This window comes from Dendrobium catenatum, unplaced genomic scaffold, assembly GCF_001605985.2.
Source record: "Dendrobium catenatum unplaced genomic scaffold, ASM160598v2 fragScaff_scaffold_923, whole genome shotgun sequence".
Taxonomy (NCBI): Eukaryota; Viridiplantae; Streptophyta; class Magnoliopsida; order Asparagales; family Orchidaceae; genus Dendrobium; species Dendrobium catenatum.
The window spans coordinates 572,716-644,804 of NW_021319385.1; the positions used below are offsets into that span (position 1 = coordinate 572,716).

At 34.7% G+C, this 72,089-nt stretch overlaps 1 protein-coding gene across 2 annotated transcripts; it reads right to left on the minus strand.

Moving 5' to 3' along the window:
* Positions 1–28,128: 28,128 nt before the first annotated feature.
* Positions 28,129–44,183, minus strand: LOC110093387 (ras-related protein RABA1f-like). 2 transcript variants are annotated; one of them, XM_028697401.1, is made up of 3 exons: positions 44,008–44,183; positions 43,801–43,926; positions 28,129–28,859 (listed from the first exon to the last, which is right to left on the minus strand). In XM_028697401.1, exons 1-3 carry the CDS (start codon positions 44,016–44,018, stop codon positions 28,427–28,429), a joined length of 570 nt encoding a protein of 189 aa, XP_028553234.1. In that variant the 5' UTR covers positions 44,019–44,183; the 3' UTR covers positions 28,129–28,426. The 2 variants fall into 2 exon arrangements, with proteins under 2 accessions (XP_028553234.1, XP_020673921.1); XM_020818262.2 differs by having other exon boundaries at positions 43,801–44,183.
* Between the last annotated feature and the right edge of the window lie 27,906 nt (positions 44,184–72,089).

Genomic DNA, 72,089 nt, shown 5'->3' on the forward strand with positions numbered 1-72,089 from the left:
CACCGCAAAAAAAATTTAGATGATGAGAAACAATCAATGGTGTTTCTCCTTTTAACCGATTTAGGGATGTCAAACATTGACTTCAAATTTTTAAAAATAAAAATAAAGCACAAAATATCATTTCAACAGTGATCAAAAAGAAAAAAAAAAGGTGAAAATGGCCGAAATAAAAACATGAAAAGAACAAAAAATAAACTACTAAAATTAAAGTCAACAAAAAGAAAAGAAAATAACAAACAATAGATCAAAAAATAAAATTAAAAAAATAGTAAGCATTAAGTTCATGCATTTATGTCAATCACACCCAATCTGATCCTTAAGATTCTGAAAGTGTCAAAGGCCAGTGGTTTAGTAAAGATGTCATCCAGTTAATTCTCATTTGTCACATGGTGTAACTCAATGTCTCCTTTAGTCACATGATCTCTAATGAAGTGATGTCTATATCAATATGTTTGGTCTTTAAATATTGTATATGATTCTTAGAGATGTATATGGCACTAGTGTTGTCACACATGATTGAAATTATGCATACAGGTAATCCTAAATCCATAATTTGTTGCTTCAACCAAAGAACTTGGGTCACACAACTCCCTAAAGTAATGTACTCAGCTTCAGCAATGGAAAATACAACAGATTTTTTTTCTACTGTATTAGGAGGCTAAAGAATATCCTATGAATTGGCAAGTCCTATAAGTACTCTTTCTATCCACAGTACATCCTGTAAAATCAAAATCAGAAAATCCAATAATCTCAAAAGAAGTGTTGTTCCTAGGATACCAGATTTTTAAGTTTTAGGTCCCTAAGAGATATATAAAAATTCTCTTAACAGCAGTCAGGTGGGATTCTTTAGGATCATCTTGAAATCTAGCACAGAGACAAACATTAAACACCATATCAGGTTGGTTAGCAGTCAGGTAAAGCAGTAATCCAATCATTACTTTATACTTCTTTTGATCAACAAATTTTTTATTTGGGTCTTTATCCAACTGAACACTGGAGGTCATGGGATTATTTATTGGCTTGGCTTTATCCATTTCATATTTTTCAAAATATCTTTAATGTACTTTGATTGATTTAAAAAGGTTCGATCATACAATTGTCTTATGCTAAACCTTAAAAGGTAGAATAACTCTCCCATCATACTCATCTAAAACTTCTTACTCATTATTTTAGAAAAATTATCACATAGTTTTTATTAGAAGATCCAAAACGTATATCATCAATATAGATCTGAATAATGAGTAACTCATCTCCCACTTTCCTCAAAAAAAGGGTGGTGTCTACTCTCCCCTTAATAAACTCCTTCTCTAGTAAGAATGTGCTAAGCCTCTAATACCAAGCTTTGCGTGCATATTTTAATTCATATAAGACCTTTTTTAATTTGAAAATATAATTTGGAAATTGGGAACTCTCAAAACCTGAGGGTTGCTCTACAAATACATCCTCTTTTATTACCATTTAAAAAGGCACTCTTAATATCCATTTGGAAAAGATTAAATCCCTTATAACAGGCAAAGGCTAGTAGTATACTAATGACTTCCAATCTAGCTATAGGGACAAAAGTCTCCTCAAAATCAATCTCTTCTATTTGGTTGTACCCCTTAGCCACCAATCTCGTCTTATTCCTAAACACCACACCAGAATCATTCATCTTATTCTTAAAGACCCATTTGGTTCCAACTATACTTTATCATTTTGGTCTTTCTACAAACTCCTAAACATCATTCCTAACAAATTAATTTTATTCCTCTTATATGGCTAAGATCCAAAACTCATCAAATAGGGCTTGATTGATGTTTGTGGGTTTAGTCATTGAGATAAAGGCAGAGTGGTTCACTTCCTTCCTAAGTCCATGCCTAGTTCTAACACCTTCAGAAGGGTATCATAAGATCAGTTCTTTAGGATGACTCACATAATATCTCTAATCTCTAGGCAAATTGTGTGTAGGTTCTACTCTTTTCTCCATATTTATATTTTCTACTCCTTGGGTAATCTCACATACTCCTTCAGTGTTTTGGGGCTCTACCCTCTTCTCTAAATTTTTAACTCCTTGGGAAATCTCTCTAACACCATCTTCATCCTCAACTCTAGACTCCTTAGGATCAAATTTATCAAACACTACATAAGTAGTCTCCTCTATCACCAATGTCCTCTTATTAAACACCCTGAAGGATTTCCCAACACTTGAATAGCCTAATAACACTCCTTCATCAGATTTTGGGTCAAATTTCACTAAGTGTGACTTCCCACTATTAAGAATAAAAATCTTACAGCTAAAGACATGGAGGTGGGAAATGTTGGGTGCCCTACCCTTAAGAATATCATAGGGTGTCTTATCTAGTTTGGCTCTAACATTCACCCTATTCAACATATAACAAGATGTGTTTACTGCTTCAGCTTAAAAGTATTTTGGAAGTGAATACTCAGCAAGCATGACTCTAGTGGTCTCAAATAAGATCTTGTTCTTCCTTTCAGCTACCTCGTTCTGTTGAGGGGTCCTATTAGCTAAGAAGTTTTGACTAATCCCTTTATCCTCACAAAAGTCTCCAAATCTCTCATTTTTAAACTCTCCCCCATGGTCACTATGGATGGTCAAGATCTCAAAACCTAGCTTTTTTGAATCCAAGTGAAGAAGGATCTAAATTCATCAAAAGACTCAGTCTTATGTGACAGAAAATTAATCCAAGTGAATCTTGAGAAGTCATCGATAATAAAAAAATCTATAGACTTTCCCCCCTAAGCTAACAATACTAATGGGTCCAAACAAATTGATGTGAAGGACTTTTAAAGGTCTAGAGGTGCTAATATCCTTAATAGAATGGAATGAGAATTAGACTTGCTTCCTTAGTTGGTAGGCATCACACATGTGGTCTTTAGAGAACATAAGCTTGGGGACACCTCTAACTAGATCTTTCTGGGTCACTCTTCTAAGAGTTTTCATACTGGCATGATATACACTCCAATGCCACAACCACGACTCATCAATTACAATTTTTAAGCAAAATGAAGCAGTACTTTCAATAATATTTAAGTCAAGCGAGTAAACATTATTGATCCACTTTTCCTGCAAAACAGTATTATTTTTTAAGCTGATAATGCAAGTAATTGCCAAGAATTTTATGATGAAGCCCTTATCACAAAGCTGACTGATGCTGAGCAAGTTATGTTTTAGTCTATCTGCAAGCAAAACATTTTCAATTAAAAGATTTTTGGAGTTTTCGATTATACCTATGCCCACCACTTTCCTGGTGGTATTATCTCCAAGAGTAACCTTTCCTCAAGCCCTAGCCTCCAGCAAAATGAATTAGTTTGCATCTCCAGTCATGTGTCATGAGCATCCTCTATCCAGATACCACATGCTCTCACGAGGCCTTTTGTGAGAGCACTCCTATAAAATCATTAATTATCTTAGAAAGAGGAATACAATACATGTCTGTTATGTTATGAATCATGCAATTTGGGTCTCCACATCCAACATATATTATGATGAACAGTGTAAGTGTGTGAAATATGTCCTAATATGCTACATAAAAAACATCTAACACTAGGAAAAGGGTTTATTAATCTACTCGGGTGATGATGTTTCTTTTTAAAGTTATGTGATACATGCAATGATGGCTTATCATTTTCCAAAGCGATGAGTTTTACTTTTAATGAATTATGTTCAATGACCAACTCAGAATGTTTTTTTATTTAACTCATCAAACTCATCAAGTAATGCTATGTGATTTTTATCAAAATAGAGTGATTTTTAAATATAACTTCATGCTCTTTTAATAAATTTAAAAACTCCAATTTCAAACTAGCATGTGATTTCTTTAGTTTCTTATATGATGCATAAATTTATTCATAAACTTCAAGTACTTGTTCATAGGTTAAATCACATACCTCTTCTTGATCACTCTAACTAAGTTGATCATTCCCTTTCAAGCACAAGTTTTTTATCTCCTCTTCAGCTTCAGTCTCAGAAGAGTCCAATATAGAATTCGTCCAGAATGCTTTTTGGAATTGCTTTTTATCCTTCTTGAACTTGGGTTTCTCCTCACCCTTCTCCTTACTTGGGTGATCCTTAAAGTATAGGATAATCAGCTTTAACATGTCCTAACTTTTTACATTTAAAATAAATCATATCATTAAAACTTTTAAAAATTTTGCTACTCTTACCTTTATTACACTTTTGATGGTGCATTTTCTTCTTTCTTAGAAAGATTTTGAATTGCCTAGTGATTAAGGCAACATTATCGCTTTCAGACCCGAAAGAATCAGTTCTCGTATTATTGGCCTTTAGCGCCATAGTTTTCTCCTTCTTTTTTTTACCTGCATCAAGTTGTCTTTGGTTCATCCATTGCTCATAAGTATTGAGTGATCCAAGTAAGTTATCAACAGAATAAGTACTCAAATCCTTAGATTCAATTATTATAGTAATCTTAGCATGAAAGGAAGAAGGCAAGCATCTTAAAATCTTATTAACTTTTTCATAATTCATGAGTTCTCTTCCCAAGGCATGTAGTGAGGTGACAATTTCAGTAAACTTAGTATACATTTCAAAAATTGATTTAGAAGATCTCATATGAAAAAGTTCTTAGTCATGCAATAAGATATTCAACCGAGATTGCTTAACTTCATTTGTTCATTTATAAGTAATACACAATCTATTCTAAATTTCTTTACCAGTAGCACAAGTTAAAATACGCATGTAATCTTCCAATTTCAAAGCACTGAAAAAATAGTTCAAGCATTTTGCATTATGTTGTGTTAAATTCCTATCATCAAAAGTCCATTCAGTAAAAGGAAGTTCAGTTTTAATGCCATTAATTTTACATGACGGAGGTGAATAACCCTATGTAACAAACATCTATATAAGATAGTCAATCGATTATTAAAATACAGACATGCGAGTTTTCCAAGAATCAAAAGGAATATTGTCAAATAAATGTGGTCGGATAATAGAATACCACAGTATTACGATTACCAAAGTTAGCCATGAATAAAAATTCAAAAGTTTTCAAAAACTCAATTTTATGAATCCTGCTCTGATACCACTTGAAAGTTTGTTAGGGATGTTAAGCCCTTGTGAACTAGTCTAAGGCTAACCAAAAGGGTGAATGAATTGGTATTTTTAAAATTTCTCAAATAAAAACACAATCTTAAACCAAACCAATAATCACCACAAGAAAATCAAACTGCGGAAATTTAATGTGAAAAAGCAGAAATAAAGAACATAAAAATTTATAGTGGTTCGGTCAACTTGACCTACGTCCACTCCCTGGAGCCTCTCCTCTAGGTATTGCACTAAACTCAGTGACTCTCCTTTTATTCCAAAAGAAAGGCAGAGAAGTCTATATAAATCTCCTTTCCATCGACACCGGTGAGGCAGAGAACCCAACTCCTTTTATTTCCTCCTGAAGTAGGAAGAGAACCCACTCATTTTTTTTCCTTCTAAAGCAGGCAGAGAACCTTGATCAGTTACTGAAGTAGACCTCTGTTAAACTTCCAAGGAACTAGGGATGATGATAGGAGAAGATGTTTTGGATCCTTGCTTGGAGCAACGTCTATGAAATCCCTCACAAACTCCCCTCACAAGATCCTCTCTCTCTCTCCATACTCTCACTCTTCTCTTTGCTCTCTCAGGTCAAGACAATAGCAAAAGATACAATATTGGGTAAACAAAAGGTCTTATATAGAAGAGCTTCGGATTTGCTCTTAATTGGAACAAACTAACATTATTGTCCAGGATGATCTACGGATTGTCCTGTATGATTAGTTCAAACTGTTGAGTATTGTCTAGAACATCGCCCTTAATGCATGCCTAGATGATGGAAAAGTAAACTAATTATCCCAAATGATTTCATGATCGCCTTGGATGATTAGTTCAAAATGATAAATATCATCCAACACATTACCCTGATTACATGTCTGGACGATAGAAAAATAATTGATAGTCGAGGATGATTTTGGATCATCTGGAACGATTAGTGCAAAAAGAAAACACATCGTCCAAAACATCATTCTAGTCGTCTAGGAAGAAACTAAGATTTATTTTACTGATCATCCAAAATAATCTTACTATCATCCTGGACAATATAATCATTCAATCAAACTTTAAATGCTTTTCTTAATTATCACACTTATTTAGGCATAATTATACTTCATCATCTAGGATGATGTTCTAGATGATGTCCAAAAATAAAACACACATAAATAGATCTGGCGGCTAAATCTTTCTGATTTGAGCCTATCATCCCGAATGATGCTAATATCATCAATAACAATTTGCTTAATTAAGGCTGCCTTAACCAGGATCCCCTAATTAGGATTTTTGTTTTTAACTGATCGTCTAGGACAATTTGGGATCATACCGGATAATATGATCAAAATAAAAACCTCTAAAATAGTCAAAAAAAAATTTCCTAAGTGTGTGTGTGGAAGGTTGCTTAGCACCATAACCCACATTGTTACAAATGACTCAAGAAAAGGTAAAAGACACTTAACACACATTACAAGCTGACTCAGTCCTAATCTACCTAATCTTGAGCTGACTTGATTTGTAATTGACCTTGTGAACCTAAAATATTAATAGATAAGACAGACATAGAAAAATAGAAGTGTCATAAATGTTTGTTATCATTAAAATTATAATTCCTAAAATCAGATTCATAACAAAAACTAAAATCATTCTATACTGAACTAGAAAAATAATTTAAATCTTTTAAGGATGAATATGAAAATAGAGAACACTATTTAAAATATAATATTAATGTGTTAGAAGATGCTAATTTATTTCTTAGAATTAAGGTGAAAGATCTTAAGGAAAATAGAATAACCCCTACACTTGAAGAATTTACTTAGAGTTAAGTGTTTTTCTTGTGGGATGATTGGATATATTTCACACACTTGCATATTACATAGAAAAACTCATTTAGTGTGGAGACCTAAGATGTACAAAATAAGTCATATCATACATGCATATAATTTTAATTTGCCAAGAGGAGAACCCAAACTTGTATGGGTTCCCAAGACTAATGTTTGATTATTTTGTAAAATTGCTCTCATACAAGACCTCGTGAGAGCATTTGGTATCTGGAAAGAAGTTTCTCAAAGCATATGACTAGAGACACTACATAATTCATATTGCTGGAAGCTAGGAATGGAGGCAAGATTACACTTGGAGATAATACCACTAGGAAAGTAGTTAGCACAGGTACGTTCAGAAACTTGAATAATTTTTTTATTGAGAACTTTTTACTTGTAGAAGGCTTAAAATATAATTTTGTTAGGTATTAGACAACTATGTGATAAGGGGTATAACATTAAATTTTTTCCTATGATAAATGGAAATGATGTATTACATGGAACCAAGGTAAATAATGTATATATGCTAGATTTGAACTGTATTGAAACTCATAATACTTTTTGTTTAAAAACAATTTTTGATGAATCTTGGTTATAACATAGGAGACTTTATCACGCTAACATGAAAAATCTTAGATAAATTACCCAAAAAGAACTTATTAGAGGTATACCAAAATCAGACTTTACTAAATATCACCTTTGTGATGCATATCAATTAGGAAAATAAGTGAAGTCTTCATTTCATTCAACTATGGATCTTAGAACTAGAAAACCATTATAAATAAATCATATGAATCTTTTTGGACCGATTAGCACGGTAAGTCTAGGAGGGAAGGTATATAGATTTATGGTAGTTGAGGATTTCTTGAGATTCACATGGGTTAAATTTTTATTTCATAAGAGTGAATCATTTGAGAAATTTAGAAAAATTTTGACTTAGATTCAGCGGAAATTAGGATGTGAAATTTTAAGAATTCAAAGTAATCACAGAGGTGAATTTGAAAATAAAAAAATGAGTATTTTTATAACTAAAATGGAATTGCTCATAATTTTTTTGCACCTAAAATCCATCAGCAGAATGGGGTAGTCGAAAAAAAAGAATATAAGATTAATTAAAGCCGTTAGAGCTATGTTGACAGAATATTCACTTCCTAATTATTTTTGGTCTGAAGCGGTTAGTACATCATGTTATGTTCTAAATAGGGTGAACATTAGAGAAATTAAATAAAATACATTATGAGATTCTTAAGGGGAGAACACCTAATTTATCATATTTATATATTTTTGGATTGCAAGGTGTTTATAAATAATAATGGAAAATCTCTTTTAGGAAAATTTGATCCAAAATTAGATGAAGGAATTTTCTTGGATACTCTAGTGTTAAAAAATCATATAAAATATTTAACAAAAGAACTTTGGTAGTTGAGGAGACCACACATATCATATTTGATGAATCTAAAATTTTGGAAGAGCTAAGTTTGAAAGAAGATAATTTAAAAATAACACCCAAAGGATTAAGAAGATAAACTTGGAAGAAAATTTGGAGAAAGAAAATCCTTTATCTAGAGAATTGAAATTTTCTAAAAATATCCTAAGTAATTAATTTTAGGTGAATCTAGTGAGTGTGTTAGGACTTGACGTGGACTAAGCAAAGAGGTCAACCATTCTTCCTTTATTTCAATGATAGAATCCACAAATGTTAATCAAGTACTTTCGGTTGAATTTTGGAGTTTGGCCATGTAAGAAGAATTAAATTAGTTTGTAAGGAATGATGCTTGGGAATTGATTATGAGGCCAAAAAATCAAAGTATAGTTGGAACTAAGTAGGCATTTAAGGATAAAATAAATGACTCAAGAGTTGTTGTTAAAAATAAGACTAGATTGGTGGCTAAGGGATGTAATCAAATTAAAGGAATTGATCTTGAAGAGACTTTTGCCCCTATAGCAAGACTAAGCAATTAGGGTTTTGTTAGCCTTTGCCTATTTTAAAAAATTTCAATTATTTCAAATGGATTTTAAAAGTACCTTTTTGAATGAGGTTATAGAAAAGAATGTTTATGTTGAATAACCTCCAAGTTTTAAAAGTTTTAAATTCCTTAATCATGTGTATAAATTAAAAAAGGTGTTGTATGGATTGAAACAGACACCTAAGGCTTGATACGAGAGATTAAGCAACTTTCTATTAGAGAGATCTTTTATTAAAAAAAGTGTGTATGCCACTCTCTTTTTGAAGAAATTAGAAGACGATATACTCATTGTTCAGATATACGTTGATGATATCATTTTTGGATCTACAAATAAAAATTTTTGTGGTGGTTTTTTTAAAATAATAAGTAGTGAATTTGAGATGAGCTTAATGGGAGATCTAAGTTATTTTTTTTGTTTTAGCATTAAGCAAATTGAGAAGGAAAAATTTCTTAGTCAATCAAAGTATGTTAAGGATATCCTCAAGAAGTATAAAATGGACAATACTAAACTAGTAAGTACACCAATGAGTTCCTCAATTCAGTTGGATAGGGACTCAAAGGAAAAATATGTTGTTCAAAAGAAATTTAGAAGAATTATTATATATTTGCCTTATTTGATAGCAAATAGACTAGATATTATATTTAGTATTTATTTGTGTTTTAGATTTCAATCAGATCTAAAAGAATCACATTTGATAGTAATAAAAAAGATTTTGAGATATCTTTTGAGAACTCAAAACTTAGGAATTTGGTATCATAGCTCTTCATTTGAAATAATCAGATACTCTGATTAAGATTTTGTAGGTTATAGGGTTTATAGAAAGAGTACATCTGAAACTTGTCAATTTATAGGAAACTCTTTGGTTTCTTGGTCTAGTAGAAAATAGAATTTCATAGCCTTATCTACTACTGAAGCTGAATACATTGCCTTAGAAAGTTGTGTGGCATAAGTTCTTTGGTTGAAATAATAAGTAATTAGATTAGGATTTATAATAGGTAAAATTCTAATTTATTGTGATAGCACTAGTGTCATTTGCATTTTTAAAGAATCATATTCAATATTCTAGAACCATATATATATATATATATATATATATATATATAGGGCATCATTTCATTAGGGATCATAAAGCCAAAGGAGAAATTTAATTGAATCATGTTTCAACTGAAAATTAATTTGTATATATTTTTATAAAATCACTAACCTTTGATACTTTTAGCACCATAATAATAAGGTTAGGTGTGATTGATCTTAATGCTTAGATAAAATCTACTGGAAACTTGATATATTTTTATTTGTGTTTGATTTTGTTTTTGTTTGTGTTTTTATTTTTGTTTTTATTGTGATTGTTTTTATTTTGGCTTATGTTTTGTGAGTTTTTTGGTCAAGACGTAATGTAAGGTTGGCTGACTTTGAGAAAATTTTCTAGATTTTATTTTCTTAGTATTTTTTTGTACTATACAAAATATTTTTATATTGAATGAATTTTATAGCACCTGTTTGAATATGGGAGTTAAATATGAAACCTCATTTTTTTGGGTTTAATATTGTATGATGTTGCATCGTCCGATACGATTTGTATGGTTTCATCTATACGAATGGGGACTATTTTACTAGGTAGGCTCAATTATTATTGCAGATTATCCTGGATGAATTCATTTTTGTCTGTATGATCGAGGTGTCAATTTTTATGGGGGTAGAACCTAACCGCCTTTAAAATGATCTTAATTTTTCTGATCATCCCAGAAAAACACCTATTCGTCTATACAATCATATAGTCAAAAAGCCTGTACAAAAGGATGCCTCGAAAGTAACGTTTTACAAAAAGTCATTTCATCTTTAATAGTTTTTATTCGTAAGTACGAAAAAATGTTTGTCCCGTATGATTTCAAAATCGTATGTATGATCCAAATTTTGTACAATACAATATGGTATTTTCTTTAAAAAGAAGGGTTTTGAAAATATTTTTCTTTCACTTTCATCTTCACTTCAAAACTTTTAGATCCCATGTCTAGGAAGTGGCTAGTTCTGGCAAGCGTCCTAGAGGTTCCAAAAGTTCTTTTTCTTCTACTTCTATTGATCCTGACTTCTTATCTAAGAAGTTTGAAGATGCTTTCTGCTAAAATCACCCCATCTCGATTACTAATCCAAGATGATCTTCATTTTTTAGTAATGCCACTTTTTACTTCCACACAACTATTATTCATTTTTACTCTCATATATGGATATCACAAACAAACCTTTAAATATTTCTTAGCCAATATGAGTGTAAACGGGGATCATTCTAGGATAAGTTCATTTGTTCAAAGGCGACACATAGAAATTACAAAAGTAGACTTAGGAAACTATCTTCATTTAAGAACCGAAGGGGTTAGAACTCACACCTTGACCTCTAGATTTGATTGTGATTGGATAGAGATTAACAAAGTTCTTAGTGGTATTACCTTAGTTAACCATCTATCTCAAGTCTATACTTTAAATCAAAATGCTAGAGTCATCCAGCATGTTTTAAAAACTTATATTATTTCAAAAGCTGGTGATATAGTGAATATGACTCCACTTCTGTCCACTATCACATATCTTATTATGACTGAAAAACCTATTGATGAAGCCCAGCTCATTATGGTCTACCTTCACAAACTTTCTAAGATTGGTCAACCTCATCATAAAAGGAAAAAGAATGTGGCCTTAGGACAACTAGTTGTCTATATTCTTGAAAAGAAGTATAATCTAGTTCACCCTGAACCTCCAACTGAACTCCCAATTTATTTTACTGATGCCTCTTTTTTATCTTTATTTGGGAGAAATGAGAATTCTAGTGAGGATACTGAGGGTGAAGGGGGAGCACCTGCACCTGCACTTGTACAGTGACCTTATCAGAATTACTTTAAGGAGATAGTTCAACGATTTGATCAGTCGGAGATACATTTTGATCAACATTTTAATCAAATTGAGACTCATTTGAATCAACAAGATGCAATGTATCAGGAAGTTATGAGGTGGATCTGAGGTTAGTTTGACTCAGTAAATACAAATGTAGCTATGATTAATAGCTATTTTTTAATGTTCAATCAGCCACCTCCTCCATACCAGGGCCCCTCTGAGTTTTAGATGTACTTCTTTATTGTTGTCTCTTCTAGTCTGATATATGTGATGCTTCTTTGCTTATGCTGTGATGATGTCTTTTTATGTATATGTTGTAATATTTATTTTAATGTTGTGTTGGTTTAGGTTCTGAGTTTTAAATATAATTTTATTGATATTTATGAGCTGTTTGTATCCATCATTTTAGTTGATATTAAAAAAAGTTGTAATATTTTGTGAATTTGTTGTTATTTTTATTTTTGAAATGTGAAGATGTTTATATGAAAAATCATTTTTAATTGATAAAAAATATGCTATAAATTTCTTGCATTACAAAATCAATTTTATTATAAAATCTAATTATTTAAAAATTTAAATTAATTTATAACTCAATTAAGTTAAGCATATCAATTTCATGTTCTTTTTAGGCAAACAAAAATTTGAATATTTTTATTGCAATCTTGATGTCTTATTATTTTTTGTTTCTTTTTCAATATAATTATTATTGTTATTAGAGAAATTTGATTTTAGATTATTGATTTAGGAAAGATCAAATAAAAAGGTGTATAAAATATGTATAATGAGTACAAGAATTGAAATATGCGCAATGGTTCGCAAAATGAAATTAGACACAAAGTTAGCCCAAATAGAAAAAGATGCATAAAGTGTGCAAGAAATATTTAAAAAGATGTGCAATGCCACTAATTGAAGTTGTATTGTTCTTTCCTTTATCGTTTAATCTTTAATTCCAATCAATCTAATATTCAATTATATTATATATTGAAAATTGAAATGAACTAATTTTCATTTCGTCACTTTTGCAATAATAATCCTTATCTTATTGTCTAAAATGCATCATAATTTTGATTATCTTTTCTTAGCTACGTTGTTCTTTAATTCAAAATTTTTGAATCCTTCTTTTTTATATTATGTAATTAACTTTGTTTTTGCAACTATAGTACAATCACATTCAAGATCAATTCTTATGATTTATCATATGACATCTTTTAATTTCAAATTTCTTCTTCCCTTTTTGTTGTTGTCAAAACGGGGAATAATAATATTGTTTGTATTTGTGTTTGTGTTGTGTTGCTTTGTGTTTATATTTTTAGTGTGTATGTGTTTTGTTGTGCTTTCTTGTGTTTTATTATATTTATATTTTTATTTTTGTCCTTATTTCAATTATATTTTTTTTTCCTTTGTTGTTTGAATTTATATGTTTTTGTGTTTTAAAAATAAAAAATTTGAATTAAAAATTGTGCTCTTCATGGAAATTCTCTATATTCAAAACTGTTCATATTGCATTCCATGACCCCTACTTTGAGATTTTGATGGTGATAAATAATGTCGATTGATTTACTATTAATTGAATATTTTTTTATTTTTGCTCTTGTCTATGAGTACTAACATTTCAAAGAGGTCATGAATTACTAAGGACAATAAGAAGGCTCAAGACTAGGTAGAGTAGAATTTGGAGTCTATAATCCTATAATTTTTCTTTTATTCTTATTTTTTATTTTTTTTTTAGTCTGGCCACAAATTGTATGCAAAATTGAGCAACCATACACACACATAGGGGGAGAGGGTTTTTTAAAAAATAAAGAATTTTTTTTTTTCTGTTGATTGTATTGTATGATCCACTCTGGCTCAATGGCTATATGTAAATAAATCATACTATACGATATTTGTCATATTGTATGATCTATTTCAAATTAAAAACCCTAGCTGCAAGATTAATTTAAGTAAGTTCTTAATTCATAAATTTTGAATTGATCATACTGTATGATCCTATCATATAGTATGAGTTTTTTAATACTTACTTAAATTAACCCCGCGATTAATAAATCAAATCAAGGATTAATTATTGATTGGTAATCATACTGTACGATATGGTCGTACAGTATAAGGTAACGAGGCTATTTTTATCATCTTGAACATCGTACCGGATGATCCCTTGATTTTAGCATATCATACTATACGAAGTTGATCATACCAGACGATGAATAGTGATAAGTTCTCATCATCCCAACGTTCGTCCTATACGAACGTAAGGATTTTTACATATCATACAGGATGATGTGATATCGTATTGTATGATATTATTCAAAATTATTGCCTGTTCATAAATCCGTCGTAACAGGACGAAGACTGTTTTGAACTATTCGTACTATATGATATTGGATCGTATTATATGATCATAATGGCTAAATTGAAACTTTTAGGGTTTCTTGGAGCCTGATTTAAATATCTAAATTTCTATCTTTTGAAATGAATCTGTGAGAGAGGAACGTGATTAGAGGAGGATTCCTTGAGAGAGAGCTCTTGAGAAGATTTTGGGGCTTATGAGAGGAAGGAGAAGGTAGGCTTAGTGAGGGAGAAGGAGTGTAAGGGAGATCAAACGGTTGCTCATAGCTCACTGCACGTTGCTCCTCCTGTGGCCTAAGAAGATATTATGGGAGGCTCTTTAAGGGGGAGATTCTTTTATATTTGTGTCCTTTAAGGTACTCTGCCTTCTCCAGAAGAGAAAAAAATGAGAAGGTTCACTGCTGTCACCGAGAGGGTGACATAATGCTTGGCACTCCGTCAGGCCGGGTTGGTGAACGTGAGATTTGTAAAGGCTTCTCTGCCTTGTTGTGGGGGCAAAAGAAGAATTACTATTTAGTAGTGAAATTCCTGGAGTGGAGGATTCTGGGGAGTGGACGTAGGTCAAGTGACCGAACAACTATAAATTCTTTGGTGTAATTTTTTCTTACTGCATTTTATTTATGTTTTGCATTTTATTTTTGTTAAAACATAGTAAAATTCTTTATTGAACAAGTTAAATTTTCACTACCTATTATTGAAATTGTGTTTTAAGCATTCTCTTGTGTATCAATTAGTTTTCTCATTTAAAATTTAAAAACACAAAAAATTAGAACTCCTATTTAGGATTGTTTTTTTTATTACAACAAATTTCCAATTCACCCCCTCTTATTTTTGTCCTTTGTTGTTTGTATTTATATTTGTTTGTGTTTTAAAAATTAAAAATTGTGCTCTTCATGAAAATTCTCTATATTCAAAACTGTTCATTCATTTAGGGGGAGCAAAGGAGAAATTTATGGTATAAAGGTTAACTCAAATAATAATTATTTTGACATCATAAAAAAAGGAGGAGATTCTTGAGATTGTTGCCATTTAGTTCTTCGCTTTTTTAGATTCTTTCAACATATATATTTTTTATGATTCAAAATATTATTATTTTAATTATAGTTTCTTCTAGCATGTTTTGGATATATATTATTTTTGTTGTTTGTGTGTACTAATATTGAAGATTTCAAATCAGATTATATTAGACTTTATTTTAATTAGAGAATGTACTTTTTATTTTTATTGAGTCTGAGAGAGTGTGATTATAATATAGTAACCGTGCAAACATATACTAGGGAGTGTTTAAAAGTTGTAATCTTTAAAACTAATCATACTGTATGATTTTGATTCGTACGGGATAATTTGGTCAGTTTATTTCCTCCAGCAAGCAGTTAATCAAAACTTCGGTGAAAATTTTTTTAGTATTGTTTGTACTGTACGAAGTTGGATTCGTATAGATGATGTCCAGAGTACAAAAATGTGAAAAACATTTTCATCTAGAAGAGCATGTAAAAAATTTGAACTGTTCGTCTGGGAAGATATTACATTTATATAGATGATGTCCATAGTACAAAAATGTGGGTAACATTTTTGTCCAGATAAACATATATAATTTTTGAATTATTCATCCGAGATGATCTGGACTTCGTATAGACGACGTCTAGAGTACAAAATTGTTGAGAACATTTTCGTCCAACGAATGAGAATTTTTTGATAGCTGTTCGTACAATACGATAGGTATATCATACTGTACGATATGCCTGACATAACCAATATAAATCTTTGTGTCAATTTATTTTTTTGCATTTTTATTTTCTACAACTTCAGTATTTGTGGTTGAAAATTTTACTTTTACAAAAATATAAAATTCAATTTTCTATTAAAAATCTAAGAAAATTTTAAATTACCAATTCACCCCTCTTGGTTAGCCTTAAGACAATTGTATAGGTCTAACAACCTATACATAATCAATAGGGTTTTCTTTTTCAACTGGTATCCAGGTACGATGAATCTAATGAGCTCAAAAAGGAGAAAGACAAAGAGTTGAAGACATATAGTATCCCACTCAAAGTCACTTGTATCTGTCCTACGATTAGAATTCAGGTTTGTAGTAAGTGGTGCCCGAACACTTTTAATTTTTATGAATTCTAGGTCATAATAAACAAGAAATTTGCCTATAGACATTTATTTAATTAATTTGATTTGATTGATGTGTTTAATTTAATTTGATTTTGATTAGATTTTGCCTCATTTTTTTTATTTTTTGGCGATTTGCATATCTAGTTTTATTTTAGTCTGGATTCGATTAGAGGCTCATGAGGTCACGTATAAAATTTTTGTACTTAAAATTAAAATAAATTTTTTAGGCAAATAAAGAAACTCTAATGATCTAAGAAGTAAGCTTGGGATCGCCAGAATTCTGCATAATCATATTAATTACTTCTCTTCCTTGTTAGGCACCTTCCCACCTACGGGTTTTGGCAGACCCATGGCCTTTGAGGTGTAGATCTGTAAAAGGGGATGTTGTGTAATCTCTAGGGAAAAATATTTTAAAGCCTTTTTTAGAAAACTACTACATATTTATTTTATGCATTTAATCGAATCAATCAGCATGCATTGCATTAGAAATTAATTTAAAAATGAGTCTAAAATCTTAACTGAATTTGATTCAAGCATATTCACCTTACATAAGTCAATAAACTAATTAGGATCCGCTCTAAATGTTGGCCCCAATTCTCAAAAACTTTATTAACAATATCCCTACCACTCTTTCATATTGACTAGACTCATGAATTTTAAATCGACTAGATGATTAGCTGGCTCCTCAATCCAGGCCGGGTAAGTCCATATTTTGCACTACATTAGCTAGGTTCGGGCTATTATGGTCCAGTGCCCAATTTAGGTTTGAAATCTTAAATAGATTTTGAATCATAAGACCCCAATCTCCGGGAATATAATCCCAAATCTGTAATAAGGTATTCCAACTCAAATTAAATATTCTCTCAATCTAAAATTTAAAGCCCAACACTTAGATTAGGTTGGGACACTTCTGAATTGTTTTAGAATCTCAAAGTGTCACCTACCTCTCCTCCTTTGATTTTAAAATAAGTGCTTTGATTTGATCTAGTCCCTATTGAAATTCTAAAGTTCACATCTTTTGATATCACTCCTAAAAAATCTCTAAATAGAATTTCCACCATTATTTTAATTGAGAGTATTCCTAGGGAATTCGGCCTCCTTACAATGCAATTAACTACGAGGGCATATACTCATAGGAGATTGAGGACCCAAATCAACTTTTCAAAACTCAATTAGTCACTTTTGGGAAAATTAAAATCAACGATGATCATTATTGTTACATTCAAACAATTGATAATGTGCAATATTTCTCTCTTTGGGGAGATATATCATTTGTTGACAAAGCTTTGAATATGAAATTAATAATAATTCATCTAGATTATCATAGCTAGATATTCGATCAAACTACACCTTAGCACTTTGGGGTCATATATAGTTCTTTCTTAAATTTGGCTACGACCTTAAGTATATGATTTATAATTCTAAATTTGGATCCCATTTTGAAATCTTATTTCTACCTCTCGAGGTAGTATATCTTTTCTGATGGGTCGTTCTATTTTAGAATTAAAATTCAAAGTCAATTTCAGATTACCCAAAGATGATTAAACATTTCAAAAACACTTTTAACCCCAAACAATAGCCCCAAACTTTTTAAGGCAGTGAAGAACGTCAAAAGAAAATAATGGGAACTAGTGATCGAACGTTCCCACCCCTCAAAGATAAAATGAATAAAGAATATTTATTTAAGAGGTAAAGTGTTTTCAAGTTATTTTGACGAGCATTAAAAGCAGGCTTAGAACTACCATAATGCAAGAGGCTCGAGGTGTCAAAATATATCAGTGACCCAAATTATTGCCCATTCCATCGGGTAATAAACCATCATATTGAATATTATTACATCTTCAAAGATTGGTTAGAAAGAAAGTATCGATGAGCGAAACTCATATTGTTAGACAATGTGTTAGCTCATCCCAGAAAAGAATCAACTCAAATGATCACGTCCTTTTCTATACCCCCAGTTGAAGAAAAAAAATAAAAAGAAGCCAACCTAAGAGAAGAAGTGGGAGATAACAATCTATAGGAAAACTGTGAAAATATTGAAATAACATAGAGTTTTGGGTGTGAAGTGGAAATCTCCTATGAAACTGGTGCTAGATCTAAAATGATTGTGCAAGGTACAAGCATCTACTTCCAAGAAGCACCTTGGTTAGGCTAACTCCTCAAAATTTGATAAAATGAAATCTTTGAATAGAAAAAACAAACTGAAGAAGCCCAAGGAGAAAAAGATAGCAACTCAAATGGCTATTAATAATTTGGATAAATATTACCATATTGTGAGGCGACCTATGCAGCTCACTGATTTTATGTTTGAGCTTAAAATAGATGAAGTCAGAGAAGATGATGAAGACTCCCATATGGTAGAAGTATGTCAGGTCATCTCGGTGGCGCCAAGTATGCTAATGAAATAAAAATTATGTCAATGAAGTGGATCCTGAATCTTGTATGATGGTGTCACCGATGGATTATAATTCAGAGAAGAATCTATATTTTCAAAGGAAGGTGAATCAGACCCTGACATCGCTTCATAGATGGAGTAGGTAAATCTAGGTGGTGAGTAAGAATCAATTGATGAATCTTAAGATGTAACAATAGTAGACTCTGAAGAGAATGCTCCATCAAACGAGTCTAATCCAGAGGAGATCACACAAGTATAATTAAGAAGCGGTAAGGTGCTACCACCTTCGCTACAGAAGGGAGACTCAAGTAAAGACAAGGGGAAGGATATAATTATCAATAAAGATATTATCCCTAAGGACCCACTAGAAGAAAGACACTTTAATCAAAAGGATATATTATAATATCTTATCTAATCCGAGAAAGATACCTGAATATCTCAGCATATATGATGCTCTCATAATGTCCAAAGAACTTTGAAAAAACTTTGATTCATGCTCTTAGATATCTCAAAAGACATGAGGCCTATTTTATTGAGCGCAACATGACAGAGGTTTTATAAGCCCGTATTGAGCTATTTAACACCTTAACTAAAGAGGTCATGATGCTCAGAATGGCATATCATAACTATCCTCTGTACGTTACTATAGATAGTGATATAATGATAATCAATCGAATCCTGATTGATTTGGGATCCTCCATAAATCTTATGAGCTTAAAAGCACTAAGATCACTATGCCTAAATGTGGAACACCTCATGCTAGATAAGCTGATGGTACATTACTTTATCAAAAAGAGGTAGAAGACCTTAGTATTGACGCTTTACTTCATATTTGAAGAACTTCATATATATGTCAAATTCCATATAATTGACACAAATATCTCATTTAAGGCGCTTCTAGGTCGCCTATGGTTTCATGAGTATGACATTGTCCTGTCAACACTACATCAGTGCATGTTATACCTCAAGGATGGAGAAGAATTCAAGATCTCTGGTGACATCTAGCCTTTTGTAGTCAATGAAGTAACAATATATAAATATGCCAAGTATTTCATCCCGAAGAAGCCAAACCCGTCGAGCTCTCTTAATGCCCAAGTGTCGAATCAAGAGTTCATAAAGCAACCTAAACAAGAAGGCTAGAAAAAATAGGTGGGGAGAAAAAATTAACAACCACACCAACTTTTTCCAAAATAGTTTTCACTCCTAAAGAAAGAAAACATGTGCCTCACATTGGGAGTGACACAGATGAAGATGATGTCACCCCTACCAAATCTCGGAGGGTATGCCAATCAAAGACCAAAGGGAGAAAAGAGGCTGAATATTTAAGTTTTAATTATATCTACAACTCTATATACACAAACATGGTGCATGGTGTATTTTTTAGAAGAATAGGTAAATTTTCGATCTCATATAGCATACTCGTAGTCATATGCATTACCCTACAACACTTCAAGAAAATTATTCCACAAGAGTTGCATAATGTTGAAGAGCTCATAACCCGTTATGTGCCACCACTTAAAAAGGGGACTAGGCTAGGGAGCTTATTCTATTCTGTTGGAAAGATCGAAGAAGAAGCAAATCGTGACTGGTTTTGTAGGCTCATTGATTATAAGGAGGAATTAATACCTATGTGAATTCCAAGGTATAATACTAAAAATATCCAAAGAATGTTTCAAAAGAGAGGTAATACTCGTTCTTCCAAACAACAAGTGTATTTATGTCTGAGCCTTTGGTATCAAAGAAATCCTCATTCATTACAAAGAAAGGATATTCTTGTAAGAAAATATCTCAGATTTGTCGTATAAAAATACTTGTGAAGAGAGACTTACCGAGCAATCACATGCAGAGAAATTAAATCTGAAGATAGTGGTGATGAGAAAATGTATGAAGTTGACACTCATGAGGATCAACCCGTAGAAGAAAAACCTACACCCGTAAGAGCTCGAAGATGGTGGATAGGATGCTATTATGGATGAGCTAAAAGAAGTCAACATGGGGATAGAAGAGGACTCTCGTCCAACTTTTATTATCTCCCTTTTTCCAAAAGAGCATGTTCAAGAAATAAAAGAGCATCTCTATATGATATTAGTGACTTCTTTACCTGAACATACGTCAAGATGCCAGACTTATCCCCTGATGTAGTTCATAGATTGGTTATTAAGCCAGACGCATCACCTGTCAAATAAGCTCTAAGGAGAATGAGATTAGAGATTAAAGAACATGTGATTACATAAAAGAAGAAGCTTATAGAATCATGCTTCATTCGTGAAAAACAATATGTTGAATAGGTCACTAATATCGTCCTTTTATAGAAGAAGAACGATCAAATCTGTATATATATTAATTTTTGGGATCTTAACAATGTGTGCCCAAAAGATGATTTTTTGCTCACTGTATCAAAACTCCTAGTAGATAACACATCCACCTATGACATGTTCTTATTTATGGATGAATCATCAGGCTACATATGGATCAAGATGACAACTGAAGAAGAGAGGCATACATCATTTAGAATGCTCATCGGCATATTCTGCTATACGGTCATGCCTTTTGGCCTGAAACATATTGGTGTCATCTACTAGCGGATGATGACACATTTTCAAAGAGCTAATATATCATAAGGTTAAATGCTATATAGATGACCTCATTGTTAAAATTTTAGGCCAAAAAGAACATTTAATAATATATGAATCGTATTTAAGAGGATAAAAAAATTTAAGCTGGAGATAAATCATATCAAATGCTCCTTTGGTGTCTCATTTAGAAATTTTTGGGGTATGTTGTTTTACATTGAGGCATCAAAATTGACCTCAATAAAATTAAGGTGGTTATGGAGATGCCTCCACCAAGGAACCTTCGACAGCTTCGTTTATTACAAGGACAACTGACTTTTATTCGTCGATTCATAACTAATATGTTGGGTAGGTGTTAGCCATTTTCAATGTTGATTAAGAAAAATGTCCACTTCAAATGGGATGTAGAATGTGAGGAAGCATTTGATAGTATTAAAAGATACCTATTGAATCATCTAATTATTGTAGTACCAATTTCAGGGAAGCCCCTTATCATATACACGTCAATACTAGAAGAGTCCCTCAGAGTATTATTAGCCTAACACAATGAAAAAGGAAAAGAAAATGTGCTCTACTACATCAATCGGAGGCTGATTGAAGTGAAAATGCATTATTCCCTGATTAAAAAGTATTATATGACATTAAATTTTGCTGTTAAAAAACTCCATAATTACATTCTTTCTTACTAGATTACGTTTATATCAAAGATCGATTCGTTGATATTCTTGATGATAAGACTAGCATTGATAAGTTGTTTAGCTAGGTGGGTAGTGATATTGTTGTAGTTTGATATCATGTATATGCCACAAAGGTGATAAATGGATAAGCCTTAGCAAATTTTCTTGTCGCACATTCTATCCTTGTAGACTCCTCACTCAACAATAGTTTCCTCGATGAACAAATCATGCAGGTCAAGGAAGAGGAGAAATTATAGTTTTAGGATATATATTTCTACGGGGCATCATCGATTAAATCTGCACAACCTTTAAATTTTGCAAAAGCTCGAGCTGACATCAATCTCATTTTTATATTGCATGAGGGAGGCATAATGAGATTTTCATTCAGTTTAACTGAACCCCATACCAACAATGAAGTTGAATACGAAGCTCTAATAGCAAAATTGAATATTACGATCGATGTCAAAATCCAAAATCTCTAAATCTTTAATGACTCTTAGTTTGTGATAAATCAAGTCCTAGACATCTACAAGATTTGAGAACTTGAACTGTCCCACTACCTCCAACGAGCTCTCTAGCTTTTGAAATAAGTACTAAGGTTAGGATAACTCGAGTTCCTCGAGGTTAGAATGCTAAAGCATATTATCAATTTATATTAGCCAAGGATGTTGAAAATATAGGGGACAAAGAGCCTATATTGATTGGAGTATACATTCATAGGGTCTTAGAGCCAAGAATCTTGCAATTTTCATATGCAAAGGGAATACCAGATTCAAGCCAATAAGATATAACCCCGGTTGATCCTTAGCAAATTTTCATATGCAAAGGGAACTGATATAATCAGATTGATAGATTTGCCATCACCGGTCAAACACAGCTTCATTCTGGCAGTAACCAACTACTTATCTAAGTAGAAAGAAGTGGATAAATTAAAAGAAGTCACGTTTGATCATGTGATTAACTTTTCCACCCATAATATTGTCTATAGATTTGGTGTGCCGGATCGAATAATCTCAGACAATGACATGACATTCAAGAGTGCCAAAATTTATAAGTTCATCGATCGACATAAAATCGATTGATGATATTTATAAATATATAACCCAAGAGCAAATGACTTAGCGGAGGCTTTCAATAAGCCATTGGTAAAGTTGTTCCAAAAGATCCTCATAAAGAATAAAAGAGAATGACATCCAAAGATGACAAAGGCACTGTGGGTGAATTGTATAACTTAAAATGCCAACCAAAGTCAATCTTTATTTATTAGTGTTTGAAGTTGAAGTAGTGTTACCACTGAAAATTGAACTACCATATTTACGGGTAGCTATTCAGCATGATCTCACACAAGAGAAGAATGCTCGCCTATGAATGAAAGAGCTCGATGCGCTCGACGATATTAAATTACATGCTCAACAAAACCTATAAATCTACCGAGTAAGAATGGTGAAATAATTTGATTGGATTGTGCATACTTGAGTATTTCAAGAAGGGGAATTGGTCCTACTACTGACAAGGTCAATCATCCTCCACAAAAAAAAAATTGGTGGCAAATTTGTTTCCAATTGGGATAACCCTTTTTCATCTAGAAGGTGCATCGAGGAGCTTATCAGTTGATCAATTTGGATGGTCAAAGGCTTATGCCACAAATCAACGACCAATATTAAAGAAGTATCATGCATAAAAAATTTATGTTCAATGTACTATACAATAATCAAAGTGTTATATGTATATTTGTCAATGTATGCATATTTTATATTTTGAAATTGTCTTTTATTACAAAAATGCATTTCAAAATCCCTCATAAAACTGTTGACCTCATTTTTGTATGAGGTCACCTGGACCAGTCCTGACCCCAGATCAATTTAATCTCTAGACCAATCCAAACTCTAGGATCCTCCTAGAACCCCGACCTTAGGATTTATTCTAGATCCTAGGATCAATCTAGACCCCGGACCCTAGGATCTACCTTGACCCTAGGATTCTCCCAGATCAATCTAAACCCTAGGATTCTTCTAGACTCTAAGCCTTAGGATCCATCTAGATCCTAAACTTATTCTAAACTTTAGATCTTAGGATCTACTCTAGATCCTGGAACTTCTAGACTCTAGGATTTTCCTAGACCCTAGAATCCCTTTAGGTTTTATCAATTCAAACTTCAAACCAATCCTGGCCTTAAGCTAACCCAGATCTCAATTTAAATCAAACCTCAATCAAAATCCACAGACCTGATTTTCAAAATCAATTTTTCAAAATCTCAATTAATTCTCTTTGGAAAAATTAAACCCGACGATCATTATCATCTTTTTCAGACGATCGATAATGATTGATATCTTCTTTCTTCGGACAGATATACCAATTATTATCATGGTTTTGATTAAGAAATTAATGATCTTTAATTCATATTAGCATAGTCAAACAATTGATTAAATTCCATTTTGATCCTCCGAGGTCAAATGTGATTCTCCCTTTGAGTTTGACTACGATAATCTGGATAAAATTAAAATTCTGAAATTTGAACACATTAGAGAACGATATGATCACCTCTCGAGGCGATATACTGTTCATAATGACGTGTTCAATTTTAAAATTTAAAAGTTAATATTCCCAAAGAAAATTAATACTTTTTCAAAACAACTTATATTTTTCAACCAAACAAAAACTAAGGATATTTAAAATATTTATTCGGGTCGACATCGCACCACGTGTCGAAATTCTTAAATAAATATTTAAAATCTATTTAAAACCTCCTTGCAGTACATGGGGCATTTTAAATATTTATTTTGGTCAGCATTGTACTATGTGTTGAGATCTCCAAATAAATATTTAAAATATCAAAATATAATATTTATTCTATTTTAAGGTCACCCTACAAAATATGTGACATTTTAAATATTTATTAGGGTTGTCATCGTGCTGCATGCCGAGATCCACATATAAATATTTAAAATAATCAACATGTATATTCGTTCGTACATAATGACACAATAATTTTCTCTTTAAAAATATAAGCAGGCGATTTCTCAAAAGTATGGGACATCGCATTCTACAATGCACAAAGTTTTAAAAAATTTAGAAAGAGACTTCTGTGACTACGTGCTCAACCAAGTCGAGATAGAACAGCTTGAAATCTTTCAACAACCTGAAGATTAGGTTTGAGTGGGTGAAAGAAGATGGATCCAATAAGCCCAAATATGATCGAATTGCTGTTAACTCAGTTTATTCAACATGTTATAAGAAAGGCCTATAGTAGAGTAAGTACGAAGGCTAATTTGACTCGACAAGTTCAAGTAGCTGTAGTTCACTAATTCTCTTAATTGACCAGAGAATCAAAGTTCTAATAGGAAGGTAGAGTCATGAGAAACTATCGAATGTGCCTAGGTTCTAAATATTCAACAATAAAGGATAACTCCAAATCTACTCACTTCAGTAGATACATTATTAAGAAGTGCATTTCCAATAGCTCAAGTTTAAAGTATTAATGAGTGTAAAAGATTGGAACCAACATGCCTAAATATGATCAAATCACTGGCAATTTCATTTACACAATATGCCATAATAAAGGTCGTAGTAGAGGTACTGCCATTTCAGCAACCAGAGGATAAAGATTTATCAAATTCTAGCTAGTCCAATCTGATAAACTCGAGTTAAATTGAAGTCTCCTCAACTGGTTAAGGATCAATATATAATATACATTTGGTACTATCGATTAAGTATAAAACCTGTAAATATTTCAACAAATTTGTAAAGTGTAAAGCGAGGATCGAAGGAGTTCTTCTTCAATAAGTCCACCAACGCACAAAGCAAATGACTGAATGAAATATCCTAAAGTTCACATAGAGCCTATAACTAAACTAAAAGGATTTTGTAACCATCAACAAGTTCGTTATGCAAAAAACTTTGGACCGATAACTTCTCGCCATCAGCCTATTAGAAACCTAAAGAGTTTAGTTCACCAACATTTACTCATTCATTAAGCCCACCAAAGAAATAAGCATAGGGCAGAAGGTATGCAAATTAGATAATTCTTTACCAATATCCGTCGCACAAAGTATAGGGTAGAAAGAACCAAAACCTCACAGCTCAGACCAAAACTGTGGAAAAAGTGTAATTGCTAGCTCTAACGAGTGTCTAAAGCCATGAGTACATCAACCACAGAAGTCACAAGAGCAGTAAAAGAAGAACTCATTACCAACTAAATTTATAAAATTATTTTATTTTATTGGTTGAAAATTCATATACAAGTTTGCAAATTTCATCATTTTACAAATCTATATCAGCCAAAAAAAAAAAAGTATAATGTCCTTTGTAGAAGACAAAATCTATTTCCTAAGCTATGCCTGAAGAGGAAGTCGACAACCTTGTTCTACTCCTAAAGACTACGAATGCTATGCTTTTGAGACTCGCACAAAGCAACAAAAATGTCAGTGGAAATGAAAAATGTTATACAAATATATGTAAAGGTGCAAAAAGTAAAATGTATATGAACTGAAGGTTACCATAAAAAACCTGAGGAAATAGAGTCCTACAAGCTAGTGAATCTGTAAAGCTTGAGCAAATTCTTAATGATATATGCAATTACATAATGAAAATATTATATTCATATATGATTGCAAAATTGATGAATATCGAACATATACAAAAAAAAAATGCTAGAAACTAATGTGACAGTGGTGGCAAAAGAAGAACACAAGATGACAATGCTATAAACCATCGTCAATCAACAAAGTAACACTCTAAGGACCTAAGTATGAAGTTCTCTATCACTCTCATATGGGTCCCTACTTCACTAGAGTTAATATGTCAATCGTATTATTGACTGTAAGTGCATCTAAAGATCTATAAATGTATAGATAAAGACTCTTTAAGATCTACAAAATGAAAACTTAACGTGACATCCAAATAGGCTTTCGGAGATCTGTAAAATAAAAATCCCAGCATGACATCTAAATAAGCTTTTGGAGATATTTAAATTGAAAACTATAATGTAACATCTAAAGAAAATATATGGATATCCACAAGGTTAATTATCATATAACAACTGCGGTTCATTCTAGATGCATACAATATTTATTGATGGGCATTTGTTGCACACATTCAAATGACAGCTGCCCACACAACTGGAATATTCCAAAATGCCCCACACTTGCACTATAATATGCATACACAAAAACACAAAGAAGTGCATATACAATTTTACACTTGTTTGGGCCTTAGTGAACGAAATGTATTCACACTCGTGACGTCTAGGGATGCTACGTGGGTTAATAAATGAGCTCAAGTTCGAGTCTTATTCTTCTATGTGGATAGATAGGAGTCGACACGGCTCGAGGTATCAAACAAATATACAATTATAATGTTGACCAGAGTATTCATTTTATAATTCATGTTAGGCCTTCAAGACCCATAACAAAAATAAAATTGCTTATAAAAGTATAACACCGACTCGAACCTGGTCCTCTATCGGCAAGTTGACAGAGTCGATACGGTTCAACACATAAAAGAAAATTCTCCATAAAAACTCCGATGTTGGCCGTGTTAAATGTAGATCTCAACCAGAGGGGTTAATCCACAAATATTCAAAATACCATTCAAATGGTCATAAAATGAAAAAAAAAATATATATATATATATATATTAAAATCCAAAATATTTAAAATTGAAATTAACTATCAAACCACTTAAAACAAAATCCATACACCATCCGCAACATTTTGGTGATATGGTAAGAAACTATCTAGAGAATTCACCCTCATTTTGCAAGGAATTTATGATCTAAGTTCTCGTTTCCTATAGATGCAAACCCCTATAGTTAATTACCCCTCCTGATTACAAGAGAGAACTTTAGATTAAGGCTAGTCGTCTATTATATATGTAGAAATATGTGTTATCTGACGTATAGTAGCAGCATGGGTTGGTATTTGCAAATTTTGATATTTAAAATTGGGAATTTCACAGTCTCATACTTAAAGTGAATGGTGGGGGAATGGATGATGGACCTGATCAAGATCCCATAATTACCTCATTTTTGTCCATTTATAAACCCAATCTATCTTCCCAAAATTTACCCCGAAACTTAATCCTTTAAAACTCCCCCGAAAGCACGAGGGGAAGCCGGGGCTTGAATTTTCGGAGCCCACACCCAACTTGTTAGGAGGTCCTATGTCACCCACAAATAAATATAAATCCAACACATTATACTTATTTGCATGCTTGTAAAAGAGAATTATAATACAGGATACACAACAAATATCTGCACCAAATAAGTGATCATTTAATGAGCGCTGATATATCATATATGAATTTTCAAAAAAAAAAAAAAAATGCTTACAAGTTTTATATAAAAATAACAAAGTTATAAACAGCATTACATCATATATGAATATAACAGTCAAAATTAGAACCGTAAGGCTTAAATCACTATAACAAATGCTCACTACCTATAAATGAGTTTGTAAAAGATAATTATACGGTAAGAGACGCACAGCAACAAATATTTGCACTCAAATGAAGAGAAATTATTACGTGTTTTGTTCACATCTATGAACAACCAATCGGAATATTGTCTACTGTTCAGCATCTAATAATTTGTGCTAACAAAAACACTTAACTTGTTAGGCTGAGCAACACCCAACCTTTTTCAAATCGGAGACATCGTCTTTGATACCGACATTGATCGTTTGTCCCTTCGGCAGAGCTGTCGGGTCATCACCAATGTCGAGAGCTTTTCGACTCACAACGCGATAAATCTGAGAAAGCACTTCGGTGAAAGCGATCTCGACATTCATTGATTCCAAGGCTGATGTTTCCATGAAGAAAGTGTTCTCCTTTTCAGCAAAACCTTTAGCATCTTCTGTAGAGACAGCTCTAAGATGGCGCAAATCAGCTTTGTTACCCACAAGCATGATGACAATGTTAGAGTCTGTGTGATCTCTGAGCTCTTTAAGCCATCTTTCAACATTCTCAAATGTTACATGGCGAGTTACATCATAGACAAGGAGTGCACCAACTGCTCCACGATAGTATGCACTCGTGATTGCACGGTACCTTCAAGAGAATAATAAATGAGAGAAGAAAAATATGTTGCACTCAGTTAATATAGTTAGAAATATTGTGACATTATTTTTTTTACTACTAGGATATGTTAAATCCTGAAAGCATTAAACTTGGAAAATCATTTGATAAGTTAGCTATTAAGGTTTCGTTTGGGACGACTTTTTTACTGCTTCTTAAAGCGGCTTTCTAATATAAAAATTTTAATTTTTGTACTAAAAAATCGCTTTAAAAAGCAATAAAAAAGCCGTCCCAAATGAAGCCTGCCTGGTTGAACTATTTGACAAATATTTTAAAGATTTATAGTTTAAACTGAGAGAAAAAGCACAATGAGGAGAAGTGTAAATATCTTAGATCTTACTTCCCCGAGAATTTATTAAATCCAGGATTTGGCCTAATTGGGAGGAAAATGGGATTTATGATGATATTAGGATCTATGTGGCTCAAAAAACTGCTTGATAAGATATAAATTAAATCGTGCAAGTAAACAACCCACTAATAACTCTAACGTTATATTATATGATTTATACAATAACAGATTGATATCGCTAATATAATTCTAACAGGTAAGTTGATTTCTCAAGTCCCGGGATAAAAGAGACATGTTATTCCATGAATATTAGTACAACCTGCATTGAATATATCAATATAAAGCATAATAAATTGATTCTATTTTCCTAACTTTCCCAAGAAAGTGTAAAAAATTTACCCAATTTAGGGCAAATGATACAATTAATGAGGGCAAACCAATATACTGTAAATATTACCCTTGCAACAAAGCAATATAATCTGTGCCTATACATGATTTCATTTAAAGATAAATCAGATAGCAAACACTCTAAGGGCCGAGCAAAAAGTAATACTGTTTTTTTTTTCCTTGAAACATGCTCGGTAGTTGAAAAAGTATTTTTGAACAAAAAGTTGAAGCATTACAGGTAATGAAATGAACAAAGGCTTAAGAAATGAAAAGAAAGATGGACTGCTAATGTTCTATAATCTTGTAACTATTCTAGTGTAGTATTTTGGGTATGAAATTCGCTTCCTTCATCAAACTTTAGATTAGCTATACGATGATTTAAGCATAGCTGCACACCAACTAAGAAAACCAACTTTTTTTTTTCAACAATAATCAGCATGAAACCATTTGATGTATTTGGTATGTAGTTTTGTTGTCTTCATCATTAGCATCATCCTAACTATTTCGGATTGGCTTGAATAAAGGGCGAGTTTTAAATTTATCAAAATTTTTACTTTGAATTTATTTTTCAATAAACAAAACATCTACATTTCTAAAATCTTTACAGTTGAATATTTTTATAACCAAAATCCTTCAAACCAAATAGCCCCTTGCTAAATTTCATAATTATTCAGAAAACAATAGACAGTTTTTTAAATTCAGTATTCATTGTTCTTAGGTCCCTCTTGGTGGATTAAAGATGAAAAATATTACTTTAGAAAGTAAGGATTTTGTTTTTATTTTAACGTTGAAATTGAAAACCTTATTTGAAGGAGTTTTTTGGAGGTTTGTGCAGTTTGAAATCAATATTAATGGCAAATGATAAATTTAATACACTTAATTGTTTTTGCTAACTTGATTTCTAACTTCAAGCAACCAAAGGAGCCCTTAGAAAATTTTGCAAGCCAACAAACATCAAAACTTGGCACTTTTGATGAGTTTCTTTTTCCTCAACATGAACTAGAATAAAGCACAATAAGAAATTTTAGAAAAGCAAAATAGACAGCTACAACTAGAACATGAGAGAGAAATGATAATAAAGAAAATAATTGCAAGAGATGGTTCCCTAGGAAAAGATGATAGAATTTAAAAGGTGAGAAGATGCTAATTTTTTAGGAAAAGATGATTGAATTTAAAAGGTGAGAAGATGCTAATTTTTTAGGAAAAGATGATAGAATTTAAAAGGTGAGAAGATGCTAATATTTCAAGAAAAATTGTTAGGAGGTAAATTACAAATGTATTGTTGAATAAAGCATGATGTCCATAAAACTAGCTCTATTAAGAAACTTATTATAAAAATTTTAGGAGAGAGAAATAAATTGCAAATAAATAAGAAGGCTTGAAGGAGAATTTAAAAGGTACAAATATCTTTAAGGAAAAGAAATGTCTTTCCAAAAATGGGAAAAAGTAAATATCATCAAGACATACAATAATTATAAAGCTAATAGTTTTGCAACAAGAATAAAAAGCAAACTCAAAACTATATAATATCATAAGTTAGGTATTGGAGAAGGAATATTGAAGTAGACATCAAATATATAATAACAATTAAGCTAAGGAATGGGATTTATAAAAACGTAATTACTTTAAAAGAGTAAAATGAATAAATTCAGGAAACATAGAATAACTTGGCATTGACAAGGTCAAGTTATAACTTTTGGGAAAATCTGCTATTACCGCCGAACATTCCGATCGCTAATTAGCTTTAAATAAAATGCAAAAGAAAAAAAAAAACTTTTGGGGCTCTTTGGTTGCAAGTAGTCCTAGTATAAAGTAAATCATATGCAGGACTTTGAAAAGTCTGGTATTTTGTTTAAAATAAGATAAATGGGTAGTTAAATTTCAACATATTTGAGATTCACTATCTAGTTCATTTTTAATATATCTAGTTAATTTTTAATGTATTTAAAATTTACTTGATTTAGACAAATTTCAAATACATTGCTTGTGTGAAGCACAAGTTGTTGCCCAACAACAACTGCATCTCACCGCTACATCTAGCCACTGCTCGCCATCGCACTTTGTCATCTTTGGTTTCGCCCTGCCACTTGTTACCCCTACTGTCACACGTTTCCTCTAGTTATTTCTCACTAGCCACTATACCCAACTATCAATTGCAGGTCATCGCCAACCTCTACCGGCGATCAATCGAACCCCACACATTGTCGCCACTGATATATATATATATATGGAAGAAAAATGTATTAAGATTATCATAATTATAGGAAAATCACATTTAAAGTTGATGATATGCTAAGACGGTTAATGTTGCGTACTGGAATATTCATAGCATTAAAGGGTGAGTACAATACATGAAATACCATTATTACTGTTGGCATTTTCGACGGATAAAAGTCCGCAGAAAATATCGATGGAAAAACTGGCAGTATTTTCGATAGAAACAGTCCGGCGGGTTTTCTGGAAGATATACTGCCGGAAAGTTTCTGGCAGAATACCCGTCAATTAAACTTACTGTCTTTTTTGAGCCGACAAATTAAACCGGTGGAAATTACACCGGAATGTTTCAAGCGGATTAGCCGGCGAAATATCAGCCGGCCTACTTAAACCCGTCGAATAATGTCCGACGATGTTTCTGATCAGCCGAAAAAAGCCCTATTTCCTATTCCGCCATTCTTCGCAGTTGTCTTTAAGTTATTTCTTCCATTCCCGCTGTCATTTGCTGATCCTCTTACCGTGATTTCTCTTCTGTAGTTTGCCGCCGTTTGCTGTAGTTCGCCTCCTCATTCGCCTTGGTACTACCATTTGTCGTCTCATTCGCCGCTGTTCTCCGTAAGTTTTTCACACGCCACCATTTCGGTTTGAGCATGTTTTTTCATTCCTTAGTAATTACTTCTAGTTGGATAGTTCAAGTGGAGGAATGAATCAGACTTTTTTTGTAATAGAAATATACTCCTTAAACTTTAGTGAAAATTTCATAAGATGAGTGTGTGACCTGTTTTTTCAAGCCTGTTTTTGTGTTAGAATGGTTGCCATAAAAAGAGAAGCATACAATTAAGTTAAGTGTTACAGAGATGAAGTTGATCAGGCAAATGAGTGGCTGTACTTTTAGGGATAGAATGAGAAAAGACCATATACATGAAAAGGTTAGACTAGCTCCCATGATACCTAAGATTAGCTAGAGTCACCATAGATGATTTGGTCACATAAAATATCGGACTTCTGATGACTCTGTTATGATAGTAGGTGTATAACATTTGGCCTATATTAAGAGAAAGATAGAGGTAGACGCAAAATGACTTGATTAAAAAATTAGAAATGACCTTTTTATTAGATTTAAATGAGAATTTGATTCTTAACAAAACAAAATGGAGAAAATTGATTCGACCCCTCATATTGGGATAAAGGCTTGATGTTCTTATCATTGTTGTAATAATAGTGTCTATTTGAAACTAGCATATCAATGCCATCAATATCAAGAAAAATGCATACTATACATCTATCGATTTAAAAAAAATGCAATTTGCAAATCAATCTGAATTTTATCCATATCTCTAAGTCTATCCATTTTCCTTTGTAATCCTCTGAAATTAGTTTTATCAACTCATCTAATGGTATTATTTATCCTTCATTGCACATTTTTTAATAATTAAGTGTCATGTGTATTATTGATTAATCTTATATTAATTTTTGTAGGAAAAGTATACATGACTTTGAGAAAGCTAGGTTGGGAGCAGGTGAGGGTTCCTCTAGGGGATCTGCAGATTATTCTGACTACCCAACTTGGTCGCAAGCGATAAGTGGAATACATAAAGGACGGGTTTATGGATTAGGCTCACAAGCCTACGCATACAAGGGGGCAGACCTCTGGTGGCTCCATCTTCTCAGGAGGAGCCAGGATGCTTTGCATAGCTAATAGGTGGCTACCCTTACAACAGAGTTAGATTAAGTTCGAAAAGCACAAGCTGACATGCAAATACATATGCAGATGCAGTAAAGTTAGATATTGGAGGAGTTGCAGAGAATGAAGGAGCAATTCAGTGGAGAGCAGCCAGCATTGACAGAGGATGAGAATGATGAAACAGATTCTTATCAGACTTTTTGTTATTACTGGATATTTCATTACTATGTATTTGTACATTTTATGGTCTATTTTTATTGTGTAATGAACTTAATGTTTATTTTAGAACTTTGGTAATTGCAGAATATCTTTTTGTGATCAAATATCTTATTACATATAGATTTAGTGTTTTTGTTCGAAGTTGAAATGTATGATATATGTATGTTTTGCAGGATTGCTATGTCGTAGAATATTTAAGAGGAAGAACTATTGTTTTTGTTTCTAGTATAGGTTTCCATTAGATTTTTGGTGGCTTATCCTCCTGTAACGACAATACGATGAATTGCATAAAGTTTTCGGCACAATAGCTCCACACATAGCAGTCAATGGCACAAAATTGTGCACGCCATGGCGCACGCTGTGACTCACCCACAGTGCTACAGCATGACACAACGCTAATATTTAAAATAGCGCACGTATTTGCAGAATGAGCGCGCAATAACGCATGACGCAAAATAGCACGCTATTTTATTTTAAAAAATGTAATATAATTATAAACAGTTATTAATATTTATAAGTTTTATTTATAAAATAATATAATATTTAATTTTAAAATATGATTAAAATATTTATTACATTTTATAATATCCTAAATAAACCGTAGCCATCACGGTTCATAAAGCTCTAGCCCTCACATGGTTTGTGTCTGTTGAAGGAACGAAGGCCCAACGTATGCAAAGGAACAAAGTGCGGCCTTCACACACGCGAAAGAATGGACAAACGGAGTGCTCTGATTCTGCCGCCCTCTACTTTATCTATAGTGTTATAGATATTTGAAGTGTTGGTTACTTGAAGTTATGCATGATTGCATGAATATGATTGTCTATCTGTCTTTCATTATTATTATATCTTGTATTTAAATTTAATGATATTTCATATTCATGCTTAATATTTATTATTATTATATAGTTTGCGCCATGTTCAAAATGGCGCACGCCGCGCTTGAGCTATGCACCATGACTCCAAAGGGACCTTTGTGCCGTAGTGCGCCATACTCCATTAACAAGTATGGTTCCACCGAAAATTCCGACGTCTATTCCGTTGGTGAGGTTCGCCAGTTATCTAGGAGGAAATAACTGGCAGTTTGACAGCCGGTAATTCCGGCGGCTACATTCCATCAGAAATGCTGGCAGAAATCCCATCGGAAACAACGACTTGTAACCGTCATTTATGAGACTACATTTTTTCCAAAAATCCGCCGGTAAATTCACCAGAAATAGTTCCGGCGAACTTAATTTTGACGGAAACATATTTCCAACACGTGTTTTATCGTTGACCTGTTTTCGTCAAAAATTTGCTAGAAACATCAACTTTTCGGTGGATTATGGCCACTGAAAACACGAGTTTTTCCTATAATGCTATCATATTTGAGTTGAGCAACAATTCCATAAACACTCAGATAAATAGAGAGCAACTCCAAAGAATCATGAGATCTTCACTTCTACAACATCTAACTTGATCATAGTCTTAAAATCTCTTATCTCATTTTTCCCTTATTCAGAATCAAGCCAATTACATAAATAATATGTAGTCAAAGCTTTTCTTTGCTCACTATATTCTTTCTAAATCTTATAGCTTCCTTATTATCATTACAAGCTCCAGTAAAATTCAATTTTTTTTACCCTTTAAAGTATTTTTTTTCATAATAACATTTTATACTCCATCAGCCTCATTATCATTTTACAATCTATTCATACTCTCCTAAAATATTTATGACAATACTCTTATTGTAACAAGAGAGCTTATTTCATATCAAGTTTAACTCAACCTCCTTTAGCAACCTATCTTAAAAGCTTAATAATTTCTTATCTATCAAATTCCACTTACCTCAACATAAGATAGTAATTATTTTTATATTTTCTTTATGTTCCTAAGATATAAATCCATAATTACTGCATTATCTTATGATTGCTTCACTTTTGAAAGTACTTCACAATCTTTGTGGTCTTTGTAAGAAGAATTTTCCTTTCCTTTAAAGTAAAGAAGCAATATATTTTTGATTTGGCGTCTCTCTTTTGAAACTATTCTCGTTTCTTGAAAGTATGTGTTCATTATTATAAGATTATGAATGACGCAAAATCAAGTATACCTTACCCCATGATATTTAAACCTCCGATTTTATAACTACCATGAATGCTCTCACAACCTACCTTATTGGAATCAATATGTTCATTTAAATTACCTCCAATAAATACTCATTTTCCCTTAGATATACCGAGTAGTATTTCCTCCATATCTCACCAAAATTGATTTTCAAGCTATCTTCTAACTCAAGCTACGATTAACCAGTAATTGATTTGTTATTTTCTCATTAATAATTATTATGCTAGAAATCATCTTATCATAAATTTTATTTTTCAAACTCTCCATTCAATGCTATCCCAAGCCCACCCTATAACATTTTTCGATGTCCATGGACTTTTTCTCCTTGTTATTTAATTATAACTAGGTAATATTTATTCTTTTTTTCTAATCATAGCGTCCACCAATTCTAATCTTACCATTCAAAGTTCTCATATTCGATCTGCAAATATAATCTTAGATTTAGACCAAATTAACTTTACTCATTTTCACAATAATTAGGTTAAGACGTGGTGTGTTATTTAAGGGAGAGATCCTAGCCCCCATCCTATACACACACTAATTTTCACCATAGTACGTTAAATTATGCTACAATTGTTATGTGTGGCACTCTAACAAATCATTGCCTACTTCTTACCACAATAGAGTTAAGTCATGTCATGTCGCATTTGAGTAATGCCTTAAGACTATCAAAATTTAAATTCGCATCCATTTCATTAGTTTTGACGTAAAAAAGAGCCATCAACCTAATTGCAACCCTTAATCATTCTCATCCATACTATGGGCTTGAATTATCACCATATCTCCTCCTCCTCCTAAGCTTACGCTCTGCTAGGGTTTGGGTGGTCTGTCTTTCTAGGGCGGTTCGCCCCTACTCATGAGCGATCTTCAAGTGTTTTCTTCCTTTTTCTTCCTACATTTGCTTATTTCGTTTGGTATTTTGTGGTCGTTCACAATTTTTTTCCACCTTCGACTGCCCGTTGGCCGAATGGCAGGTACTCAGCTGAACAAACTGGGGTTTCCTGATGTGAAATTATATTCTCGTTCATTTTTGGATGCTTTGTTTGGAGCATCTCCCTCAAATGTTTTTCTTGATCTCAAAAACATGACTCATTGCAGCTTACCTTCCTTGTGGATCTCGGAAGAGGAAATCTTAGCTCTAGCAGCTCCTTTTGAATTTGCTTTAGTTGGTAAGTTGTCAGCTCGTAGGCCAGCCATTGATTCAATTAGAAAGTTTTTTTTCAACCTTAAACTCATAGGGGACTTATCTGTTACCCTCTTAAATCCCAAGCATGTTTTGATTAAATTGATTAACGACTTGGATTACAGTCACATTTTCTTCTCATCGATCGTATTTCGTGAGCAAGTGCTTCATAAAACTTACCAAATGGTCGCCTTTCTTAATGTTGATGTGGAATCTCCGGTTATCCAATATTCTTCCTTAATCTCCATCCTCACCTGTTTTATCCTCGTATTCTTCACAGATTGGACTATTTATTTGGTGAACCTCGAAAGATTGACAACGCCACCTCCGGTGAGTCGAGGCCCTTTTTTTGTCTGTGTTGGTTGAGCTTGATGTCACAAAACGTTACCCTAACCATATTTGTCTTGGTCCTGATAAATTTAGATACAAACAAGTTGAAATGGAGGATTTTCCTTCATTTTGTGATCAGTGCAAACATTGGGGCATTCGAAATTGGATTGTCACAAACTTCACTCCCATTTAGTTGATAACCTTGGTTGCACTACGACTGTTAACTCTTTGCACCCTCATGTTGTTGCTGGTATTGCCGGTTCTGAACCACCACACACATTCACTATCAAGGAGTGTAATAATGTGTTTAAAATTGGCTCCATCATTGATGCTTCCCCTCTCATTACTGTACCCTTTGTTGGAAATACTGACTTATATAATCCCCATTCTCATGATTTATTTCCTTTCATTGGTACTCATGGAGTTGCTTTAAACATGGTCCCTGAGGCTATTGTTGATAACCATAATATTTCTAATGCTATTTATCCTTCTTATATTGATGTTTCTAATATGGAGCCTAAGAATTTAAATGATGGAGATGCTGGCAATATTGGTGTAGGGGAGGAAACTGATGTACAAGGGGATAATATGAATAACATTGATTTTCTTCTGGTGTTGTTGACAATGTGGATGTTCGTTTGGCTGTGCCGGTTCATAATGCTGTTGTGGTTTTAGATAGTGATTGTATCCCCTACAGTCCGCCTCCCGATGTTGTTCAACAATTTGTGCAAACTCCTATAGATGTGAGACTCTGTGAATTTAATCAGGTTGATTTAAATGATAATTCTTTGGATGTTGTTAATGTTCCTACTCTATCTCCTTTGGGTTCTATGAATGAATGATGAAGTGTTGCTTATAGATATACCCATTTCCCTTGTTTCTTCTGATGCTTTGATAGCACATTTGTCCTTCAAATCAAAGGATAATGGTGTGGTTCAATCTGATTAGTTAGCTGATTGTGATTCATCAGCTAATGGGAAAGTTGGGGAGAAAATTCATGTGCAAGGGGATGATTCTATGGAAATATATGACTCAAATGTTGTTCAAATCATTGAGGAAGGCTTTTACAAGAATGCTGGTTAACATAGACAGAGAAAATCCAAAAAGAAATAACTTCTTTTTGGATCCTTCTTTCCTTGCTATGTTGTGCTGGTTCTTTAGGTTGGGTCCTTGTTTCTCTTTAGGTTGGTTGTACTGGTTTTGTGTTTGACTATTGGGGTTGGGCTGGTTTGTGCATCCTGAGGCTAGGCTGGATCTGTGGGTCTAGGTTGGTTTGTGCCTCCTACTTTGTTTGGTACTTCTACATGTTTTTTGCTGGTTGAGGGTTTGGTCTTGGGGGAGACTAGTTTAAGTTTTGTGGTCTTTCTGTTTCTTGGCAGTTCTAGCTTTGGCCAATTTATCTCTCATTCTGGGTTGTGCTCCTGGTCTGTTTTTGGGTTTGTTAGTTTTCTCCCTTGCAGGTTTATGGTTGGTGATTCATGTGGCTTCAAGTCAGGTGGTTGAACTCCTTCCTGTTGCGTCCTTGTGCCTTCTTGTATCATTTTACTGGACTGCCTGTTCGGCTTTGCTAGTTATAGGTGGTTTTGATTGTTTTTGTTGGCTCTATTTTCTTTTGTTTACTTATTGTAATAGGTTGAACCAATGGCTTGTAGGTTTTTCTTCAAATGTTGTATTTTTAGAGAACCTATGATTCTTTAATTAAGGACTTATAATTTTCTTTTTAATTTAACACATAGGCCCTTATGTGGGTAAAAAAAAAATCCATATAATGGGTTAACATTATGATCTATGAAGCTCTCGAGAAAAAATTATAGCATTAACTTTCAAAGGATAAATTTACAAATATGAATCTAAGAGGAACTGAATTGCAAAAATTGCAACTATAAATTTGAATTAAGAGGGAGTGGCCATAAATTTGAATTAAGGGGGCGGATGATTAGCCATAACTAGAATTAATGTTAGAATATTTAGCATAAAATTTTCAACATTCTTGCATTTAGTAGAATTGATGATATATACAAACATATGTATACAAACACACACACACATATATATATATATATATATATATATATGATCAGCAACATCTCTCTGTGCTCTGCTCTGAGGCGATTTCTGGGCAATTTTAGGGTTCTTCTGTTTGCGGTGGATTCTAGCCCTCTTGGCTTGGATTTTTCACTTGTTCCGATTGTTCTCAGTTGTTTTTATCTCTTGTTTCCTTTTCGTGCGCTGATTTTGAGTTTTCTTTGTTTTTTTCGTGCTAGGCGATGACGACGGAGTCTTCATCGAACCCGAACTCTTTCTCTCTTTTTGAGGGGAAAACATGATCTTTCAAAGATGTTCTCGCGGGCTCTTCCTCTTCGTCTCCAAAACTTAATTTTGTTCATTCGTCTTTTAAGGGCTGTCCGACACTTCTTTTTGAGGATTCGGTGGTTGAACAGTTAGCCGCTCCTTATGCTTTAACTTTGGTTGGTAAATTTATGTTGAGAAGGTCGAATCTTGATGTTATACATAAGTTTTTTGTTAATCTAAAGCTCTCTAGATCGTTTCACGTTGGTTTACTTGATCAAAGACATGTTGCTATCCAACTTGCTAATGATCTTGACTATAGTCGCATATTTGCTAGAAGGTCGTATTATATTCAGGCGTGTCAAATGCGTTTACTGAAATGGACTCCGGATTTTGACGTTAGGGAGGAATCTCCTATTGCTCCGGTTTGGATTTCGTTTCCTAATTTGAGATTGCATTTTTTTAACCATCAAATTCTTCTTGGGATGGCTTCTGTCTTCGGGCGTCCTCTACAAACTGACCAAGCTACAGCTTCGGTGTCGAGGCCATTTGTTGCTAGGTTGTTGGTTGAATTGAATGTTTCTAAGAAACATCTTAGTGAAATATGGATTGGGTCCGAAGTCAAGGGTTATTTTCAAAAAGTTGAGTTTGAGAATTTACCTATATTTTGTTCTTTTTATAAAATGCATGGGCATGCTATGAACGATTATTTTCGGAAACACCCTCACCTTCGTACTGCTAAGAATTCTTTGAAACAAACAAATGGGGTGGAGGATCATGAAGCTACTTATCTTATTCCGGTTCCTTTGTTGGATATTACCTCTAATCCCTCTCAACAGAATGAGGAACCGTTGGTGGGTACTGAGATGGAACCTCTTCCACCTGTTGCCAATGTTGTTTCCAATGCTGTCATTTTGACTCATGAGCAGGGAGTTGCTTTTAACACTTTAAATATCCCTACTATTGATTGTGAGAAGAATGTGGCCCATACTTTGCCTACTTTTGAAAATCAAAAGTATGTTAATGATGGACATCTCTCTTGCATTATTAATCACAATGTGTCTGATTCCAATGATATTATGATTTCTAATCATTTAAATCTACAGGACTGTGTGAAGGGAGCTAATGATGACACTCAATTGGTCGTCATAGAAGGTGACAAGAATGATATGCCCTAAGAAGAAGGTGAATTTGTTTCTATGATTGTTGTCTGCTTTCTAAATGCTTTAAAGATCCTATTATGAGGGCTACTGATAATTTAGAGGATGATGTTATGTTTATGGAGGACGAATGTCCTACTACCCTAAGCGATCAGCATAATGATAGTAAGACTCCTTCAACTTCCAATTATAATAGCGATGCTTTTACTGATACTGAGGATATGCATATTGCTGCTAAATGTTTTGCTATGGATGATAATGATACTAGTTTTATTAAAGTTCATAGTAAAAGAGGGAGGAAGCCAAAACATATTTCTTTGCAACCTCCTAGAAACACTCGCTCGAATACTCACATTAAGCTTTTCTTTATGTTTAGTATAGTTATTTGGAATGTGAGGGGCATTGGTTGCCCGTCTTCTAGAATTCGTGTTAAGAATTTATATCATGTGCATAATATTTCTATTCTTATCCTGCTTGAGCCTCTTATTTCTGCTTCTAGGTTGTTAAACACATCTCAATTTTTGGGTTTTAACTATGCTATTTTGAATATGACTAACAAAATTTGGGTCTTTTGGAAAAATCCGGTTAAAATTGATGTTATTGGTGATTTTACTCAAGTCTTGCATTGTAAAGCACACCATCTAAAACATTGTATAAGATCCCTCGGCATAATTTTCAAAGCAAGTTGACGACTTTTTCTCTTTATCTCTACTCTTGCGTAAGCCATGCTTAGCTACATTATCCCTAATTTTTTCTATAAAAAACTTAAATCATTGGCTTAGTAAATTTTACTACTTTTACATATCTTTTGCATCTCAATTCCGAATCATCTTTGGAATTAGAGCACTAGTTCCAACTTATAAGATAGATTTTCAAAGTTAGGATTGGAAAGGATTCTCTTAGTAAATTTATGAAGCCTAAGATCTACAACAATTAATGAGATTACATATAATTGAAGAGGTTTTCTTCAGTCTAGAAGAATAGATGGTCAATCAGATGATTATAATGATGGCTATCAATCCTGTCATTGATACTCTTAGTACTAAGATGACACCACAAGCATTAACATCTACTCCATTGCTAGTTATTTAGAAAGGAGACATTAGCAACTTGCAAAGGAGAATCCATCAAGAATGAGAGAAGCAAAGACTAGTAAAAAAGGATAGAAGATCTTCCCTTTAAAGTAGAAGCAACTTTTAAAGTAAATCTACATCTGTCCATGTTATTATCTCTCATGATAATTTTCCTTCAACTCAATGGGTTTCACCAAAATCACCAAATACGAATGATATAAAATGTCTTTCTGGAGTTTTTATGGGAATTAGTGACACCTGAGCATATTTACTTCTAGTACAACAGTGCGGATGAGTATTCAAGCAACTTATGCACTGAAAACAATACTAAAATCCAAATACACTGATATTCAACTATCCAGCTCTTAAGATGTCCTATGTTAAAAAATAGAGAGAAATATTTGATTGATAATAAAGAAAGGAATACAAGATGTGTATTGCATAAGAAAATCATTAACTTCTTTCTATTTTCTCTTGTATAATCCTTGTCACAGATATTAAAGGTGTTTCAATATTGATGAAGATTGAACCATTATAAACTTTTATATCAATGGTAACATCTAGTAGAAAAAACTATGACAACTAATATCCATGATTTCAATGTAGATGATTATTTAATCCATGCTTGTGGTGAAATCCAGGATGATATTAACAGGAATGACTTATTGTGCCGAATGACACATCCACCCTAGTTATTATGAAGTGTAAAAAAATTGTTTCAAAAAATCCATTTAGGTCTGTAACAACCTATTAATATGTAGTTTGAGCCAACAAATTTATTTGTATATTCATCTTGGAGCATAAGATTATGGCTGATTTCATCAAAACACTCAGAAGACAAAGCAATTTACATCGGGATAAGGCCAACAATGTTATAGTGAGATAGGAATTGACCAAGATATATGCGTACTCTGAACCAAATTTGTGCTCCAGCTCAGCTTACAGGATCACAAATTTTATGTGCCAAAAAATCCATTTAGCTTGTTGGCCTTAAACCGATGTAAATTGCTAAAATCCAAATTTGTGCTCCAGAAATTTGTGATCCATTTATGTAGTGGTCAAATTTGGGCTTCTGGAGCACACTTTTTAAAAGAAAAATATTCACAATACACATAGCCCTTGTTCTTTTGATTTTAGTATTGTTACAGACCTAACTGGAATTGACCAAGATATAGGAAAAGTAGCATTATAAGAGATGATGAGGCCAAATGTGAATATTCTTCTTTTAAAAAGTAGGACAACAACTTTCTTACAGCTATCACAAATTTTATTCTTAAAAACAACTTCCCATCATAAAATTTTCTAAACAATAACAAGAGAGTAGTAGTCAAACAAATATGTGTTAATGATATGAAAAGCAAAGAAATGAGATATTTCCCCTAAATACACTCTTAATTGATACAGACTTTCAAAATTATTATCAGAATCCTAGATTTAAATCCATTCTGCATCAAATTTGTGCTCCAGCTCAGCTTACAGGATCAGAATCCAAGATTTAAATCCATTCTGCATCAAATTTGTGTTCCAGCTCAGCTTACAGGATCGGAGGTCAAGCAATTAAAATCCTAGAAAATAAAAGAAAAAGGCTTGCAAAAGAGAGAAACAGGCCCCCAAGGAGCCACTCCATATCATCCATCCAATTGCAGAAACAGGCATAAATGTTCTCGATTTCAAACCAAATCAACAGCCAAATACAGGCTAAAATGGCAAAACTCAGCCATCTACCAGCTCCGCGCAAGGAAAACTGACCCTTCGAGGAGGCCCCAATATAATTTCGGTGTCCAAAACATAGGAAGAGTTCAAACGATGGGGTTGGTTTTAATCCGATCTAATTAACCCCAGAACCCAACACACAGTACTGAAAAACATAGAATTAAAAACACACACACACACACAGACACAAAATATTAAAAAACGAACAAAAATTATTAGCTAAAGAAGATGTTTCCATTGAAGATATATGAATGGATCGAACGATCATACCTTTCCTGACCAGCAGTGTCCCAAATCTGAGCCTTGACGACCTTCTCATCGACGCGGATGCTCCTCGTAGCGAACTCCACGCCAATGGTCGATTTCGACTCGAGGCTGAACTCGTTCCGCGTAAACCTAGAGAGGAGATTAGATTTACCTACTCCGGAGTCCCCAATCAACACCACCTTGAACAAGTAATCATAGTCTTCGTCGGACCTGTACGCCATAACTCCAAATTCCGCAACGTCTCCTTCGTCCGCCTCCGCCGCTTCTATTCAGCAAATGAATCGGTTATCTGGTTCGAACCTCCTCCCGCATCACCGTCGAGACTGCGAAGAACAGAGGGAAGAGCGAGAATTTGGAGCTCGAAGGAGAAACCGAAATTCTAAATTCGAAACAGAAACCTGTTACGGTGTTCTTACGGGTTAAATGGTGTAGCCACTTCCGGTCGCAACACGCAATGACCTAATGAGTACCGTTGACACGAGAGACTTGTCTTGCATGGGTTAGTCGGACAAATGCCAACCGTCTGATGAACTACAGCACGAATCGTACTGGTCGTTGTAGAGGTTAGTAAAGAGCGGCGGCGGTGACTGATACGACGCGGCTGCCGTTGGCGAAATTGCTCTTCTAGACGTTTGAAACTGCCTGAAAAACCCCGGATAAAAATGCACCTAAAAATTATTAAATTCATGTAAAAATTAATACCGTATATTAAAATTTTGTACTGCATTAATTTAAAAAATAAATAATTTTTGTATTCAATGTTTTTTCCATATTAAGTTAATTGTAACTAATATATTTTCTTATATTTTTGTCCAAACATTTGCCTAATGAATATTGAAGTTATGTTAATATATGATTATTGATGTTATGCTTAACATATATTGCTTAATGATATTGGAATTATGTTTCATATTTGTGGCCCAATGAAGACTATTGTTATGTTAAACATGAATTGTAGTAACCGATATGAAGGTTCTTGATGGAAAAACAAGTATAAAATCATGTTTTAGTCTATAGGCTCCTTTCCCTCTCTCTTTTTTTTTTTTCTTATACTATTACATTAGAGATGTAAAAGAGAAGCATAAAGTAAAGCGTTACAAGGATGAGAAGGCTCACATGGATGAGTGGCTTCACTCTTAAAGATAAAATGTGAAATGTGTATGTACATGAAAGGGTTGGCGTAGCATTGAATACAAAAATTATTTATTTTTTAATAATCTAGTTAGGAAAGCAGATGAATTGAATTTGGCCTATGTTAAGATAGGTAGAGGTAGGCCTAAAAAGACTTGGCTAAAAAAATATTAAAAATGATATTTTTTTTATTAAATTAAAATGAGAATTAGACTCCTAATAAGACACAAAAAAATAGAATTCATGTTATAATAATCCGAATTTTAACCCAGTAAATAGTTTTTTTCAAGAGTCATTATAAGTCGAAATTATAAATTGTCTTCGTCATAATATAGATACAATAGTGATTTAATTACACCAATTTGTTCATAAATTTTGGGCATTGGTGAAAATCTTTACGAAATTGAAACATGTGAAAGTTCGAGAAGGTTGTTAAACCTCATAGAACTAGTGACTTATAGAACTGGTGGGTTGTTAATTAAACCAAGGGGGTGGGTTTGAATTAATAATTTTAAAAAACCCCTACACATGAATACTTTTTTTTTTTAGCCACAAAATAACATAAACAACTTAATTCAGATAGATTACTCAAAATAATATGGGTAAGAAATTTATTAAAAATTTATATGACAAAAGAATTTTTTTTAACACATACAAATATTCTTGTAGCAAAAAAGTTTAAACACGATGCGTTTGATTGATAAGATTGAAACAAATAAACTCAACTTGCAAATAAAGAAAATTCTATGAAAATAAAAATACAAAAAATAGAAAAAGCCCACCAAAAATTTTATAGTGATTTGGTCAACCTTGACCTACGCCCACTTCCCTGTGTCCTCCGCTCTTGGTATTGCACTAGCACTAAGTGACTCTATTTTTTGGTCCCATAGCAAGGCGGAGAAGCCCTTACAGACTCACTTTCACCAAATCTAATGTGGCGAAGTGGTGGAAGCTATATCACCTTCCCTGTGATGGTAGCGGACCTTGAATCAATTTTCTCCCTCTTGGAGATGGTAGAAAACCCAAAGCTTTTCTCCCTCCTGGAGAAGGAAGCATACCTCCAATCTTTTTCTCCCTCTTGGAGAAGCTAGAGTACCTCCAATCTTTTTCTCCTTCCCGGTGAAGGAAGAGTACCTCGAGCACTTGACTTCGAAGCCTCTCCCCTAAGAGACCCTTTAAGAACTCACAAAGACCACAGTAGGACCAAGCGTGTAGCTAGCTAGTTGTAACTGTGTGATTCCCTCACACTCCTCCCTTATGCTCAACCTCTCCTTCTCCTTCTTCTCAACCCATAGAGGGGCATATTAGTTAATTAAAAATGAGATTACAAGGTCCTTAAAAGGGCTCTTCAGCTCACTAATGCTCAAACAAGCTATAAAACAAATAAAAAAGAAACCTGAGAGCCAATGGTCCGCTCTACTCCAAACACAAAATTACCTAGTAACAATCTAGGGTGACTAGGAGCCCGCACCCAAAAAAGAAAGATGCAATCATAAGCATTCAGCATAATCTTCCTACAAAAATTGATGCCTAAAGCTTCATTAGAAAACACCTATTCAACAAAAAAAGATATAAAAATAGGTAATAGAGCATCATATGACATCTAAATAAAATAATAACATAACCAGATTAAAAGCTAAGTCAGCAACATAATTATAATAAGAAATAACAAACTAAATCAAACTCCATATGATATTGAGATAAACATTAACCCCATAATAAAATTAGAATTATTAAATCCCATATAGCCAAGGTCAATTAAAAATAAATTGGGATACACAATAAAAGCAAGAAAAACACAAGAAATTGGGTAGCTCATAATTAAACCTGAGAAAAACCAACATCATCATATCACAGATAAAAATCATTTCTCAATGTCACCCACAACATATAAATCCTATGCAGATCAACAACACAAAACCAAAATCAAAACTCGAGAAAACTAAGATGAAGATCAACATCTAAGCTCTGGAATGTAGTATCTGTGCAACCTTCATGAAAAAACCCTAAATGCCACTCAAATTTGATCCCTAACCCATTGAAATATAAGACATAGCATAAGAGGTAAGGATCATGGTAAAACTATAATAGTTATACCCTCCCCAGAAGCTCCAGTGTAAGCAATCATTAATCCTAAGGATATAACATAAATTCAAAAAGCTAAAGCACCTTAACAGAGATTGTTCAACATTGAAACCATGCCATAATTAACAACACACCAAAGACAACAAACCCAACTAACCCTCGAACAAACACCACCAGTAATGAATTACCACAAGCCATAAAAAGAATACTAGAAATAACAAACACAGATGACCCGAGTGCAAATACAACCCCATATGAATAACCATAAGCCAAGAAAAAATATCCATATATCTCCCCTCAAGGAAAAATATGAGTAGCATATAAGAATTAAATTAGAAAATAAATTAGTATAATCATAGATTAAATGTAGCCAACCATCGCAGTTAAAATTAAAAAACAACGGGTTGAATAATAGGGGATAATCATAAAAAAATAACAGTTGAACCGATTGGGAATCAATTATAGCATAAAAAATCCCACCATTATTTTCAAAATACAGCCAAACTAGGATATCCAACATACCCAAAACAACACAACAAAGAAGGTTCATTAAGCAATGAAATATTATATAAATATTAGCCTAAAGGAACCACGAACATACAACCCAAACAATAGAAAACCGACTGGGCAACTCAAAAGGCTTCAACATAGTAGAAATGCAATTGAAGCAAAAAAAATTCCATGACCCAAGCTCCCAGAAAAACTAATATACCATAATAAAATCCAATAACATAGCCATCACAAATAAATAGGCATAGCAAAAGGTTCAAATATACTAGTGACAAAATGAGAAATCACCTAAAACTAAAACTAGAGAACACCACAAAGAGATTAGCAATAACATCAAATGTCAAGTCCAACACAAATAACAATTCCATATGCACCAACACAGTCTTCATTAAATAACAACAATACAAAGAATAACCATCCATGATAATTAATAATCAAGGATAAAATTCAACAACATAAACCAGGAAACAATAAAGACAACAAAAAAAACCACATTTATGAGAAGAAATAGACATCCAACAAGAACATAAACAAATAATAGCTAGGTGAGATGAATATATGGAAGGCTAGAACGGTCCAGCCTAATGAAAACTTTGCACAAGCCAGGTAAAGAATGCTCAATATTCTCAGTAAAATCATGTAAATTACAATCCAATCTAGCTAAACAATTTGCAACAACATTTCCTTCACATAAAATATGAGCAATGGATAAGGAAATGAGAAATATCCAATATTTAATATCACTAAGCATATAAAAGTTTGATGTATTAGAGATAACATTACCCTCAATATAATGAATTAGAACCATACAATGAACTTTGATCCATAAGGTAGTGACTTCAAACATTGCTTAAGTATTAGGTTTCAAGAAATTCTAAAAATTCAAGTTGGCCATCTTTGTTCATATAGTATGATCGAAATTTGTATAGTATGATAAGTTCAAAAAACTAGACCCATATAGTATGATGCAAACAATTGTTCATATGAACTCTTCAACTTTTTGATCACATCATATAGTACAATCATAAGATCATCTAATACAATCTCTTACTTTCTCTCTATTGGTACATGACAATTCCTGCGACAATTGAAAATCATCTTTATCAATCTTCCTATATTGCTCTCATCATATAGTACAGTTAGTTTATTTTTAGTCATTCATCCTGTACGATGTGAACATTGTATAATACAATTATGCCAAAAATTATGATTTTTGTTTGGTATAATCTTTGGGATGACCAAATTTCATCTTTATTAATCATACAGTATGATTGACTATCATTAATTAAATCATTATTTGATTGACTAATTATGGGAGTAAATTTAGGTAAGATTTAAAATTTTTATATAGTACGAATCACATTATATAGTACGATTAGTTAAAAATTCAAATTTTGAATATCTTAATTTATCATAGGGTTAGGGTTTTTCGATTATAATGAATCATATTGTATGATCTTAATCATACTGTATGATTAGTTCACAAAAATTAATTATTCAATTAGCCATTAAACCCATTCTCTATATAACTAATCATATAGTATGATTGTAAGTCGTACAATATGATTAATACAAAAATTTCAACTTTAAAATTTTCTTACTCCCTTGTTTGGGTTTGCACTGTCACCTAATAGCATACATTGTTATTTTTCTATACTCAAGAAATAGAAAATAAAAAAAGATAAAAGTACATGCTTTTTTACTTGACATCCTATTCTACCCAATCTGGAGTATTTAGTAACCTTTAGTAGTGCATATTTTACTTGCAATGTTAGTGTTCAGAGACAAAAATAATATACAAAATATCTACTGAGAAAAATAATAATTTAATCAATAATATTTGTCTTCATCAAAATCACAGACTAGGAATCTTAGATTACAACATGTTGGTACAAGTGAGGATTTTGGAACCATGAGGTATTTATTTTGCAAATCAATTTCATTAATTTTTTTTTAAATATGTGTAATTTTATAAATTTTTTTTAATAATTTTTTAAATCCAAAAAAATTTATATAAATTTTATACTAAAAATTAAATAAATTATATAATTATATTAATATTTTATTATAAATATCTAAAATCTGTTAACAAAACCCATTATAATCCTTTTTAATAACTTCATTCGACTAACATAGAAGTAAATAGAGAATTTAAGAGAAAATTTAATAAGAGAATAAAAGAAATCTTAGATTTGGAGGTTTTAAAGCGATTTTTGTTAGTTGACCCCATTGGGAGATTTGCTCATCTCATTGTAATGAATCATTATTCGATTTATGATTTCAATAATTTAGTATTTTTGGTATTTTTTCAATCAAATTTATATCTTCATTTTAAAAAAATGATGATAATTTTATTTTGATAAAACTTTCACTATGTAACTCTTTATATATTATACAAATTGAGATTATAAATATTTTGAGTATTTACTTAAGATTTTTCACTAGATAATCTTAAAAATGTAGCAATTTTTAACAATTCAAAATTTTATTTTGACTTCTAAAAATAACACTTTAGTTAAATTAAAGTTTCAAAATGTTGTTATATGCTGTGGGCTCCAAAAATTCGACCCCGGCCTCCCCGCCACGCGACTGTTTACTTTTTTATTCGGCGAGAGAGTTTTAACTGATAAGTTCTGAGGTAAATTTTGGAAGACAGATGAGTTTGTAGATAAGACACTACCCAGAGATTTCGCCCTCATTTTTCGAGGACTTTATGATCTGAGTTATGGTTTCCTATAGGTGCAACCCTTCTCGACAACGAGAGAGAACTTTTGATTAAGACTAATCATCAATCAGATACGTAGATAATACGTGTTACATGGCATATAGTATCAGCATTGGGTATTGGCATTTGGGAATTTGAAGAATTTAGGGGATTTGATATTTAAAATAGAAATTGCACCATCTTGCACTTAAAGCGGATGGTGGTGGAATTGATGATAGACTTGATCAAGATCCCATGGTTCCGTCGTCCCGGCCATTATGGTCCCTGGTCTACTTAGTTAGAGGAGGTAGTCGACCCAACCTGACAGAAGGATCCTTATCGGCAGCCATGGGTTGCTTCGTCCAAGGGGACCTTATAGACTTGGGTTGGATGTTTGCCTAAGGGGATAAATTCAAATCCACCTTAGCTAACAGAGGGCTTTGTGCCCTATCAATAATATCATATTGATTCATATCTCAAAGATTTGATGCCACTAAGGAGCGTATTCGATCTGGCCATAACCGGTATTTCTTAGTGCCATTTAGCAGCAAAACCACTCGGTTCAGAGGGCCCAGGGTTGTCATAACCGTTTATCTTGCGATGCCATTTGGCGGAAAAACCACCGGTTAGAGGATATGTACCACATCCTTATTGACAAAAAATTGTTTGAGAATTGATCCTAGTGATATTTTTGACTAGGCATTTTGCTCTTTGTGAGCAGAAGTAAATTTTGATTTTCCCACCCCGACAAACTGTTGCGGAGGGTGGATGGATTTTACTTTGAGTGATTGATGATTTGATTTCGAATTTAAATAACTGGATTTTAGGATTTGTGGAATTTTGGATTTTTGGGAGGAGCTTGGAAGGCATTTGAAAGTATTTAGAAACCACTCCAGTTGAGATTTGCATTTAACACGACCATCATCGGGGTGTTTGGGGTCATTTCCATTTGATTGAACCTTGTCGATCCTATCAACTTACCGATAGGGGATTAGTTTTCATAGGCTTTATGCCTCTGTTTGTGAATTTTCTTGATTGTAGGCCTTGAGGGCATAATATGAAAATATAAGATAAATATTTCGGTTGACTTCGTGACTGTATATCTATTCGATGATTCGAACCCTGTCTACTCCTGTTTATCTGCTTAGGAGGATCGGGTTTCGTAGGCTTCGTGCCTTTGTTAGTGAATTCTTTTGATTATAGATCTTGATGGCCTAATATAAATGTATTAAAATAATACGGGTCGCTATAATCATGTATTTGTTTGAAGGTTTGAATCCTGTCAACTCCTATTGATCAGTATAAAAGGATCGGGTTTGAACAAGAATTCACTTGTCAACCCGCGCAGCATCCCTAGATGTCACATGTGTACCAATAACACGCTCATCGGGGCCCATGCAGGTTTTATGATTGTTTTTACCCCTTTTAGTGTACCTATGTGTATACAAGCTACGGTGCACCTGCGGGTGTACTTTGAAAGTATTTGTATACACATTCTGTCTGCTTGCATAGAAGTTGTGGATCCGGTGGCATGACATTGTGGATTGTAAACACCTTCTATCTGCTTGTATAAGTGTTGCAGATCCGGTGGTGTTATGGTCTTGATGTTATGAGGCATCTCCTCATCTTGATGTTGACTCCCCTTTTCTCATTTACCAGGGGTATCTTTTCTTGAAGTCCATGGCCATTGCCTTGAAATGGACTCTTTTTAAGATCTTCAGTGTAGTGAACTTGATATTTTCGGTGTTTGTAGATATCAGAACTGTTTTCTTCCTAAGGATGAGACCAGGAAGAAACTTTGGAACACCAAGAAGTTTTGTTTTAATTTGTACAAACATCTATTCCATTCCGCCAGGAGGTGTCTTTTTTTTTGTACATCGAGTTGCCCCTTGTACCCGATGTACTTGAAGATCTTAGTCATCGTAGTCATAAGTGATGTCTGTACTTGTGCCTAGAGTGATTCGTGGTGCCTACAATATGTTCACAGTTGTTATCCACAAGTGACTTGTGTTTGTTTGTAGGGAACCATTGTATCCACTACGACCTCCTAGAAGTGTTTGTAGGAGAGCCATTTGTATCAATATCATATCCACCTTTCACCAATCTCAGGTGGTGGTTATATTTGCACTTGTTTGGGCCGTAGGTTGAATGCGTAGGAGCCTTCCACGGTAAATTATGGGCAATTGCATTTATCACGTATTATACACTTCCACTTGTAAGAAGGCGATGTACCCGGCTGCCATTGAAGGGCTATTGACTGTAGGAACGACATGACCTTTGTGATATCATTGAAAGCTTGTATTGTTGCTTGTGAGTCAACCAACAATTCACTCATAATTAGGATTTTAATAAATATCCTTCATTCATTCGTTGATCTCCATTTGCACAATCAAACTTGATGATTGATATTAAGATAATTATACATTCATTAAATTTGATTATCCAATCATTGTTCAAATTCGGGTTCATATCCACTATGCTTGATCCGGATCAAGTCCCGGGTACAAATTCAAGTCAAAACCCCTTTGCGCCAAGCTCATTTGAATCCAAGTCAAGGTTCAAGTTCAAGTGCTATGTCCCCTGCGGTCCTTGCAAGTTCATTTGAATGTTCAAATTATTCAAATTTGGTCCCATTTTGATTTCATTTTTATTTGGATTTGACATTAAAAAATCATTTAAATTTTATTATGATTTAAATTCACAAGTCTTTTGTTCGTGTTCAATCAAGTTCAAAGGTCCACAAGTCCACAGTTCTCTATTCTTGTTCAGTTGAGCCCCAACGCTTGTTCCTTTTGAGTTCAAATTAGGTCCGAGTACAGTATGTTTTCACCCAAAATTTCGATAGTCTCGTCTCCCCCGTTTAGGGGAAAAACAACGAAAAACTGAGCCTCCCGTCACGCTAGAGAAAAGTGTGTACGATAGGTGCCCTCTTACGAGGACACCGCAGCCGTGTAAAGTCTTTGTCCCCACCACCCCAGAGAAAGGCCTGTATGGGTTTTTGGTACCTATTGCAAGAAAAGCATTTGTTTCCCCGCGAGCGGGTACTTATGAATATCCTGATATCGTCGTAGGTGCCACACCGGGTTCCCATCCCACCATGCTAGAGAAAAGCGTGTATAGGCGTTGCCAGTGCGCCATGAACACCGAGAACAAGATTTGGAACCGAGGGTCGCTCGCCATAGGTGTCGCGCCGGGTTCCCTTCCCACCACGCTAGAGAAAAGCGTGAATAGGCGGTCTACCTGCTCGACATGCATGCCAAGGTAGGGGAGAGAGAAAGGTTCTAGAAATTATACCTTCGGCGGCCGGTAAATCGGCGGTGGAAGCTCGTAGACCGAGGCGGGAGGAGCATTGCAAGCATTTCCAATTAATGGTAACTAATTATTTAATTATAATTAAATGTTAATTATATTTAATTATAATTAATGTTATTTAATTATAATAAATCATAACTAAAAATAATTAAAAGTAATGATAATTAACTATTTAATTATAATTAATCTATTAAATATAATTAATTATAATTAGTTATGTCTAATTATAATCAATAATAATTAATAAAAATTAATGATAATTAATAATTAAATATAATTAAAAATAACTAATAATATTTAATTATAATTAATTATAATTAATATAATGAATAACTAACTATAATTAAAAATAATTATTAAATTAATTATAATTAATATTAGTTAATTAATAATATAAAAATAAGTAATCTCTCCCTCTCTCTATCTCTCTGTTTGACGGATTCAGAGGATTTGGGCGGGGATTACAGCAGGGATTAAGTCGGATTTCGATTCGTATGAGCGAGAGAGCAGGAGCATGAGCGGGATGGGGAGGAGAGGCCGAAGGCTTCCTTCTCGCGTGCATTTAACGACGCGAGGTGGGATCGTGGCCTTATGGTGAGACGCGACTTCGATCGTAGGAGGAGGTCGTGCGACGTGCTTCAGCAGAGCATGTAAGGTATTTTTTTTTTATTTTTTTTTGTTTCTTTGTATAGGTCAACATATGCAATCTCTGATAATTTGATTAATTTCTTAAAATATAAATATTTTCTTACTAGGTTTTTTTTGTTGTCAGCCATTAAATATTTTGATATTTTTTGAATTAAGCCTAATTATACCTTTTTTACTATTATATATTAAAATGAATGTGGGTATGTGGTTTATCTTATCACTATTATGTTATAGTATTGTGATAATAATTTATTTGGAGAAAAATAAGTAAAGGCTAATTATTTACTAACATCGGCTCGAGACTAATTGACCTGGGCAAGATGGTGGGCCAACGAGCTTTCCTTTAAATATGTGATTTAGTGTTATTCTTGACAGGTTCATGTGATATACAAATTGAAAGTTATAATAAGATAATTACTGTGTCGACAAGAAAATAATGATGACTTTATTTAATGAGCCAATTGTTTACTGATATTGACACGATATTAAAAAAATTGCTTAAATTAGAACTTCATACTTATTTAATATGGCTACTAAAATGCTAGTTATTGAGAAATAATTCTTATTACTATATGGATTTATGCTTATTGCATGAATTTATTATTGCAGTATTATTTTCTGCTCTTGCCTTTGATTTAAGTATTATAGATACAAATAATGATTCTATTAAATACTACTGATTTACTATATTAACAATGGATATTTTGAGCATGTGACATATTGGATAGCATATGTAGATAATTATAAGATTTTAATGTATTGATTTGAGTTCGATAGTTCTTTACTGATGCTTTAGTTTTACTGCTATATATATAATTGATTTACTAATTAATAGTAAAAATATGATGATTGCTTTATTGATTTGACACCTGTATGATAAGTGTAAATTATATAGTATTTTATATATTATATTTTTTAGTGAAAATGTGTTATTTTAGTTATGTTAGTTTAGAAAAAACTAAAAAATGGCAAAAAATTCTACGGAGCTTATAGCACAGCAACATCCTTGAAATAATATTGTAGCGCCACATTCAATTTCGTCGAGGTGCCACAAATTAAACATCATAGTGCTAAGTTCTTTGTTTGCCAGTGCTACAGCATCAACAAAACTAGCATTGTTACATTAACAGTGTCACGACGTCAATAAGTTATCTTGGCAGCACTGAATTCTATATTTTAAATGTCGCAGTGCCATAATTTCTTACTCCTTAGCACCATTTTTCGCACTTGGGGACCGTAGCACTCAAATATCAATAGGGTCGTGACATTGCAGTTGTAACTTTCAATGGGCATGCTATATCAGTGAAGATACTTGATTGTTCACTAAGTAATCAATCTACGTTAGCAAGCACCGTAGTGGTGCAAAAGTTTCAGCACCAAGGCATTAGTTCACTTCAAGGGCATCATGATGCCACTCTTTTAAGTGTCCCAATGCTAGTTGTCTTTTTTATGTTATTTTGTAAATAATTGTGATATTATAGTTTGTAAGGGGGTTGAGTTACTCGTGTAAAATTAAGTATTTCTTAGAACACTTCTCTAGTTCACTCTTAAAGTAAAATTTAAGCAAGGCTAGAAAAGTAGAAGATAATATCATTTAGAGTATTTAGCCCGTGTTTCTTGAAGAACTCTACAAGTTAAGGGAGAAGGAGTATAAACGAGATACTTTGATCCTTTTTGGTGATATTACTCTCTTGTATTTTTATTCTTTTATGAGTTTAACAAAAATGATTTTGCTTATTATTTATTTTATGTCTGGCTAGTTATGTTGTTTTAGATTGATGATATAAAGTGCATGTTAAGTACTAACCAAAAATCTTATTTTAAATTGTTAAATGATACTTTCAAAATTATTTCGTTCGTAATTTAATGCATATAATGACCATATGTTTAGTTAAAATATAGTGTGATGTATAACCTCGGTGGAAGAATACAATAACAATCAGCAATATTAAGATATGATGTTTGCATGCCTAGAGATAGAATATAAATTATTTTAAATTCTTAAGGACTTACTATATAAATGTAGGAGGTCAGCAGATATCCTTTTCACCCTACAAGATGTACAAAGATTTAGGAATACATATGCTTAAAATAACATCTATAATTAAGAGTCCCATTAGAAAAGATATGAAATTTATACTCATCAATAAAAAATATTTAAATTAAAAATTGTATCCAATATTTTTACTGATTTATTCAGTGATAGAATCTTTATACTTATTATTTTTATTTTAATAGGATAATTATTATAATTAGAGTAAACAATAGTAGTTTGTTGTAAGTAAGCATACTTCTTCATGTGTTTGATACTCTACTCTCACTTTATTACTTAATTCTTCATGTATACTTGCATATATTAAGTAGGGTTTTATTAATTTTATATCAAAGAAAATCTAAGCATTGTTTAGGGGTTATAGAGCCCTAGACGTTCATATAATTTAGAAGTTCACTCCATAGCACCCATCAAGATTTTGGCACCATTGTCGGGAAGATATTTTACTTTTTATACTTTTAACTATATTATTAGATTAATTATATATTTAGACATACTTGTATCTTTTATTTTTTGTATTTATACATATTCATGATTGTATGTTTTATAAACATAGACATAAAGCATTGTTGTTTGACGCTAAAATAAAAAGAACTATTTCAAAAAATTTAAGAACAAAAAATATTATAAAATGGCTGAACTTGTACTGGATCAAGATCATTCTAAGCCTCTTAGGGATTATGCTAACCCTTTAGTAGACTAAACTCACGAGAGCATTAATAGACCTATGATCCAAGCTAATAATTTGTAATTAAAACTCCTATTAAAAATCCTAATTTACACTTTGCCAATTTTTTAGAATTGTGCAACATTTTAAGTTTAATGGTGTTAGTGAAGATACTATGAAATTAGATTATTACCAATTTTTTAAGAGATAAAACTAAGATATGATAGAATTCATTACCCCTAGGCTATATAATCACTTGGAATGAGTTGACTCATAAATTTCTTGCTAAGTATTCTTTTATAAAATTCATCATTTCTAAATTTGAATATAATAAATATAATATTATATTATATAAAAAGATAATAATAATATTCTATGAGTATATTTAAAATTAGAAATGAGATTTTTGAAAGATGTCTGCATTTCCAAAGATTTTTTCCTTATTTTATAGGAATAAAACAAGATTTATTTTAATTTGGAGTTCTCAAATCCCTATAGGAACAAGCCCCTATAATTAATTATATCTTAGAAGGGGTACTCCTAAGAGAACTCTTGATTAAAGTAGCGATTTCATAGTATTTGATTACAAAGTAAAAGACAAGAAAAGAAGTAGGTATTTTTTAAGGAGAAAGCCAAACATTAAATAGTTATTAACAAGTAAAGGAGAAAAATTAAGAGGTGCAGGATTCTGAGAAGCTCAGAGAAAACCTTAATCTACTTTATATTGGGTTTTATATTTTAGGAGATAATTTTTATGTTTGAGATGACATTTTATTAAAAAGTTGGAATTATATTCCCAGAGGGTGAGGACTTAAGATTTTAAAATTTGCATTAGAACCTAAATGTAAATTGGATACTACAAAGTAGTGACTTGAATCTATCTAATAAAATACAAATATAGACTTACCCTGACCTGGATTGGGGAGCCAGCTAACCACTTAGGCACTTTAAAACCATATGTGCGATCTCTTTATGGTAGGGACGATGTTTAAGTTTTAAAGAATTGGGTGCTGACATCTAAGACATATCCTAATTTTCCTCTCAACTTATGTAAGGTAAATGATGCTTGAGAGTATAATGCAATTAAAATTTTAGACTCTTTTAATTTATATCTAGTGCAATGCATGCTAATTGACTCAAATACATAAAATAATTATGAAGCAATTTTAAACATGGCATAAAAAATACATTTTTCCTAGAGATTATACAACATGCCCTTGACAAAATTGCACCATAATAGGCTATATGATATGCAAGAACCCATAGGTGGAGAGATGCCTAACAAGAAAGAGAAAGTAATAATATGCATATATGCTGACTCTTGACGGTCTGAGCTTACTCGTTAGATCGCTAGAATTTCTATGTGAGCCTAAAATTTTTTTTAATCGTTCGGGACGATCACAAGATCAGCTTGGACGATCAGGTTATTTTTCCATCATCAAGATATCCATTCAGGGCAATGTTATGGATGCTATTCAATCACTTGTACTAATCATACAGGATGATATACTATCGTCCTAGACAATATGAATAAATTTCCTTTTGATCGTCCCAAATCATCATGACTGATTGAGCTTAATTTGTACTGATCGTACAGGACGATATTTATATCGTCCTAGACGGTAATATCAGTTTGTTGCAATCAAGAGCAATTTCAAAGCTCTTATATATAAGATCTCTTGTTCTACCCAAGAGGGTATCTTTTGTTGATGTCGTGACCTGAGAGAGCCTAGAGGAGAGGGAGAGAAAGGGAGTGAGAGAGGATCTTGTGAAGGGGTGAGTTTGTGAGGGGTTTCACAAAGGTTGCTCCAAGCAAGGATCCAAGTCGTCTTCTCCAATCGTCATCCCTAGTCCTTGGAGGTTCGAGAGAGATCTACTTCAGGAGTTGATCAATGTTCTCCACCTTCTTCAGGAGGAAGCAAAAAGAGTCGGGTTCTCTGCCTCACCGGTGTTGGTGGAAAGGAGGCTTGTAAAGACTTCTCCGCCTTGCTGTGGGAGCAAAAGGAGAGTTACTGAGTTTAGTGCAATACTCGGAGGGCGCCTCCGGGGAGTGGACGTAGGTCGAGTTGACTGAACCATTATAAATTTCTGTGTTCTTTATTACTGTTTTTTCTGCATTTAATTTTCGCACTTTAAATTTCTTTGTGGTGAATTTTGGTATGGTTTGAGTTTGTGTTTTTGATTGAAAGATTTTTTTAAAATACCAATTCACCCCCCTCCCTCTTGGTTAGCCTTGTGCTAGTTCATAAGGGTTTAACATCCCTAACGAACTTTCAATACTATATTGCTTGACATGGATGTCGTATATGCCAACAAAGAGAAGTTGGATAGGGCTCTTATTGGGAGGCTCCTTAGCAAACGGATTCCTCTCTTTTATCTTAATACCGAGCTCTGTAAGAGATGATCTCAATTTGGGAATTTCAAAACTCTGTCTATTGCCATGGATTGCTTTGTATGTGTTTTTTAAATTTTAAAAGCAAGAGATCTTGTTCTCAGTAGAGGACCTTGGTTCATTTTTGGTTAGCTCATTGCTTTATATAAATTGACTTCAACCTTTTCCCATCATTCCATGAGTGGAGTTACATCCCTTGTGTGGGTCCGCCTACCCAACTTGCTAATGCTCTATTGGGATGTTGTTAACATTGGAAGGATTGCCACTACGCTTGGTGAACCATTATGGGTTGACCCTTATACTAGCGAATGGGGTAGGTGTGCATATACTAAGGTTTGTGTCAAAATGGACTTCTTTAAGAAGCTTCCAACTGGCATTTGGATTCATGGGTTGGAAGGCCTATTTTTTCAGCCCGTTGCTTATGAAGGCCTTAAACAGCTATGTTTCTAATGCAGCATGGTTGGACATAAGGTGGGCCGGTGTCCCTCGCAACACCCTCCCATCAGAAATAAACAAGATGTTGTATTTGGGTCTATTGCTCTAGCTCATGCAGAGGTTACCATATCAACCCCGATAGATGGAATTCCTTCCAAGACAAAACTCCAAGGCCACAACTACCCGCAACAACTAACCCACAATCCTCCAATTACTAAGTTGACCTCCGACACTCAACAGATATTTGGTAATGGGGAGGATTATGGTGGGTCTTGGACTCTTGTCACTCAAAGACGGAGGTCCAAACCAAAAGGTCAAACCACTGATCAATAGTTCAACAACAAAAACCATATGCGGTTGGCTCTCTTTATGGTGAGTAGGGCTATTGGGTCTTGGACTACTGGCAAGTGCTCAGCCCCAACATGAAGGCGGCAGTGGCAGCTCCCAAGCCTTCTCCGGCATCCAAGGCACAGAGTGCAGTCACTAGGGAATCATGGAAAGATGTCGCTGCGCATACTTAAGCCATTATCTTACTGGGAAAGGAGGAAGATATCAGGATTGCTCCATCCAGCTCTTTAGGTTAGAATGACCGTGTGCAGTCCACGTGTTTTCCCATTCACCTGGGATTGGACGGTTCTCCCCTCCAGCCTCCCTCGACTGATCGATAACTCTTCAAAGGTGACAGTTTGCAGCCCGACCAGCCTCTTGGTGTCGCACTTGGCCTTCTCATCCCAGAAACTTTTAGCTGTATACTTGGAAGCGTTACCTACACCTTCCCACCCCGAACATTAAATGAAACAGGCATTGGAAGACCAAAACTCACAGGGATCCGCCTCTCCCAACGCCTATAGCTCGTATAATGATATGGATAATGGGGAGACCCGATCAAACTCAAATGATGAGATGGAATATTTGGGTGATCAATTGGAGGCCCATAATGACATGGACGACGAGCTGCATTCGCAAGAGCCGCAGCTATACGTCCAGCCTGGGTCTTCGCACGGGATTGCTCCACACTCCAACCAGAGGCATGAATTAGTTCATAACCCTGTCGATGATAGTTTGGATACCTCCATGGAGTCTCCTAAGCCTTCTGATCATTCTCCCATAAGTTCTGCTCCCAGCCTCGAGCAAACCAGCGGCGGCCATGGAGATCCCATCCAGGTCTGTGACTTCCTCATTGCTGGCTCGTGTGGGGCTTTAGATACCTTTACGAATTCTGTGTCTAGTGGTCAAGGAGGTATTAGCAGTGATATGCTAGTGAGGGAGCCTCCTAACTGTAGGCGTGACCATCCGTAAGATCCCCCACCCTCCTAGCCACTGGTTCCAGCTTCTTGCCCGCAAGGTGTTTACACAAATGCCTCTATGGCCCAGGCTGCTTCCATTCCAGCCGAACAGCATAAGCAAGTGTGTCCCTCGCAGCACACATTGATGCAGGTCTGTCCCTTCACATGGAGTAAGCTATAGTATGTCGCTTTGGACAAGATGTGCAAAGAGAATTTCCTTGCCAAGGATGGCATGACAATGGAACCGGAGGTGGCTATTGTCACTGAGAACATTGCACGGCTTGGTAAGGCCCTTGTGGCTCAAGTAATTGGTAGAAGAGTCTCCTTTCACTACTTCCTTGTGAGCTCAAGCGGCGGTGGTACCAATTTGGGGAATTCCAAGTTATTACAACAGCACCAAATTTGTTTATCTGCCTTTTCCAATGTGTGGAATCTAGAAATGTAATTCTTATGAGTGAACTTTGGGTGGTTGCAGGAAATATTATTGAGATGGATACGCGGTCTCCCAACTTCTCCTCGAGTTCCCTCCAAGGCCTATTTTCACCAATTTGGATCCAATTACCCCAACTTACTCTCTTGTATTGGGATATCCATAACATCACTCGCCTTGCTAACATGTTGGGAGAGCCTCTTTGGATGGACTCTCATACAAGCACTTGACACAGATCTTCCTATGCTCGAATTTGTGTCAGAATTGATCTTTCCAAGAAGCTTCAACCTGGAGAGTGGATTAATGGGATCCATGACAGATTTTTCTAAAGATTGGAATATGAAGGGCTCTCTAACCTTTGCTTTGAGTGTGTCTTTATTGGCCGTATCAATGGGGGTGTGCCTTTCCAAGGCTACAACCTGAGGTCCCCCTCCCTGCCACCCACAATCGTCACCCTCCAAGCCAATGCAGCCACTTACCAATGGATCACTTCTTGTGGACCAACCTTCGGCCTCCTCCCCTCCCAAGCCACAATACAAAGCTATGGAGGATCTCCAAAGCAGTGAAAATAGAGATGAGGCATCCCTTGGTGCTTGGAACCTGGTCACCCGAAGAAAGAAAGGCAAGCCCAAAGTTGTGAAAGACCAAGTCACCCGCCAGCCAACCATGCCTACACCTATCTAATTCTCGGCCTCCAAGGTGAAATAATTGGAAGAGACTTCTTGTATGATCCTCAATCTTCGCAATCAGAAGCCTAGAGTTTCCAGTGCCCATTTCACTGGAGAGCTCCTGCAGCTTGGGCCCTTAGTCACCTCCCCTTGGAAGAGGAAAAAGATCTCCACATATTTCACAGGCGGGGAATTGCTCCCCTCAAGTGCTCAATGAGGCACTCCCTCTCATTGGTTTGTTGTTGCTGCACTAGGCTTGACGAACCTCTGCTAGAGCAATGGGACACCTTTTAGCCTTTATGGCAGTTTCTACTTTCCCTCAGGTGTCTCCCCCCTTTAGAGTGGTTCCCGCTCAATTCTAGATGTGCACATCACAAACCCATGAAGGGGTTCTCCTTCTCACTTGAGGGGATCCTTCTTTTATTTTCTTTTGTTTGTTCCCTTGTCTGTATCTTGGTATGTGGTGCTCCTATTGACGCAATCTCTTCCCTTTTTATTTTTTTGGTTGTGGGAAGAGTGGGCTTTTTTCTTTACAAGCTTATAACTTTTTTTTTATACTAATATATGCCAAGTGCAAATTTCAAGGAACCCAAAAACTTTTTGTTGTGGGTACTCTAGGTTTGATGGACCTTTGCTAGAGCAATGTGACACCTTTTAGCCCTTTTGGATGTTTTATATTTCCTCTAGGTGTCTCCCCCCTCGAGAGTGGCTCCCTTTCATTCCTACTTGCACACATTAAAAACCTATGAATGGGATCTCCTTCTCACTTGAGGGGGTCCTAGTTTTATTTCCTTTTGTTAGTCCCTTTCCTTGTAGCTTTGTATGGGTTGTACTCATTGATGTAATCTTCTCCCTTTTTATTTTTTGTGTTGGGAGAAGTGGGCTTTTATTCTTGTATCAGGTTGTAATTTTTTTTATTATTAATATATGCCAAGTGCAACTTTCAAGGAACCCAAAAACTTTTCTGAGGCCTTTTGTTCCATTTCCTTTCTCTCTCTTTCTTGTGTCTTAGTGAGAGAAGCCTTGGGGTAATGGTGGGGGGTGACCGTTGATCACCCTCCCGCCACCGTGGGAAGAGTGGCGGAGGGAGGAGTTTGGAAGGTGGAGGCAGCATTGAGAATCGGGTTTCTAGAGGTGGTGGATTGGAAGGTGATTGGAAGTTTTTGTTTGGAGGATCTTATGGATTGGCTAATGTTGGATTGTTAGGTAAGAATTTGGTTTATGTTTGATCGCTGGCCAAAACTAGTGGAAGTTACTCCAATGTCTCTGTTGAATTGGAGATGGATGATCGAAAGATAGGTTGTGAGAGGGAATTGCAGTTCCTTGAATCATCTGAGAAGTGGTTTAGATGGATACTTAGGATACTTTTGATGAAAAGTGGTTAACAGGGTCGATCACAGAGCAGAATGAGCCACTTTGTTTGTGGATGGAGATCCAGGAATCATGGTTCGCTGATTTCTAGGCGCTGATTGCTAATCCAGATCCTGAATCCTTACAGAAGTTGATGGGTAATTATGGAAAGGAATTGGAGATTATTGAATTTGCTAATGTTAATGACCAGATTGAAGCAAATAGAGTGTTAACTAATCCGATGTTTGAGTTTGAACCTGTGTTGTTCACTTTCGGCTATATAGGGAAAATTGGGGATTTAGTAAAGGCCTCTTCCAGCAGGAACTCACAATTGGAGCTGAGTTTGGGTCTTGAGAATAAATTGGCGTTAGAGAGGGTTAAGTTTTCTTTATCAAACCATAATACTAACACGATGGCAGATATGGACTTTGTTGATGGTTCATGTAATGTAGGTTCGAAGATCTGTGATGATCCTACCACAGTGCAAAACAAGGAAAATCTGGGAGCGTATAAAACTTCGGATGATTATTTGTGCTCGAATACTATTGCTGGTAATGTCCCTTTGGGTGCTCAAAGGAATTCGCAGTAGTTGCCTAATGCAAGGCCTATTTCAGATGATAGTAGAAGGGTAAATGAGAATGTTGCTGGCCCTTGAGCTTGGATGAAGTCACAACCGATAAAATTTTCACTATTGGAGGATATAGGAAATGAGCATATACGTGAAAAGGTTGGAGTAGCTCTAGTAGAAGATAAGATTAGAGAAAGTCGCCTTAGATGGTTTGGTCACATAAAACGGCGGTCTTGCAATGACCCGGTTATGAGAGTAGAGGTATTAGATTTGACTTATGTTAAGAAAGGTAGGGGTAGACCTAAAAAGACTTGGTTAGAAAATATTATGAATGACCTTTCTTTATTAGATTTAAACAAGAATTTGACTTTTAATAGGACACAATGGAGAAAAAGGATTCATGTAGCCGACCCCACGTAGTGGGATAAATGCTTGATGTTGTTGTTGTTGTTGTTGGAGGATACAGGAAACTTCATGATGAAGAATGGGATGGTGATGCTTGATTTGGAGAAAGCAAATGATAATGTTGAAAAGTTAAATAGGGCTCTGGTTGGAAGTTTTTTGGGACGTCATTTCTCATTTTGGGTGGTACAGAATGACATTTTGGGTGGTACAGAATGAGGTAAAAAGAAAATGGGGACATCTTGGACTGCAACAGATTACGCTGATGGGAGCTGATTGTTTCCTGTGTTGGTTTTATACCACAAAATCTTATAACAATGTGATGCTTGGTGGACCATGGTACATATCAGGACAAATTATTGGTGTTGATAAATGGAAGATGGGGAAATCTGTTAAATCTTTAAAAGATTTTTATTCTCCGGTTTGGATTAGGCTCCCTAATTTACCATTGGAATATTGGGATGAGTTGGATTTGGCACGGATGGCCGTAGTAATTGGTGAATTGTTATATATGGATGCTCAAACTATATGTTGGGGGAGGTGTGCTTATGCACGTGTTTGTGTGTGTCTTGACCTTGCTACAAGATTACCAAAAGGCATTTGGGCTCAGGGTTTTGGGGGTTCTTTTTTCCAGCCCATTTTGTATGAGGGCATTCCTTCGATTTGTTTATAGTGCGGTAGGATTGACCATAAGGCTAAAGAGTGTAGGGAGGCTGACAAGCAACAGAGAACTAAAGTTCAAATGAACTATACTAAGCAAGATCTCCAGAAAGAAGTGGGACCTAGCTCTGTGTTGACCTGTGTGACAAAAAAAAAAAAAAAATCAAATCAAAAAATCAAATCCCGGCGCCATACCTCGCACATCGCTAGCACGTCGACGTCCCTTCTCCTATGACTTGATGTGGGACCTAGCTCTGTTAGCCCCTCGGAGCATGTTAGAGTGGACTCAGGTGCTCATGAATTTATGAATAAAGAAAGAACTGATGTTGATCCTGAATTCGGTGTTTGGATTGCTGTCACCAGAAGACGTAGAAGAAACACTAGACATGTAATAAAGCCCAGGTAAGTACCAAGCCGCCTGAGTGGCATGTTATTTTGAAGGAGCAGGAAAATATGGAGGCGACTGTGCAGGAAACAACATACGATGCGGAAGAACGAGATGCAGTTCAGATGTGGTTGAACAACATGGTGTTGCTGATCTGAAGCCCTCTCTGAATCAAGTCAATCCTTAGAGGAGAAAGGATCTAGGTTTAGTTAAATCACCATGTCAAGTTTTGGTGCCTATAGTTCTTGCTTTATCTATGAACAAAGTGGGAAAAGCCGGAACTTCTAAGCCTAAAAGGAAAAGAGAAAGGCCCTCCAAAGCTCATCTTTTCAAAGAACTTGCTAATTTGGGGCCGTTCGAGAATCTTCCACATACCAGGAAAAATGGGAATATGGAGATTGCAGCTGGTGTTTTGAAACATCTTCATGAGGTGCAACCTTTTACGAACAGCGGGGACGCATCCCCTATGGTGGATCAATGTCTTGCATTTTATTCTGGAATTATACAAGTGCTCGCAAAAAATTGGTAGGTAATTATTTGCGACACCTTATGGGAGAGTATAATATTAACTTTATTGGATTAGTTGAAATGAAAGTGGAAGATTTTTCTCGTATGGAAATTGACAGACTTGTGGGATAAGTATAACACTGATAAAAAAAAAATTTATAACACTGATGTCCTTAAGCTGATTTACTGGTCTAAACCTCCTCAAAACATGTTTAAGCTTAATAGTGATGGTTCTGTTAAAGATAACACTTGGTGTTGTGGTGGTATCATTAGAGATTTTCATGGCAATTTTTTTTATAGCTTATGCAAGCCCTTTACCAAGACGCCCTATTATTTTGTTGAATTCTTTACTATTTTATAAGGTTTGAAACTATGTATCTCTCTTGGTATTGTTAACATTTTGATTGAGGTTGATGTTATATATATGCTCCTTTGTTTGAAAGACAGTGATGATACGAATTGTAGTCCTGAGTTATTCTATCTACTTCGGAAAATTAAGCAACTTTCGGCTCTTTTTAATGTCAAGTTTACACATATTCAAAAGGAAGGAAATGCTTGTGCTTATTTGTTAGCTAATCATGGTTGTAATCTTGAATTCCTTACTAATTTCTTTTATAACTATTTGTCGACCATTGTAAAAGGACTCATTAGATTAGACAAGCTTGATTTTCCTTATGTTAGAACTTACATTCTAGTTCAATTAGTCTTGGCTTTGATGTGCTTGTTGTAGTTTTTCTGATATCGTGGTGTACTTTAGTCTCCTGGTGGTGAATGTTAGTTATATGTTTTACTATATTTTCTTGAAGGATTGTTCTATTTTTTTAATAATGATTGGAAATCTATGAATTATGGCCTTAGTCTCATTTTCGGCTCATCCTGTTCTATATCCTATCTTGAGAGGGAGGGGGTTGTCAATTTATGCTTTTTAGCTTGCTTCATGATATTGATTATCTACATTAGCAAAGTCGTTGGTTATTGGGCTTATATGGAGTGCATTCAAATTATGTAGTTTTCTTTCTCTCATCTTTGGATTTGTATTAGGTTTATTTTCTTCTTATGTGGTATATGGGTGCTGGTATTTTGAATTAAGACTTGTGGTGTTGTAGCTTTAGTATCCTCTATAACCTAATTTGGTGTGAAAATTTAACCTGCATGAATTGGTCCTGGATCAGATTTCTGGGATACTACACACTGGAGCCTGAATTTATTTCTTAATTGGCTTCTTAGTTTACTTTTTAATAGTGTTTAGGGTAGTAGCCTGTTGGATGCTTATCATATGTTCACCTATCTTCATTGCTGGCTGGTTTTTTTGTTTTGTAATAATTGCTGCTAGTCTAGGAAGGAATTATCTTTGATGTTGGTGTGGTCTTATCTTTGGCCATGGATTTTCTTGAGTAGATGGTGGAATCTTATTTCAATTTATCAGTTGGGTTCCTCTGAGCCGATAAATCGTATATTCCATTTTAATGTCATGAGCTCCTATTACAATAATGGTTTTGTTATGGTTACATTATGCTTTTCCTGCTACACTACTGCCATTAATAAATTTTTTTTTTGAGAAGATGCAATAGCATCAAAGATAGAAAAAAAAGGAAAACAAGATACAAAGTACTTAAGTGATAGAATACCTATCACTTTCCGCCTTTAACAAAGAATAAAAATGAGGAACCTTATTAACTTCTAAACCATCCCAGAAAAAATCCCCTCTCAGAGCAAAGTTAGCACACCAATGAGCTAACTTATTACAATATCTACTAACAGACTGAAAAAGAGTTACCTCAAACTTTCAAGAAAATCGAAATCTTCCTCTGATGACGAACCAATCCTTTATTAGCAAATGATTCCTGCAAATAGCTAATGACATTAGAGCAGTCGCTCTCAATAATGAGACCTTTAGCATCCATCATTTCTTCTTTCATAACATCTCTTATCGAGCAGAAGGCCAATAATTCAAGAAAGCCAATGTCCCAATGCACCACCGAGAATCCAAAAGATAGAATCATCCTTCCTTTGTAATCTCTGCATATACCTCCTATTCCTGCTTTGTTAGAAGGAAGAAGAGAGGCATCAATATTTACCTTAATCCGACCGGGTGGAGGGGGATGCCAGAAGGAAGAATTCAGCTTGAGAAGCTGGTTAGCACCCCAGTGGTCCGAGTATGGATTACTAGATGAAGAGACTGCATTGATAATGACATTTGATAAAATAAATTCAGCTCTCATTTCACATCCTTCATGAATAAGTTTGTTTCTAATCTTCCAAGAGTTGAAAACCAAAGCACATTAAATTTTTGCAATTAAACAGTCATTCTTCACCATCTTATTAAAGAAAAGAAGACAATCTTGAAGGCAATTGAAAACCGGTATAGAGAATCCCCAATTATTAGCCAATTGGATAATTTGAATTAATTTCAAACATCTCACCGCCACATGCTCACCATCTTCTTTCATACCGCAGCCTCTAGGACAAAGATTATTATTCAATAATCTTCTATGCATCAAAACATCACAAGATGGAATTGCATCCTTCAACATTCTCCACCAAAAAAATTGAATCCTGGGATTGAGTTTCAGCTTCTTAATGTCCTTCCATTGATTACTGAAAGACAGATTATTATCTTCCAGTGTTAATTTCCCCTCTCTAGCCATAACAGCAATAGTCTTCCCAGAGAAGATTTTCAACAGTTCTACCACATCATCATCTCTGTTCAAATTGATTTCAATATTGCTGATTACCATTACCAGCTCCTCTCCAAAGAAACTTTTAAGCTTGTCCATAATCCACTCTCCTTCTGAAATAAATTCAGAAAGATTCGGCAAATTTTCATCCCCTATTGCAATGAACGTTGTCCACCTTTCCAAGTTTCTATCCATAATCCAATTATCTTTCATGATGTTAATGGAAGATCCATCTTTAATCTTCCATTTCACAATGTCTCAGCATTTTAGCTCCACTGAGAATTAATCTCCAAGATGGCGATGAATATGGTCTTCTTTCCACATCCCAGATTTTCCTACCATACTTAATCTCACGCCTATTTACGGGCTATGCCACTCCAGAAAAACTATAAATAGAGCCCTAATTCTACACCAAAGGGGCTCAAGTGAAGAGAGAAAAAGAAGAGGAGGAGAAGGAAGAAGCCCCTCTTCGACCACCGCCAGAGCTCTTCTTGCCGCCTGAAGACGCCGGAACTCTACAGGATTCTCAGGAAACGCAGGAATTCTGCACAACTTCCACGTGATTCTGAAATCATTCCCAATTAACAACAGAGTTCCCTCTTAACGCCAAAACTCCGCCCAAGTGAAGCCGGAGTTCTCCTTTGCCACCAACAGACGTCGGACTTCTACCCGACGTCGAACCTTCACTCTTCGCCAAGCTTCTCTCTGTCGCTGGACTTCTACCGGTTATCAGACTTCGCTGGACGTCTACGCGAAGATGGATTTCTTTCCATTGTTGGACTCCCGCCGACTACGGTCCTCCTGACTTATGTTGCCCGCCGACTACAGTTTTTCCGACCTCCGTCGCCCGCCGACTACAATTTTTCCGACCTCCGTCGCTCGCCGACTACGGTCCTCCTGACTTATGTCGCCCATCGGATACAAGTCTTCCAAACTCCGTCGCCCTCCGACTACGGTCCTTCCGACCAAACGAATATGTCAATAATAACTCTTTGTATTAACATCATGTAATGTACTCCATAAGATGTACATCAAGCTAAGACCTTCCACCAAGGAAGGGCCTCATTTGTAATCGACAGCAATACTAATGGATTCATTCAAACTGGGCTAGACCCCGTGGTTTTTCTCCCTTTTCAGGGGTTTTCTACGTAAAAATCTTGGTGTCTCATAAATGCTAGACCATTTCTCTTATCTGATTGCGTGTCGGATTTTCGTACAATGTTTAGACGATAAACTGTATATTTCTCTACCGCCGCGAATACTCCTGGACACAACAGTTTGACGCCGTCTGTGGGAACGTGGTTCCCGACTGGGGGGCAACTTTTGCTCCAATCTCAAAAGATCACTCATAGCATCAATATCATAAGAAGCAGATGCAGACTGGGGGGCAACTTCGACTCAAACCATGGTCAAATAGATCCTCCAATTCCTTTAACACCAATTTGATATTTCAGGAATACCTGAGCAAATGCAAGGATACTTCAAATCAATTGCAAGCTTTATACAGTATATTGTTGGACTTCTACTCCTCGGGCAAGGTCTTAACCTCGACCTAAAAAAGGCAGTAACGGTCTAAAAATAGACCATTTTTCACCTTTGATACGGGATACATGCGGCATTCGCCCCCTCCCAATCAAGGTAAAATCAATCCTAGGGGGATCCTATTCGACCTCTTCCACACAGGTTAACGTCGTCGAGCAGGGCTCCGACATACAACCTCGAAAAAGTCTCACATCATTAGTGGATTCTCCCGACCTCTTCCACACAGGTTAACGTTGTCGAGAAAAGGCACCGACATACAACCTCGGAAAGGTCTCACATCCTTGGTGGATTCTCCCGACCTCTTCCACACAGGTTAACGTTATCGAACAAATGTTCTGACATACAACCTCGGATAGGTCTCACATCCTTGGTGGATTCTCTCGACCTCTTCCACACATGTTAATTTCGTCGATCAGGGCTCCGACATACAACCTTGGATAGGTATTACATCCTTGGTGGATTCTCCTGACCTCTTCCACACAGGTTAATGTCATTGAACAAATGTTCTGACATACAACCTCGGATAGGTCTTATATCCTTGGTGGATTCTCCTTACCTCATCCACACTGGTTAACGTCGTCGAACAGGGCTCCGACATATAACCTCGGATAGGTCTTACATTCTTGGTGGATTCTCTTGACCTTTTCCACACAGGTTAATGTCATCGAACAAATGTTCTGACATACAACCTCGGATAGGTCATAAATTCTTGGTAGATTCTCCTGACCTCATCCACACAGGTTAACGTCATCGAGCAGGGCTCCGATATACAACCTCGGATAGGTCTTACATCCTTTGTGGATTCCTCTGACCTCATCAACACAGGTTAACGTCATCGAGTAGGGCTCCGAAATACAACCTCGGATAGGTCTTACATCCTTGGTGGATTCTCTCGACCTCTTCCACACAAGTTAATGTCATCGAACGAATGTTCTGACATACATCCTCAGATAGGACTTCTACTCGATGTCGGACTTCTGCTCGTCAGCGGACTCCTACTCGTCGTCAGACTCCTGGTCGTCGATGAATTCTCGTCGGTCTTCTACCCAATATTGAACTTCTACCCTACGTCGGACTTCTGCTCGTCAGCGAACTTCTACTCGTCGTCAGACTCCTGCTCGTCGACGAATTTTTGTCAGTCTTCTACCCGACATTGAACGTCTACCTGACGTCGGACTTCTACTCGTCAGCGCACTCCTACTCATCGTCGGATTTCTGCTCATCAATGGACTCCTACTCATTGTCAAACTTCTGCTCATCGACGAATTTTCGTCGGTCTTCTACCCGACGTTGAACTTCTATCCGACGTCGGACTTCTGCTTGTCAGCGGACTCCTACTCGTCGTCAGACTTCTGCTCGTCGACGAATTCTCGTTGGTCTTCTACTCGACGTTGAACTTCTACCCGACGTCGGACTTCTGCTCGTCAACGGACTCCTACTCGTCGTTAGACTTCCGCTCGTCGACGAATTCTCATCGGTCTTCTACCCGACGATGAACTTCTACCCGACGTCGGACTTCTGCTCGTCAGCGGACTTCTACTCATCGTCAGACTCCTACTCGTCGATGAATTTTCGTCGGTCTTTAACCCGACGTTGAACTTCTACCAGACGTCGGACTTCTGCTCGTCAGCAGACTTCTACTCGTCGTCAGACTCCTGCTCGTCGATGAATTTTCTTCGGTCTTCTACCCGACGTTGAACTTCTACCCGACGTCAGACTTCTGCTCGTCGGCGGACTCCTACTCGTCGTCGAACTTCTGCTCGTCAACGGACTCCTACTCGTCGTCAAACTTCTGCTCGTCGATGAATTTTCGTCGGTCTTCTACCCGACGTTGAACTTCTATCCGACATCGGACTTCTGCTCGTCAGCAGACTCCTAC

What these genes read in the sequence shown, in the direction of transcription:
- LOC110093387 (XM_020818262.2), bottom strand. Translation starts at nt 44,018, where the DNA reads ATGGCGTACAGGTCCGACGAAGACTATGATTACTTGTTCAAGGTGGTG. An exon ending in GACACTGCTGGTCAGGAAAG is followed by an intron (nt 28,860 to 43,800) that starts GTATGATCGTTC and finishes ATTCTCTTGAAG; the next exon opens with GTACCGTGCAATCACGAGTG.